The 72,089-nt window shown below is 37.7% G+C and overlaps 1 protein-coding gene across 1 annotated transcript; it reads left to right on the top strand.

The window, feature by feature from the left end:
• Positions 1-13,193: 13,193 nt before the first annotated feature.
• Positions 13,194-58,937, top strand: LOC149815353 (bZIP transcription factor RISBZ5-like). Its single transcript, XM_089990528.1, has 6 exons — positions 13,194-13,460; positions 55,813-55,915; positions 56,017-56,158; positions 56,757-56,832; positions 57,467-57,592; positions 58,596-58,937. Exons 1-6 carry the CDS (start codon positions 13,194-13,196, stop codon positions 58,935-58,937), a joined length of 1,056 nt encoding a protein of 351 aa, XP_089846654.1.
• Positions 58,938-72,089: the final 13,152 nt, after the last annotated feature.

The following is a 72,089-nucleotide window of genomic DNA, read 5'->3' as shown; positions in this document are numbered from 1 at the left end:
ATTCAAGTCATCATATATATATATATATATATATATATATATATATATGCATCTAAGACATTCAGATCATTGCATCATTTTTATATGCATTCATAATTCTTATAAGCAATAAGTCAAATCACATTTGATTATTCCAACGTGAAACATACACACATACCTTATAAGTAATTTAGTTAGATATTCATGATACATATGTGTGATATATTTACTTAGATAATCATAATGCAATCATTTGCAATGAAACTATGTAGGCGTGATGTATCATTCACCTAATAAGTCAAGACTAGTCATTTGTAGGTGTGATGTGTCATTCACCTATACACTAACATAAGCGTCACAATTATAACCTCATATCAAGATCTAAAATCAATAAGGATCTGATTATTATATCTGAGTTTAATATATAATCATGCTATAATAGAAAAGACAAAGCTATAGATTCATAATTGACTATCTCAATCAACTCAGAAGATCATCACAATTCATCATAACATTTCATTTATTCATAATAAATATTTACAAAATCCATGCCGGATCACTTGGTTTGGAAAATGTATGACCTCACAAGGAGTTACTGCCCTAGAGGGATGGTCTACCTGGTCTTGGACAATGCACTTTCTCACAGGAATATACCGTCTTCACGGGCTACCCACTCTTGGACAATGCACTTTCTCATAGAGACTTACCACTCTAGTCGGATTACCTGATCTGGTCATGCACACCCTCACAGAGAATCCTTTGAAAACAGTTCCTCAATGGATACAATATCTAGTGAAAACTATTATGATACATGCATCAATACAATTGACCACTCTCAGGGTCGATAGCCATCAACACAGGCATAAGCTTGTATGCAATCAAAGCATCACATCATACATCACTTCATATGGCATTAAAATTATAAAATCACACATTTAACCAATAAGGCTTCATGAACCAAAGTTCACTATTGAACTTAAACATTTATCAAATGCATTCATAATTTCATTTCACGTGGCATTTAAATCATATCATACAGAAGCATATTATCTTACGCATCATATCATCGTCACAAGAAATATTGCACTTCGTAAATTAAACCTCGAAGCATGTGAAAACAAAACATGAGTTCTATGCATGCATACGTGAACATGCACATTTCATAATATGAAGCAACTAAACCTCAATATACATAACTCTTACGTAGTTTGAGATTTGCACACACGATAAAAGTCATATGCATTTTTTACCACATGAATCGATATATCACCTTAGATATAATTGTGTAAGGGTTTGTTAAAATCTCATTGACCATCCTACCATACATCATACGCATATATTTATCAAGCAAACAAGACATACAAGTTCAAAACAATTTATAACATTCACATGTATTCTTCCATATAAGAATAAATGAGTCCATCATATGACAAGACAATATATATAACATTCACATTATGCATTGAACACGACTTATACATATCAATAGTAGTTATATGTGCACCATGTATCAAATTTATACAAACATACAAAGCAACATAGTATGTGAAAACCAGAGTATGATGGCACACATTGCGTATATATTATACATTCATAAGTGCACGGGCATTCAAACTCACACACAGGTGTACCTGCAGCAAACACACTCTATATTCTACTAACTACAATCATGACAAGCATGATCTCCGAATTACAATCACAAGAGTCCTAGATATCCATAACAAAGTGAAGTGTGTGAGCATAACTTATATTTGCAATTTATTTAAATATTCATTGCAATGACATCATGCTTACACAATTAGTGCCTAAACATGCTCTCTACAAGTTCAGTTAAGGTATCTTACGTTAATAATGTGAAGAATAATGAATCAAAACTCAAAAGATCGAGGAGTTTTGAAGTCTGCAAAGACCGCTACCCAAGCAATACAACGAACCCTTCTTGTGCGATCGCAAATGCCAAAAAATCAAAAAATATTAATTATAACAAGATTAGCCAAAAATTGCAAATTACCTTATAAATTATTACCAAGAGCCAAATAACACACAAATACACTTCAATAATTTATAAACTCCATAAAAAATATATTTAAATATAATATATATAGTGTTTTAAAGCTCAAAATAGTTCTATAAATGCAAATTATACTCTGATTGGCTTGAATGAACACATAAATATGTAATAAATAAATAAATAAAATTTACAATCTAGAAACACATTTCTAATTTGAAGATAAAAAAAATGAGTTCTTTATTTATTAATGGGTTTTACATTACTCATCAAACCTTAATTTTTGTGTCAAAAATTTTCCCTCTACGATATGAGTCTAATGCACCAAACCTCACTCAATTCGAAGTTCGAAGTGTAAAGTTATGCTTATTTTACCAAAATGGATCTTGGGTACACATAAGGGTACTTTGGTCATTTTGATTATTATTCTCAAATTTTGAAATTTAATCATATACTTGATTCAGTTATATTTCTAATCTGGAATCAAAACTATCTGACTGAATCTAGACCCATTTTCGATCTCGATTCAAAACTGATCTATCCAACAATGAGTTGGATCTGGATCCTGCTTTAATCTGGATCTAGAACTGTCAGACTGGATCTAGAACTATCAGACTAGATCCAGACCCAGTTTTGATCTGGATCCAGAATTGATCCATTCAGTTGGATTCAAATCTATTTCTGATATAGATTCAGTACTAATATGAACCAGATCCAGTTCTATTCTAGATCTAAAATAGTCAGACAGGATCCAAACCCAGATCTCTCTAAATCCAATTCTATTTGGATCGGTTCAGACTGACTAGATTCAGAATCAATTTGATCCAGGTCAGACCGGATCCTAACTGAGAACCGAGACCCAGTCAGACCCGACTCGGTCTGGTTCACACCCAGACCGGTTCTGTTTGACTGAGTTGGTCTGAATTGGTTCGATTCAGACCAATTCGGTCTGGATCGGTTCGATCTGAACTGGTTCTATCAGAACCAATTCAGTCCATTTTTTCTTTTCTTTTTACTCATCTGGTTCGGTCTGGGTGCAACCCAGACCGACCTGGTCTGGTTCTTTTTAAATAATCGACGCAGCCCCTTCCGTCTTGTCAGACGTAAAGGGGTCGGCCCCTGAGTCCGACCTTTCTCTCTTTCCTCCCTCTGACAGAGGGGTTGTCCACCTGCACTGGCTGGCTAGCCCCCTCTCTCCCTCTCTTTCTCTTTGTTGCAGTCTTCCTTTTTTTTTCTTCACTGCAACTCACTAGCAACCATGGCTGCCTACTCTAATTTTAATCAAAAAGAAGAAAGGAGAAAAAGGAGACCCCATACCTATTGTTGTCTGCCCTGAAAATCTGATAAGTTCTTTTGCAAATTAATTTTTTTCCATGCCTTTTTCTCTCCCTCTGCTTTTCGCTTGATGAGTAGTGGAGGGGGGCTGCGTAAGGGATTTTATAGCCCTCACGGAGGGTGTGGGGGATGAGGATAAACCTCACCCCCTCCCGCGGATTGTGAGGGGTGAGGTTTATCCTCACCCCCCACCCCCCCTCCCCTCCCCCGACAGTTATCGGGGAGGTGGTTCCCTCAAACGGGGAGCGGTCTCTCTTATCTTTTATTTGTTTGTTTTTAAATTCTATAACACCCATGCCCCCCCCCCCGACCAATTTGTTGGGAGTGGTTTTACATGGCAGGTGGTAGCTGTCAAATCCATGATTTAGTGTAAATACTACATATAAAGGGCCTCACTTTCCATCCTGAATGCATAAACACACATCCCAGTGCCAATATTCCCAATAGAACCACCAAGGTAGTTTGACCAAGATTTGACCTCGGCACCACCAAATGCATAAAACGCCCATCCAAGCACCGAGATTCCAACCGGCCTTAATAAAGATGGTATATTTGCTGAAGTGGGAATGCATTTTGCAACTCTGTGATGAATTTATGTTTCCCTAGTGTGACCAGTTGTCTGCAGATATGTGCTGCATCACAATAGTGATACAGTGACCTGCGTTTCAGAGGGGGTTCACAGTGTAACCAAACGTTGCAGAAAGATGAGAATTCGTAAAGAACTTCATGAGCAGCTCACTCTTTTAAGGCTTAAAATCAAGTGAAACATTTCTCCTACTTTTGATATTATTAGGTGGATTAATATTTTTCATATTCGGGTTACTCTTTGCTTTTGCATTTAGCAATCAACCATGCTACACTAACACATGCTTGATCACCATTGTCTGCATCCTTTCTTTTGAGACTTAGAAAGGACAAAATATTAGGATTGTTAATTGCAGGACAAAACCAATGAGGTTAGGCTAGCTTTGTAAGATTGATTTTTTTAGACAATTGAAAACATTATTTTATCAAATAATGTTGGGCCAGCTTGTCAATACTCGTTTTTAGAGAGAAAATAAAAATGATGGTCTCACTGAATGAGGTTCGGCCCATGAGTGCCAGACTAGAAAGAGGAAGAGGAAGCAAAAAAGGTGAGAAGAGATGCATTTGAAAATGTATAGAAAGCGGAAAATAAGGAATACAAAAAAACAATATAAAAATTGAATGAAAATCGAAATGAAATGCAAATAAAAACTAAAATAAAAGTAATTATTCTTAATTTTTATAATTTTTAATATAATAATTAAATCGTTATCTAAAAATGATGACTGCCAATTTAGAAAAAGCACATGAAAGTAAGTGAAAAGTATGAATGAAACTACATAAAAAACAAGAAAAGTAGTGTCATGGTCTTATTTTCTTCAATGGGCCAGCGCGGCGCGGTGGTCCATCCTTACCACCGCAAGCCTACTTGTCAGCTCGGTTGCCAGTCGCGGAAGCTTGTAATTAAAGTGCAAGAGAGCAAGAGAGAATAGAGAAAGAAGAATTGCAATCACAACGAGGGTGAACAAAAGAAAGCTCAACACATTTAATTCATTCACAATTTTGCCCAAGAGCTATTACAGTTCAAGCATACGGGTTGCTCGTGATTCACATGAACCAAGCAACTTACATTAGACTCAACAAAAACAAGACAAACTCTAAGAACAACTTTACAATGTAAGTCACAAGAGAACAAGTAGAGTGGAAGACATAATAGAAGAATAGATGAAGCTTATGAAAAAGCATAAGAGAATCAAGATTCTCATCAAGTTTTAGAAAACGAAGAGCTTTCAAAACGATTTTTTAAGAAGCAAGCTTTTCACCTGTCTAATAAGCTTTTACTTTGGTTGGGCCAGTAGCAATGCTTATTTTTTCATACTAAAATGAAATAAGTGTCTCACCCAATGATGGGTCTAACTTTACAATACCAGTTTTCTCAAGACAAGATGAAATAAGTGTCTTAAAAGTTGTATAGAAATTAAAGCTCTAAAATGAGACTTTTTGTGATATTGTATCAAGTATCCAAGCATTTACTTTTTTTGGATTATCTCACTTTTTTCTTCAATATTAAAAGTTCCTGAAAAACTAAAATCCTCCAATGAAATTCAAGCGCATAAAATCTTAAATTTTGCACCTTCATTAGTTTTTTATTTTTTGTGAAAGAAATGACAAAATGTATATGACTGTAACCAAATATTAACATGTTTCCCTTATGAAAAAATCAAGAGATAATCACGTGGCGTTGGAGGTTAGAACCATAAGCACTAAAGCAGATCACAGGTCATGTACATCTTTTCCTTTTATTAGTTTCTTTTGTCTTTTTCTATAAAATTATACCCAAAACGACATTGGATAATCATAAGAAAAGGAGTGAACTAAATATTGGGACAAAATTTTTTTTCTTTGAAAAGCAAACTGTGGTTAGGCAGATCCCACCAGTTACACAACATACCAGTGGGTTTTGAACTTGCAACATCCCAACACATGGTTACCTGCACTAATCAAACAAGCAGAGCCCCGGTTGGTACTATCGGGACAGTATGCAAAATTCAATGATAAGACTTCAGTCGGGCCCAGTCAATCGGAACAGCTAAATACATAGGGATTCGGATCAGAATCGAATCCAGAACAGTAAAAAAATGGCAAAACCTCCATCCTGAATCTGACCCATTTGCAAGAGTAGGCTATGACTCTGAAATCCGGCTGCAGTTTGGTCAGCTTTTGAGGTATGCTAAGCTAGGACCCAGAAATATGTTCGGATTGAGACCTCTCAACCAAACTTTGTATTTCCAGGCAAAAACAGCAAGTGCCATGGGCCCTTCTTTCGCCTTTCGCTGACCACTAATGAGATCTTTCAACGGGTTGGGTTTGGTTTGGGCCCAGGTGAAACCAGACTTGAACCAGATTTTTTTACTATGATATCGGGTTCGAACCCGGATATAATTGGGTCTACTATAAAAGAAACCATACCTGAACCCGATAAGAACTACATGAACCAGACCTGGTAAAATAATATTTTTTATCATTTTTACATTAAAAAATTATGGATCTTAGTTGGAACTCAAGTCAGGCCCGGGTCTGGTATAAAATTTCACAAACTATACTCGGGTCCATGTATTAATCGAACCTTTGAGTCCGGACCAGGGTCTTAATCGGGTCTTCTTATTTGTGCCCATACCCGGTCTGGGCCGGGTCCTGGTAAACCTGACCAGTTGACACCCCTATCTACGCCCAAAAGAAAAATTGCCATTTTTTGAATCCAGGGCTTTCACTTTTCCAATTCCACCAACTCCCTTTGACACCCACTCCTAGACAGAGCTAAGATCAACTAACCATAAAATAAAAAATGGTAATAGATACTTCACTTAGTTGGATTTGGTGTTCTCCAATTAATCCAATTTGATAAAATGGTTGGAGATCGGATTCTGTGAGTTAATTCCTGAATCCACAATTTAAGGGGTACGATTATGCGGTTAAAGTATAAAATTAGATCCGATAAGGGTAGGAACTAATAGGACTTTGGTCTGGTAATTCATCTCTCCTCCCAAGTAGAATCCAGTTTCCATTCTGGTAATGAATGAATGGGAAGCCCAATTGAAAGCGGATCCTATAAAACGCTATCCACTCTCAGGCCAATTAGGTTGGACTTAGTGATCCCTAATCTCACCAGCTTAACATGCCACCGCGGATGTGTGAAGGCATTAAGCTGAAGACACTGGATCAAACCCTACTGGCTTACAGGTGTGTCTACAGCTTTATCACAGATGAGAGGCGGAATGATCCTGAGGGTGGTTTGTCCATGTAAAATAAACAACAACAACAACTACAACTACAACTACGCCTTCATCCCAAAACAATTGGGGTCAGCGATATGAACCAACAAAGAAAATCATTTTGGGTCTTTCACATGAATCATTTTCCTCCAATCATTTCTATCCAATGAGATGTCCTGGGTGAGGTTCAAAGCATTCATATCCTTTCCTATGGTCTCCATCCAAGTCTTCTTAGGCCTACCCCGACCTCTTTTAACTAATATATTTGTCCATGTAAAATATAAAGAAAAAAAAAGTAAGGGAATTAGGTAAATTATTAAAAAGTGAAGGGGCACTTTCGCCAGCACGAGAGTAGGATGAGGAAAAACGGCCATCGAAAAGGGAAGGGCTTACTCATGGATTCCCATCGTCTTCTCAAAAGTGAGTGCATTCACATTCCCTTCCCATTCATCCCGTGCTTTATGTAGTGCCTTTGCTTTTTGTCTTAAATAACAGAATGCCAATGACATTGGAATAACTGGCGCTTCTCAGATTCTTAATTAATAGCTATGAGCATGTGATAAAAGTTAAAAACGGCAAAAATATCGGCAGTCAAAAACTTGAAAGATTTTTGAAATTTTTCATAAAATCTTGCATTTTTTTTGGTAAAATCTCTGCAATAAAAAATAAATTATAATTATAAAAAAATATAATTTTAAAAAATATAAATTAAATGCATTTGAAAATAAAAATTTTGAGGGTTTTCACGAAAAATATCTGATAAAAAAAAGTTGTGATATTTGTCATGGTTTGAAAATCTCTCGAGAAACTGCCCTTTTAAACTTTCAGTCAATTTCTCACGATATTATCAGGAGAATTTTTATAAATCTCACGATATTTTGTCACAGAGGCTACGAGACACACAAGTCTCGATCAAGCTTTACTGAATCAAGTTTACCAAAACAGCCTTCTATGGATGAGCTTTATATGTGCATACTCAATGCTCATATACATAATTTCTCAAATTTTCTTGAAATTTCTTATTTTTTTGATTTTTTATTAAAAATCAAAATTTAAAATGATTTAATTTCAAGTTTATTTGATTTAATTTAATTTGGTCCAATTTTGGTCTTTGTAAAAGCCAATTCACCTAATGAATCGATCTTTCACATTTTTTAGAACTATGTCATAGGACATGCCATTTTGGGGGTGTTGTTGGTGACACAAGTAGACACACTTAAACACATGGACACCGACACGTCTGGACAATATTTTAATAATATTTTATTATTTTTAATGTTTTAAAGTTTTATTTTGATACTCATGTCCTATTTTCCAAAAAAAATTGAACATGCAAGTTGAACCCATGTCACGCGTCCTCAAGTTCACGTGTCTTTGTGATATATAGGTTTATAATTATTAGGTTTTTTTTCTTTTCTAATCATGCCTCTATAAGTAGAGGGCTATAAAAAAATTTAGAGACGATGAAAAGTGATTAAGTGAATTTAGTCATCATTTTGGTTTATGTATTTCTTTTAGCTTTCAGTAAAAACTTATGCTCTGTTGAAACTAGCTTGGTGGTGGTTGTTTGGAAACTAGCAGTTGGGATGAGAATTTGGACTTTATGCATTTGAAGAAGAAAGTGTGATGGCTGTCAACAGGTCGGGTTTGTATCGAGTACCCAACCCAACCCGTCCCGAACCTGAATTCCTGAGTATGAGTATGCAAAATATCGATCTGAATAATAATCGGGCTGAGTTTGGGTTATAATTTTTGTCAAGTACCCTACCTAACCTTAGTATTTTATATCTATTTTTAATAAAAATATTCTGAAATTATCCAGGTCTGGGTTTTTTATTGCATTTTCATGACCTGGCAAAGCTCAAACCTAGAACCCCAACCCCATCATTAATTATATGGATGGGTCTGGGTTGACCCTGACCCGATCGGTTGACAACCCTAGATCATCTCCCGTTTGTATTTACACAAATCCAAGATTTGGTAACTGCCACCTTCCTATGGATGGTAGCTTCCAAACACAGCTGACTTCTCGGAATTATCAACTCCTTGAGACTACTAGTTTTCAAACAAAGCCTTAGTTAATTTTAGACTCATTCAATATGATCTTTGTGGCCCTTCTTTGGCTCATTGCTCATGTTTAGGGATGCACAACGAACCAAGCTGTATTGAGCTCGGCTCGGGCTTAACTCGGTTAAGCTCGGCTTGAAGCTTGTTCGTGCTTTAAATGAGCTGAGCTTGAACATGGTTTTTAGGCTCAGACGAGCAAACGAGTCAAGCTTGATCGGCCTACCGAGCTCGATAAAGTTTGGTAGGCTCGGATATAAGTATATAGATAATATATTTATAATTCTGCTTATAGAGTACTTTTAGTATGTATACATTATTTTTGGTGTCAATGATTAAAATGTATGCTTTCTCTTAGTGGTGGGTCACAGCTGAGTCTGAACAAAGCCATTCAAGCTCCGCTCTGAGCTTGAGCCGAGCTTGGACAGATATTTTGCTTGCACCGTGCTGAGTTCGAACACCTCAAGCTCGGCTCTAACTTGGTGCATCCCTACTCATGTTAGAACAAACCTTGACAGACTAAATCATTCATTTTGGTGTGTAATCCGATTTGCATCCGATGCCCTTGGTATCAATGGATAAGTCAATTTTAACATACCAAAATAATGTTGAATTAGGTTGAAATTGTCACAACTTTATCACCAAAATGTTAGCAAAATTAATTAAAATAATAATAATATATCTAAGAGGGAACAATAAAATCATTATTTTTCTGAAGAATTGACGATAAAAATGCAAATATTGTGATAAAATCATAGTATTTGCATTCTAACAAAAATATAAATGTCACCGCTTTTTTCACATAGCTCGATATTGGTCATGTAATCAATGGTAAGAAGTGTTTAGGTACTATCACCAACGGGGCCTCCGCTTGTCTGGCAGGAGCAGTTAGTGCACGTCACCTTGTGTTGAGAAGTTGCAAGTTCGAACCCAAATGGTATGGTTGTATAACTGGTAGTAGGGGTGGTAATCGGGTCGGGTTGGCGTGTCAGCATACCTCAACCCGAACCCGACCCGTTTAATAAACGGGTAACCCAACACGACCCGCCAACCCATTTAATAAATGGGTTGGGTCGGGTAAACGGGTTTTCAGGTTCGCGGGTCAGATTGGCGGGTCGGGTTGGCGGTCGACGGATCGGGTTGGCAGGTAGGCAGGTTGGCGGGTCGGGTTGACGGGTTGACGGGTCGGGTTGGCGGGTTGACGGGTCGGGCAGACGGGTTGGCGGGTTGGCGGGTTGACCCACCCGCCTAACCCGTTTATTAAACGGGTCAGCCGGGTTGGCGGGTTGACATACCCCCAACCCGAACCCGACCTGTTTAATAAACGGGTTACACGGGTCGACCCGTTTATTAAACGGGTTGGCTTAAGCCCAACCCGAACCCGCCTAAGAGGCGGGTTGGCGGGTCGTGTCAGAAATTGCCACCGCTAACTGGTAGGGGTCTGCCTACCCCCAGCTTTCTCTGCCTAAAAAAAAAGTGTTCCAAGTAATATCATTACAAGTCAACATGAAAAAACATAGCCATTAAGAAAAATGACAACAATAACAATCTCCTAAAAGCTTTATTTATAAGTACGTACCAGGGCTCTACTCATCTGTTAGAGGCAGCTTTGAACCTCACCAATTTGACGAGATGTCACGGGTTCACAATGTTATTCCAACCTTGTGATAAAATGGATTTCAAAAAAGAGATCTCAAGCCTAGAGGCACGTTCTTAAGATTGCTATCTTTAGAACTTCAATCGCCCCACTCCGGGAATTTCGAAGATGCGAAAAAGGGTTTTGTTACGACTGAGTTCCCAAGATACAACTAGGATTGAACTTCAAGAGAGTCACTGCTTCGCAAGAACAGATGACCTCTCCCACACATGAACTCTGCAAGCCAAACCATGAAGAAAAAAATGAGAAAACTGGAGAGTCAGAAATTCTGATGATCCAAAAGATGGAAAAAGAAGAGATTTATAGACTAGCCAAGCCAAAACGTTTTGAGATAAATGAGATTAATGGCCATAATCCTGACGGTTTGAAAATAGGATGAAAAAGTCATTGAACAATCACTCACCTTTGATTGTCAATCAAAGGCCTTCAAAACCGTCCAACAGCCACTAAGCGCCATAAACTCAATATAAATGCTATTAAAACCTTTCAAACGAAAGTGCGTCATCAAAATATAACAGTGCGCCTCAAGCGCCCTTGCGCGCACGTAGCAACGTCCGCAAGCCACCCCAAGACACATGAATCACCAAAGTAAAGAATAAATAACAAACTCTCTATCTTGAAAAATTATTTTTCTCTCTTAGATATGGGACTAAACTTTTTCAAGGCATTTTTGGTAGTAAACAAAATCCCCAAGATTTTAATTTTTAAACTTTTCTAACACAAAACTCAACAGATGGGTTGCTTGTTGGGAGGTCAAAGTTGGGTGCACTCTTTGATGGACAAGGAGGATTTGAGATTTTACATAAATAAACTCAGTGATCGGGATATTTTTTCTTCAGTTATTAAAAAAAAAATCAAGCCAACAATCACTTTCTATCACGTCAATCTTCGGTATTTTACAAAAATGCTAAGGAATTTTTTTTTTGTTTATTATAGGTAAGGGTGGCCAGCGGGCTTCAGGTACCCGGCCCAAATCAGGTCAGGCTCAGGCGACACTTTGCAGCCCAGGCCCAAATAAAGTCAGGCAGGGCCGGGCCCATGTGCAAAATAAATAGGGTCTGACAAGCCCTACCCATTAACTGGGTTGAGCTTAAAGGGTCCGACCTGACTCAATCCAAGCCCGATTGTAACTGGGTCGAGCCAAGCTCAGGCGTCAAGAAGGGCCGGGTCTGTAGGGGCCCTAATTGGGCTGGCCCGATGTCCACCTCTAATTATAGGAAAAAACTCAGATTGAAAACCTGGCCATACTGGTCTTATCCTGTTGTATCTACAATTACCATTTCTGTGGTGTAAAACTCCTGCTTCACTTTGGGTAAGGGGCTTGTACTAGGGGGAGGATGGCCAAGGTCCTCTCCACTGCACCAAACCCCTGTGCAGCAGCACACTTAAAGGGTACAATCACATAGCACCCGGTGTTAATTATGGGTGAGACATCCTTGTTCACGTCCAAGATCATGTAAGCGGACCCTCGAGGTCAAAAGCACAGAAAGGTTGGGAAAAAGTAGTCTTACACCAAGCGTAAAAAAAAAAAAGTACTTTTAGAGCGGATTTTCTAAAGACACATAATAGCCTGGCAATTATTTCTACTCTTACGAGTAGGGGTGGGCATCGGAACGAGCTGTTGACCAGGCCGGCCCGGCCCATTATTTAACAGGTCGGGTTTTGGCCCGATTCTTAACAAGCTCGGGTTTAATGAGAAGCCCATGGCTGGCTCATTGGCCCAATGGGCCAATGTTAAGCGAGCTGGGCCCGGTCTCTAGCCTGGCTCAATCTTAAAATGCATAAGTACCTGAAATTATGAGTTAATGAAAGAATAACAAGTCTTCATGCAACTAATTCTTAATTAGTGCATTTAATTAGGTAAATAATAATAATTAATAAATAGCGAGTTTCTTGCAACTAATTAGGTAAATAATATTAGTTATCCAAGTTACTATCTATGTAATAGTTAATTTTTAAAAAAATTATATTATTAAAAAAATAATAAATAACTCAAGTTTATCGAATGGTCCGATAGCTCACGGGCGAGTTTGGGTCCGGTACCTAACAGGCTCGAGCCTAAAATTATAGCCCAAACCCCGCCCATATCGGGCCAGGTCGGCATGGCCCATGGGGCTGCCGACGCGGTTACCCACCCTACTTACGAGTACGACCAGTGGAGGCACTCTTTATTCAGTGGCATTTTCGCAATTAGTTACTAAAAAAGACAACAATTTCGGTAGAGTAAAGAACGGGCCTCCGTCTTTTTCCATCTCAACCTCACTCTCTCACCCACTCTTGGCCTTCGTCATCGTCTTCTTCTTCTTCACTAAGGAATCGGTGTCTCGTCTCTTCTGCAATAGAGAGGACAAGGATGGGCAGGAATTTCGATGAATCGCGCTTCCTAAATCCGATCTCCAGCGGGAGATCGGCCGACTCAGGCGTGCCGGATGCCATCGGGATCGCCGGCGGCGTCCAAGGGATGAAGAGAAACGAGTCGGAACTGAACTTCGAGGCCTTCTTATGCATGAGCGGCAAGGACGAGGGCGAGTGCCCCGACGGGGATGTCGGAATCATGGCCGGGAATATCGCCTCCGGCGAGGACCCTAGGGCTTTCTTCCCTGAGAAACCCTCCGATCGGGTGAGCTCTCTCTCTCTCTCTCTCTCTCTCTCTCTCTCTCTCCCGTTTATTTTTCGATTCAATTAGTTCGTTTAGCTCATAATTGAGGTCAACTAATCATCTAAGCGACTGATTTAATTGAGATTTGCTGATGAATTAATGGAGCGAGAGTTGATTAAACTAATTAAAGATCTAGTGAAATAATCAGACTGAGTGAACTAATTAGATATCTGCTGAGTCGATCTTCTGGATATAGTTGTCATTTTTGGAGAGCGAATTACGAGTGGTTTGCGATCTTTTTTTTGTTTTTAAATGAGTAATCGTATCTCGTTTTGTTTTAAACATTTTTGGAGATTAATAATTGAACAATGATTACCTATCCTGGAGTTATATTAAAATAAAAGTCATCGTCCTCTTGTTTGACACCGTGAAGCTGATTGTTCTTTTCCTAAGGCTTACCCTCTTCTACACCACATGGGTTGATATTTTCTCAAGCTAGCTTACCACTCTCTTGGTGAGTTTTGAAGTCAAGCCCTGATAGCTCTATGCTCCCATGTTAAATATGTGCACGAAAATTACTCCTTTCAAGGTGGAACTTGACCTTGAGGGTCTCTTCTCTCTTGTTAGATTCTTGGTTGCAGTGATTTAGGACCGGTAAATGAGCCTAACAGGGCATGTTCGAGCTTGGCTCGTTTGTCAGTGGATTGAGCTTGCGACTTGGGTCGAACTTGAGCTGGCTCATGTAAAAACATTTCATGTTATTTATATAAATATATCAGTTAAAATATATATTTTATATATTAATTGTACATTTATATTCTTATGTATATATTTTTCATGCATCCTTCGCTTTGTATACATATTTATGCATTCTTCATTTTTACATATTACACTTAAAATATAATTCAGATAATATATATATATATATATATATATATATATATATATTATCTATACAATCACTCCCGAGTTGAGTCTAGCTCTAGCATCATGTATTCAGGTTTGACTCGTTTAAGATAAACAAGCTGCTTCATGGCTCAGCTAGCTATATGAACCGAGTTCATGACTAGCTGAACCAAGCCAAGTCATGAGCTACTCAGTTCATTTACCAGCCTTGACAATGAATGACATAAAATTTCTGATAATTGATACCATGGTTGCGGGGGGAGGAGCTGGTTTCTTTATCTTCTATTAGAAAACTTTTTTTATTGAGAATCACTGAAAGTAAAAACATTTCACTATTAATGCCTAGTTTGTTTCATGCAACTTACATGATAAAGTGCTGAGCTTTCATTAGGAATGTAACTCTTTCTCACCAACAAAACAAACATTAAAGTGAGAAAGTGTTATGCTGGCATAAGCAGGCTTTAGTTTTTCTCACCACCTATCATTTTTTATGTTTTAATCTCCTCTTCATATGAAAGCTTTCACGTAAAAAAGCTGAATTGGGATAATTTTTTTAAAACCCATGTTCATTCACATGTAAAGCCTTTTCTTTTTATGAAAACGAAGCCTAAGTCTATCAACCTAAAACCCTGAGTTTCTTCTAGCTTTGGTTTCCAACAAAAGGATGAGAAGTTTTGAGTTTCGAACTCATGATGTCTGTCAACTTGATGTTTACAAGTAACTTCTAACAAATGCAAAAAGCTGTCGGCTTCTTATTAGGACACGTTTGATTGCTATCAAAAGGTAGTCAAAAAGAGAGAAATTAAGTGGAGCCCAGTCTTTTCTCAAAACTTTACCACGTGTTCTTTTTTCTGAGTAATGTATATATGAAGGCAAATTTACACTTAGCTGCCTCAGGTTTCAAATATTTAGGAAGAACTCCAAAGCTTAAAAAAAAAAAATTCTAAAAGTGATTGTTCAACTCTTCAAAGATGAAATTAAACAGTTTTTTCAAATTAAACAGATATTGGCTAATAGATTCAGGGTCATATTCAGATTTGGATAAAAAAAAGACTTACGGTTTTAAATCTGATTAGCTCATTCATGTAATTAGATATGTCTTCTACAAGTAATAGGATTCATATTAAAAGACCTAAAACTCATTAGGTTCTATTTGGAAACTGAGAGTCCAAGAGAGTTTATGCATTTGGAAAAGTGGTAACTGCCAAATCCACCCTTTAATCCAAATATAAGGGGTAGACCATCTCACTTCCTCTCCCAAATGCATAAACTCTCATCCCAGCTACCAGTTTCCAAACATCCACGGCCAAAGTAGTTTGATCATGTATCTACCAAACGCATAAACTCTCATCTCAGCTGCCACTTTCTAAACAGAACCTAAACCAAATCCCTGAATCCAATTTTTATTTGGTTGTCACCATTCTTAGTATGAGACCAAAATGACAAAGATATCCCTCATTATCTGAAAAATGGCGACGTTAGCAGGTTTGGAGACATGTGATTAATTTCTTCCATTGCCATAGGCCAGGACGGTCTAAACTTTTGGATATCTGTCCCAGGTCCGGGTCCAGTCAGTCCAGCTTAGGAAGATCTGAGTCGAGTCCAGGTTGCAAGTCTTATTTTTGCTTGTAATTTACTTGGGAGCATATCTAATGTTGGGTCACTTTCTAAGTTAGAGACAACTTTACAGGGTATGGGCCCACACAACGGTCGGATCATGTTGACCCATGCCATTAAGATGATCAGTCTATCTATGTGGGTCCAGGTCCAGTTTCTATCAGGTCAGTACAGACCAGGTTAGGTCAAGTAAAACTGGCCCATTGATCGCCCTAGGTCTGATTCTTTCAGATATAGTTAGGTCTAAAAAGAACCTGAAACTCCAATTTCAAATATAGATCAGACATGGATTCAAAAGTCAAAAGCAGATAAAAAAGGATCTCGTGATTAGTTCTATATTTCTAAATATGGATATGGATTCCTCAACTCTGGGTCGAGCGTCTCGCTCCATGGTTGCATCATGATTCTCAGGTTGAGAAAAAACTTCCACTTGTGCTTCTCCCAGTTTCTTTCTTATCTAGCTTACACGTAAATTTAGGCAAATAGCTAATCACGCTGAGAATCCAATATCCAATTACATCGGTTTCAGAAGTACCGGCATTCGATGTAGTTCCCTAGCAAGGTTGCAAACGGTTCGGATTCTGGATGGAGGTTTTGAAATTTTTGGCTGTTTCGGATCCGACTCTCCAACGTATTTTCTGAGCCCAAATACAAACCATTGCATACCTATTCCCTAGGGAAAATTTTGAGCAATTTATCATTCCTTGGCTCAATGGATATTGTCATACAAAAACCTCTAAAACTTTTCTAACACACCCATCAAATCATATTTATAAAGATCTTTATTCCATAATTCATTTGATTAAATTAAGGGTTTCATTCGAAGACCCATCTTTTGCTTGATATTACAAATACCGATCCTTGTTTTTTTCTTTCTGGGAAGGCATTTTGGATAGGGATGAGGGTAGGGGTGGGGGACAAGGTCTCCACCCCCGCCCCATATCAAAATCCGGACCTCCATCCACGCACAGGTTTGGATTTTAACCTCCATCTCCGGTCCAAACGGGGCGAGACGAGGCGGGATGCCATTTTTCCTTGGTCCATTGCCATCCTTAGGGCGGGACGGGGAAAAGCGTAAGTCCATCCCCGCCTCCATCCCCACATGGGTTTTGATTTTAACCTTCATCCCCGTTTCATGTCTTCTATGATCCCCAGTCCAAACAGGGCGAGGCGGTTCCACTGGGTCCACTGCCATCCTTAATTTGAGAGGCCATAGTTTCATTAATGCCGTCAAGTAGAGACCTGAAGGTAATTTTGATGATTAAGGTGCATATGAAATATTTTTCTTAACCTTTCTGAAAAATGGTACATAACTATATTACTATATAATAGTTGCAACTTAATAATTTTATTGTACGTAGGAAGGGGCAGAGCCTGAAATCTAAACTAAGGTGGGTCAAACCCATATATTGAGGGAATTTTTGGGTCACGAAGTGTGCAACAATATGGTCTGGTCGTCACATCTTGAATTGGTGTAAACAAATATGGATGGATCCAGGATATAATCTAGTAACATCTTATCCATCTCTACATTTTACACATGATACCAATAGATTTTACCCAATTTCAGTACACCTAGTACCACAAGAATACAACTCATAACCAAATCTAGAACCGGCCGCCTCAATGTGATAATCAATTTGGATATTAATCTGAAACCAAACTAACTCTCCAAATATCAGACAGAGCATAGTTATCAGGAAATGAAATGAACACCATAAGCGATGTGTGAAGCAGAAACAGGGAAGCGAGTGTTGAAAAGTAGTATGAAGCGAGCAGCGGGATGCAGTTATGAAGCTAATATGCAAGTGCATAAAAAATAAAAAATAAAAAATAAATACATAGAAAACAATATGAAGCACAGACAAAAGCAAATAAGAAATGATGTAAACACATGAATGCTATCAAAATATAGAGCCTAACACAGGGTGTGTTGATGCCTTTCACTGGTGGGTTCCGTAAGGGCTTGGTTGTTGGTGACCCCACCCTTTTGGGTGAGGAACTTTGTTATTAAAAAAAAAAATAAGAGCAATGTCTTTCAGAAAACTTGAGACCAGTAATAAAAAAAATCAGGCAAAATATGTATTTGCTGAAATTAATATAGGAGCTTGAATGGATTTGTAAAATGATTGCCTGACCATAAAGCCAATCTAAAAAAAGATTGCATTTACTCGATATTTTGCGGATCAATTGATACCCCCACCTTGATGAGAACAACATTAATGGCCTCGTGGACCACTTGAAAATTGCAAACTATCCAGAAAAGTGATATGGTGAATCAGAGTAAACCCAGAAGTCAAGGATCCATGATGTGATGCTGCCACTTTAGCCCAAAGAATAATTTGGTTTCATGATGGATGCAGTTGGATAAGTCATGACAGATACTGCTGCTAGACACTGTGATAATGATTTTTTATTTTATTTTATTTTATTTTATTTTATTTTGAGAGCTTAAAGCAATGCGTGAAGCCGAAGCAAAAGCCAGAAAGTGAGTGTTAAAAAGTAGTATCAAAGCGGGATTCATTTTGAAAATGATTGTGGAAGCGTGTGAGAAGTGAAAAAGAAGAGAAGAAAATGAAGAGAAAACAAATGGAAAGCAAGGAGAAGCCAAAAAACTAAATAATAACATAAAAAAACAAACAAAAAAGGACAAGGAAAAGCCAGGTAGAAACAAAAAAGTATGCGAGATAGAGGAAAGCGATTTATAAGAGACTGATCATTTTTCCCAAATGAAAAGCAAGTTTGAAGGCATGGCGCTTCCCGTGTCAGAAGCGCTAAGGAGGTGATTCCGGTAAGTATAGTTCGTTCACAGGATAAACGGCCCCCCAAACCTGAGAATTGTGTTTTTTGTATTTTAGACGGATCCTACAATTTTTTTAAAACGAAGGGTATTTAGAACATACAAAATGTACGCTTAAAAATAAACCCCAAACCCTTCTATTTGAGAGGCCGTTCATCCTGTGGATGAATGGTACTGGAGGCACCTCTGACCTGATACACTCTCTCCATTTTTTTTTTCAATTCAGTTTTGTTGTTTATTTCAAAAATACCTAAAACGTGTACAGCCAGCAACAGCATCCAATCATGGAGATTTTGGGCTTTAACTTGGGCCACCTTAACGATACCCTTACCACTAGGACAACGCGTGGCAGCAATTGGATTTCAAGACTTGTTTCTTCAATACGTAGCTAGCTTAGAGGATCATTGTCCTTATCCGATTTTGGGGTTTTATCTGAATGCTTTAAACTGACAATACATTTCGCATTAAGTTAGATACTGCAAACCCTACGCTTGGTTCAAGAAATCATCTCGCGATGCTTTTCTCACAAATGGCTGCTATGTGTTGACAGGTAAAGGGATGCACAAAAACGCTAAAAAAAAAAACATTCGTTTTTATTTCGGCAACAACTCAAATTTTGGAAGTTACTTTAATGTCATCGTTTATTTATTTGTCCATCGAATGTTTTAATGTCATCGTTTATTTATTTGTCCATGGAATGTTGGTGCTCGATCGCTGCAATATGCCTCGTCATTTTCTTACTTAAACACAACCATGTTGAACATCAAAATCACTTGCAAGAATCATTTACTTTTCCATGTAGATCATGTTAACTTCATCCATTGGTTCATGATATTTCTACAAGTGACAATAACGGGGAAAAACAAACCCTTCCTACACAGATCCGTGGCTATAGCTGCTTGCGGGCTTTTGAAAGTTTTTTTTTTCACTTTTTTTCTCGAATCTGACCATACAGATGTGTTCTACTTGTTTGATTTTATAAGAATAGACTATCATATCATTTGATTCCAACTTTGATGTAGGTTTTTATAAGGTTTGAAAATGGGCGGTATAAATTTTTTATAAATATCATAAATATTCAAGGCTTAAACATCATTTTTTTAATAAAAAAACATGAACTAAGTATCGTTTCAAATCGACTATGCCGAACCCATCAGCATGATCAGATTTGGAAAAAACTCAAAAACCCTCCCTTCGCTTGAGGTAGCCGTAGGCAGCTACTCTCTCTCTCTCTCTCTCTCTCTCTCTCTCTCTCTCTATATATATATATATATATATATATATATATATATATATATATATATATATATATATATATATATATATGTGTGCTAAACCAATTTGGTGTTAAACAGCATGCTAAATGAGTTTTTCAAGCTTTTTCATTTTATTTTTAAATTTTGACCTTACAGATGTGATCTATGTACTTGATTTTAGAGGGATCAGCTCTTGAAGCGTTTGATTCCAACATATTGGTGGGTTTTTATAAAGTTCGAATAATCAACGGTCAAACTCTTTGTAAATTTTTGAGGCTCCCAACATCATTTTTTTCATCGAAAACACATGATCCAGGTGTGGATTCTTAGTAAATCGACCATACCCAACACATTTATGGGACCGGAACTGCATAAAAAGCACCGGAGAATCCCAAAACACCCATTTAGCACCAAATTGGTTTAGCATGGACACATTTTCCTATATATATCACCAAGTACTTTAGAGTACTCACTCCAAGGACTTAAAGCTGATGATCTTTTATTAGTGTATATCTTTCAGGACCTCAATACACAATATTTTCATCCTTTTTCATTGTTGCTTCTTTGAATGAGCATTTACGATCATCCAACTAGGTGCACTCATAAACCAGAAATCAAGTCCTTGACGTGTTATTTTGGCAGTCCAGGGTCTCAGCTAAGTAGGTTACATGGACCTTCAACTTTGGAGAGTGCTAAAATCCAACCAGATTCCAGACAAGATGGAAAATATGAATGGAGCTTACTTGAGTCAAGGGAGAAGGATGGAATTACATTTGGGGCTGGGAAACGAGATAAGTCGATCGTAGCAGCTCATAAAGAACTCGTTCGAACACATGAAATAGGCTTCACACGCAACAGGTGTTTGGCTTGGCTCGTATTGACTCACTAACTATTAGTGAATATCTTTCACATATATTTCTGTATCACAAAGTGTGGATCGCTGAAGTGTTTGGCTTGCAAGCAATAAGCTTAAGAGTTCATATCCCATTGCTTACAGGTTTGAAACAATGTATTTATTTTGCAAATGAGCCAGTTGGAGCTTGGCTCAGTAGGTTTACAGTCAAAATTTTATTATTCTTCAATTTTGAGAAATGTGTTCTTTTTGTAAATGAGCCAGCTCGAGCTCAGCTTACCAGAAGAATGAGCCGAGCTTGAACACCTTCTGTTGGGTTTGTTTAGCTTGTCTACCAGACCTACTTACGTGACCCGTCCAGATGGGCTTAGTCAGCACAATTCAAGTAGACTCCTCTTATCTGTAGCTTGTTGTTGTGCATAATATCATGCTATGTTCATTCGATGCCTGAGAGTTGTAAGAACCTGTTGTTCTTTTTGAAGCCAGGGTTCTATGGTCAACTTTTCAAGCTGTGGACAGTTTACAAGTCTCGGATGGTCTCCCTCTCCAGTTCTCAGTGGCTCAAGTAATGTTGCATAGTTTAAGTTCCAAAATCAGTTCTTACCAGATTGCTTTGGTTTTCACTGCTTCATTTGTTGGCTTTTAGTTTGTCTTTACCAAGTACTGTATATTGCTGTCTTTTAACATAAGCTACTATGGAGATCTATATATTGCTGTCTTTTAACTTAAGCTGCTGTGGAGATCTATATATAGTAACGGATAATTTTGAGCTAGGTGTTACCATAACAGTGAGAGAGCATCGAACTCCCAGCTCTGAGAATCACACTCTCTAAAACATTGGAAATGCATATCATGTCTGCCTTGATACTTGTTCTTTTCAATGTCTAAGGACGTTGGCTAGACAACGTGGTGGTTTTAAGTGGAAGCTCAGAAATTAGAATTTTCTATAGTTTGTGGATGTGATTTACTCAGGGATACGAGCTAGATGGCTATCATTACTACTGTATTCAGCAGATCAATTAAGCATCAACTGTTTAGGTTCATGGCTATTATGAAACAAAACTTTGTTCCTTGGCAATTCAGAAGGAAACTAGCAAAGCCAAATAAACCTATGTCACAAGGACACTTCACTTAGCTTGTGTATCCTGTATCGACAGGAAACACTTCGTGAACATGACACGACAGGCACAGTCAAACCAGTTTCACAGTCAACATTAAGTCATTATCTATTTTTTTATGATCGTATTTACTTATGTCATATTAAATTCTTTTTCTTTTAAAATTTGCCTTCAATTACATTACATTTCAATTTCAATTTATTTGATGTTCCTAATTACAGCAATTTAGAATTATTGTTTCATTCATGCATACATCTAAGTGTTTGTAAGGCCATATCCCCGCGTCCTAATTATTGACAATTATCAATCCTCATCATGTCCTGCTCCTGCATCCATATCCATGTGATAGAGAAATAAACTTGTCGATAATAAAATGTATGACTCCACTTTTGAAGATATTGAACAATATTGTTTCTAGTGTTGAGAAACTATATTTTGATGTTACATAATATGATACACTGTCGTATTTGATTTTATATGATATGATAATATGTCCTTTTGAAAAATGTTATATTATGACTGAATATGTTTTGCCATAAATCTAACGAGTATTTGATGCAAGGATATCTCACCCAAAAAGGATGGAGACTTCCTATTCAAGTACAACTAGTGCAATCATACTCCTTGAAGAAAAAGCTTGATGAGCCATGCATTCCTAAAGATCAACTGAAGAGATCGGCGACCTCAAGATGAAGATTTTTTTCTTCTTTAGAGTCATATGTAAGAGAACCTTCAGGAACATGCATATTGCATATTACATACTCATTCATAAAAACTATATCATAAAAGTATACGATAGTTTCAAAAAGCTCCTTTTTGAAAACTAATAATTGTACCTTCTTACAACCCTTTATGAAAAAGGAATTTTGACATGATTTCAAAATGTAATAATTGTACCTTACATCATATACAAGACACATGAAAAGAAATGTAGGAAAAAGACAAAACATGAAATCGGCTACATAAAGAAAAACAAATATAATATGTTTTTGAAAAGACTCTAGTTACCTTCTTTAAATAAATGATTTCAAATATGGGTAAAAGACAAAACATGAAAATCGGCTATACAAAGAAAACAAATATAATAAAGTTTTTGAAATGACTCTAGTTACCTTTTTTACAAACCCATAGAATGTCGACTTACTTGAAGTCATCATTCTCTTTGTATAGCATTAAATACCTCATGTAAAAAAACCTTGTTAAAATATCCTTCTCAAGAATGTCGACTTTCTTGTAGTCCTCATTATCTCTGAAGACTTTGAAAAACACAATATAAAGAAAACACTTGACATGACTATGTACAAATAAATATCTCAAAGCACTCATTGTACTTACACGCATTTAAAGTTAAGAAGTACTTATGTACCTCAAATCATTAATTAGGATAAAGACAAAACTACAATCCAACATTCAATGTACTATTGTAAGAAATAGACTTTTTACATAAAATATGTATTACCTAAAATATTACAACGACTAGTGTACCCCATACTTTACTTTTATGGAAAAAGGCTTTCTCGAATTTCTCTAAAGATGTTTTTTGAAATGACATAACATTTCACATCTCAAAAAGGCTACGATTTCAAAAAGTAACGACTACTTTTTTAAAGCTATATAAACACACTCAAATAAACTATTCAACACGGAATGGAATAGAATGGACATGTGAGCTTACAAAGAGAAAAATACCTATATGATATTTGAAAAGAGAGCCTTGAAAAAGAAAGAGAAAAAGAAAAGAAAGAAAAGAGAAAAAGTCAAGTATAGCTCTTTGACAAAGAGTATCCTCTGAGTGACAAACAGAACATTCTGAGAATCCTTCATTCGTGCATTCATATCATTCTGAAGGTTCTATAGGAAGTATTGTAACTCTGTTATTCACTGTTTTTCTTCTTTGTTGAAAGAAGTAGACCTCTGTGAAAGAGGGTGTTCCCCTTCTCTGTTGAGAGAAGAAGACCTCTGTGAAAGAGGGTGTTGTCCTTCTCTGTTGAGAGAAGAAGACCTCTGTGGAAGAGGGTATGCCCCTTCTCTGTTGAGAGAAGAAGACCTCTGAGGAAGAGGGTGTTGTACTATTTATCCGGTGACTTGGATGTTATAGTGGAAAGCTCAAGTGGTTTGCTTGGGGACTGGATGTAGGTCTGGGTATTGACCGAACCAGTATAAATTCTGTGTTTTATGTGTTGTGCCTTGTTGTCTGATTATTTTATTTTATAGATCTTTATCGTATTTCACTATTCACCCCCCCTCTAGTGGAATTTCATTTGGTATCAGAGCAGGTTTGCTGGTTTCGACATAACAAGTCTTCCAGCATAAATGACATCTACCTCTTATGCTCGTGATATTGAAGGTCAACACGCATCTCGTCCTCCTTTCTTCAATGGCTCCAACTATGGATACTGGAAGTGCAGAATGGCTATATTTATCAAGTCCATAGATTTTGCTGTATGAAAAATTGTTGAGCATCTATACACATCTCCATCCGCAGACTATAACTTATGGTCTGATGAAGAAAAGAAAATGGCAAACCTAAATGCAAAGGCTATGAATGCCTTATATTGTGCCATTGATCAGAACGAATTTAATAGAATATCTATATGTGAATCTGCATATGATATTTGGCATCCTTTAGAGGTTATTCATGAAGGAACCAACAAAGTGAAAGAAGCCAAGATCTCATCTCTTGTCAGAAAATATGAGTTGTTCAAAATGAACAAAGATGAACCCATCACAGAGATGCTTACTAGATTCACCAACATCACCAACGATCTGAAATCTCTGGGTGTAACATATTCCCAGACAGAAAAGGTGAAGAAAATCTTGAGATCTCTCACAACTGATTAGGAGAAAAAGACTACAGCTATTGAAGAAGCTCAAGATTTATCTAAGCTTACTCTGGATGACTTAATAGGCAATCTTATGGCCTATGAAGTCCACATGAAAGAAAGAAGGGAAGAAGAACAACCCTTGAAGAAAACTCTAGCCTTCCCAGCCCTATCTGAGGATGAAGACTCAGAAAAAGAAACTGAGATTGCGCTACTCACCAGAAAATTTCAGCGCTTTATGAGAAGGAACCGACTTCAAAATAAGCACAAAGAAAGAAAAGATCCAAAAGAAGATTCTATGTGCTACCAGTGTAATAAGCCAGGTCACCTGAGACGCGACTGTCCTCTTCTCAAAAGAAAATCCAAGACTGAGGAACCAAAGAAAAGGTTCTTCAAGAAAAAGGCTTTGCATGCTCAATGGGATGATTCAGAACCATCCACTAGTGAAGAGTCAAATGATGATGAAGCCGAAACTGCAAACATGTGCTTCATGGCAAACGAAAGCTCTGTAAGTGAAATTTCTGATTTTTCCTTTGAAGAACTTCTAGATGCTTTTCAAGAACTATTTGAAGAATCTAGAAAATTAAGCTTCAAAAATAAAACTTTAAAATCTGAAAATTTAGAGCTTTCCCAGAAAAATGAAAAACTCAGCAGTGAAAACTCTGAGTTGAAAAAGAAAAATCTTCTTATTACTTCTGAAATCTTATCTACTAGCTTCAAGACTAAAAATCTGCAAGTAGAAATTTCAGAATTAAAAAGTAAAACTGAAAACCTTATGAAAACGGTTTTCAAGTTTACTAAAGGAAAAGAGAACTTGGATAAACTCCTATCTTCTCAAAAAGTCTCTTTCTACAAGAATGGTGTTGGCTACTCTTATTTCAACAAGCCTTCTTGTATGAATCAAAAGATCACTTTTGTGAAAAATTCGTCTGAACCAAATAAGGAGTATTATAATGTTAATTTTTTTAACTCCTCTAAGGTTGTAGACAAACCCAAATTCAAATGGATATGGGTTCTAAGGTCTAACAAAAAGGGACCCGATTGGGTACCAAAAAGAAATTTTACTTGATGATTTGCAGGCTCCAAATAAGAAGAACAGATGGATTCTAGATAGTGGATGTTCAAAACACATGACTGGACATTCAGACATCTTTGTTGTTCTTCATAAAAAGGAAGGAGGAACCGTCACCTTTGGAGATAACAACAAAGGTTTGATAATAGGTATTGGTAATATTGGAAATATAGATAAACCTCTTATCAAAGACGTTCTCCTGGTTAAAGGCTTAAAACATAACCTTCTAAGTATTAGTCAAATGTGTGATACAGGTTATAATGTTAGCTTTAATCATAATGCTTGTCTTATAGCAGACACCAACGAAAATATTATCTTAAAAGGTATAAGAAAAAATAATATATATGAACTATACCTAGAAAACATCACAGAACATTGCCTCATAGCTAATAATGACTCTCAACATCTATGGCACATGAGAATGGGTCATGTCAATTCTAAATACATGTCTAAATTAGCTAAAGATAAGTTAGTACGTGAGTTACCCAAAATATCTTTTAAAAAGGATTATTTTTGTGATGCATGTCAATTAGGAAAACTGTCAAAATCATCTTTCAAATCAAAAAATATCATTTCAAGCAAAAGACCTTTAGAGCTTCTCCACCTGGATCTTTTTGGTCCTTCTAGGATAGCTAGTCATAATCACAATAAATACGTTTTTGTCATTGTAGATGACTACTCAAGATTTACTTGGGTGATATTTTTGAAAAACAAAAGTGATACGTTTTGTCAATTTGAAATTTTATGTAAAAAATTACAAAATGAAAAATCTTGTTCTATTGTTAAAATCCATAGTGACCATGGAGGAGAATTTGAAAATGAATTTTTTGAAAAATTTTGTAACTTGCATGGTATTTCTCATAACTTTGCCTTTCCTAGAGCTGCACCTCAAAATGGTGTAGTAGAAAGAAAGAATAGAACCCTTCAGGAATCTGCTAGAACTATGCTACAACACAATAATCTTGCTAAATCTTTTTGGGCAGAAGCTGTTAATACTGCATGCTACATAACAAATAGAGTTCTCATTAGACCCTTATTAAATAAAACTCCCTATGAACTATTCTATGACAGAACTCCAAGAATAGACTATTTCAAAGTCTTTGGTTGTAAATGCTTTATCCTAAACACAAAAGATAGCCTAGATAAATTTGATGCTAAATCTATTGAAGGCATATTTTTAGGATATTCAAGTCATAGTAAAGCATACAGGGTTTTCAATAAGTATTCTAAGTCTATTGAAGAATCTATGCATGTTAGTTTCTGTGAATCTATTGATCAATCTGTTTATAAGCAAACTAACGATGATGATGTTGAAAGTACAAATTTATTTTTAGATAACACAGCTAAGTCTAATGAAGATGATCATCAAAGAACATTTGTCGATATCAAAGATCATCCTCAAAAGCAGATTTTGGGAGAACTGACAAAGGGGGTTCAGACTAGAGCTCAGCTAGAATGGATTGCAAATATGGCATTCATTTCTCAACTTGAACCAAAGAAGATTGATGAAGCCATCATCGATGAGTTCTGGATGCTATCCATGACTGAAGAACTGAATCAATTCCAAAGGAATGAAGTTTGGGATCTTATACCAAGACCAAAGGATCATCCAATCATTGGGACAAGATGGATCTTCAGAAACAAGCTAGATGAAACATGTAATGTTATAAGAAATAAGGCAAGACTAGTAGCTCAAGGATACAACCAGGAGGAAGGTATTGATTTTGATGAAACATTTGCTCCTGTTGCTAGACTTGAATCTATTAGAATGTTTTTAGCATATGCAAGCTATATGGATTTTAAATTATATCAAATGCATGTTAAAAGTGCTTTTCTAAATGGCTTTATAAATGAAGAAGTTTATGTAAAACAACCTTCAGGATTTGAAAATGAACAATATCCAGATCATGTTTTTAAACTCAAACGTGCTTTGTATGGTTTAAAACAAGCACCTCGTGCTTGGTATGATAGACTTAAAACCTTTTTGTTAAAAACTGGCTTTTCTGTAGGCAAAGCAGACTCTACATTATTTGTAAAAAGAGTGAATAATCATACCTTAATTGTTCAAATATATGTAGACGATATCATCTTTGGATCATCTAACAACACTCTTTGTGAAGAATTTTCTAAGTCCATGCAGAAAGAATTTGAAATGAGTATGATGGGAGAACTCACCTACTTTCTTGGACTGCATATTAAGCAAACCAAGGATGGAGTTTTCATCAATCAGTCTAAGTATGCTCGTGAACTTCTGAAGAGGTTCAACATGAACTCAACTGCTTCAAAATCTACTCCTATGAGCACTACTACTGTTTTGGACAAAGATGAAAATGGTAAGTCTGTTGATACAAAGGTATACCGAGGTATGATAGGATCACTTCTCTATTTAACTGCTAACCGTCCAGATATTATGTTCAGTGTTTGCTTGTGTGCTAGATTTCAGTCAAATCCAAAAGAATCACATCTTAAGGCTGTAAAAAGAATAATGAGATATTTAAAAGACACAGTTGATTTTGGATTATTCTATTCAAAATCCTCTACATTTGATTTAATCTCATACAGCGATGCTGACTTTGCTGGAAGTAAATCTGACAGAAAAAGCACAAGTGGAACATGTCATATGCTAGGGTACTCTCTTGTATCATGGTTCAGTAAGAAACAAAATTGTGTATCCTTATCAACTACTGAGGCTGAATACATTGTTGCTAGCCTAGCCTGTACACAAGTTATCTGGATGAAACAAACCTTAAAAGATTTTGGTTTAAATTTTAAAAATACAACTATTTTCTGTGATAATACTAGTGCGATAAACCTATCTAAGAATCCTATTTTATACTCACGAACTAAGCACATTCAAATAAGACACCACTTTTTAAGAGAACAAGTCTTAAACAATATAATTAAACTGGAATTCATACCCACTAATCAACAGTTAGCAGACATTTTCACTAAACCATTGAAACATGAAGACTTTACACGAATTAGAAGAGAACTAGGAATATGCAAACTAAGTGACTTATAAATTAATCACACTTATTATAATACTTCTTATAAGTTTTGTTAAAATCTTATTTTAAAAGTTTTTCTTCTTATCGATTTTTGTTAGTCAAACTAGGTTTCCATATTCACGTACACTTTAAAACTCTTATAAGACACATTCTTTATGTCTTTCAACTTGTCATCTTTTCAAGTACACATCCATTATGACTTCTTGTCCTATCTCCTTTCACTCGTATCCATAAAAACTAATTATATTAAAAGCTATCATAACATTGTTCACATCACTCATCTCTTAACTCCTTTATTATTTTTGTCCTTTTGTGAAAACTTCTCTTACGATAAATTGATTCACCTTCAACATGATAACATATTAGTTTATGAGAACTCTTGCTTTTCAAATTATTAGTTAAAATCGAATATTTATTTTGGTTCTTTTACCTTTCTCTAAAAGATCTAGTTGCTATGTTCTCACGTAAATTTTTACTATATCATTTAATATATCATAGATTACGTACACTCTATTATATCTCACGTAAATTTTTACTATATCATCTTTTATATCATAGCCTAAAGAACTATCTAGTATCATCTCTTCATGCTTTACATCTTTTACAAAAAGTATTTGTACTCCACCCATTAGTACGTTTTGTATCACCTTTTTTATCTCTCTCTCTCTCTATATTTCACGAAGCTCCTTTTTCATCCGTGACCATGACTCTCTCATACATTTTATATCCCTCTCCAATCGAGACTCATTAAAACCTTGTCCTTCATATTTTTTATTCTCATTAGTACCTTTAGTACTTTCTTTCTCTCTCATACAAATTGAGCCTCCATTCTTGTCAATCCATGTTTGTGACTCCTTTACTAGTTTAAAACTTAACTTTATTCTCTAACAACTATGAACTTCCTCAAATCGAGTTTCTTTAAAAATATGTTTATCAAATAAACAATAACTCATGTCAATCATAACTTTATTTTATGTCTTTTATCTCATATCAATCATGATTTTTTATTACTTCTTATCCTACTCGAAAATCCATCTCACTTTTCCCTATGACTACTCTCACTCCTTCCACACATATCCATTAAAATATTTCTTATACAAGCAATTATTACTCTTCATTCATAAATATCTTTTTGTCTCATCACTATTCATAGTCAAAGTGTATCCCTCTCATCTTTACGTATAATCATAAAACAATACAAATGTGAAGACACATTAATCATGACACATTTTTTAAGGCATTCTTTTCTTTCAAAAATGTCATATCTTTCAAACCACATATCCGTATCACCCTTCTTTATGTCTATTCATTCTTTTTCCACACATGTCAAAATATATACTTATTAAATAACAAATTATTGCCTCTCACTCTCTTATCTTTGTTTGTCTTATTCCAAAATCACTCTTCACGAATTTGGAATGCTTCCACATCAAGTAATATCATGTAGAAAAAGTTGTTTGTTTTATTAGGCCATTATTTTCTTCACTCTCTTCAATATGTCACTCCATACTCCATTCATAACATTTCTCACTACTCGATAAACTCTCCCATAGTATATTTGTTCAAATCTATGTCCTTCTTAACTTACATACCAATATGATACACTATCTTCCACCATTGATTTGATTTGTCATTCACAAGCCTCTTAACTTACAACTCACGAATTTCCTTATTCAAACTACAATCCAAAAATCATTCACTTCCATTGTCATTCAATTATTGTCACAATTATTTTCTCTCTTCTATTTAATTGATTGGTTCATTCCTCACCAATACCACTCGTAGCTCACTATCTTCATACATACTTTTAAACTCCTCTTCTCTCAACTTCCTTTTGCAATGGCTTCCTCTTCAAACTCTGCAATCACTGCCGCAGATCTTAGGTATCCAGATCTTTTTCACTTCTACAACTTACTTTGTTCTTGACCCATTCATGAAGGAAAATTAGTTCACTATGAAGACTTCATGCTATTTGACCTAGACAGCTATATCCCTGAACTCAAACATCTACTAGGATCTTCATCCCAAGCTGCCTACTATCCTGAACTAGTTCGACTATTCTATACAAATTTTTCTTCTGATCATGAACAAACTACCATCACCACCAAAGTACGCGGACGTCTGATGTTCTTTCATGCCTCCTCATTAGGTCGTATTCTAAACCTACCTTCCACCGGCACAGACCTCAACAACATAGTACCAATCGAACGATTGGTACTTCGAAAAATTCTTCTCTGCACCAACTGCTACCAACTTCCCTGGCACATGAGGAATCTCCAACCTCATGCTCAATTGCTTGCCTAGATTCTTCTCCACAATATCTATCCCAAGCCTCCACGCAAGGGATTAATACCAAGAAAAATCTCTCTCCTTATCTACGCATTTTTTTCTTCTACTCCGATAAACTGGTCCAACATTCTTTTTGACCTTTTTCTTCGTTATAAAAAATTCAAGCATCTTCTTTTCGGGTGTTTTATAACTCCCATTCTAAAATACTTCAAAGTATCCCTTCACAACGAAGTTATCCTCCATCCTTCTCAGGTCCTTGATGCTACTACCTTCAATCTCAGGTCCCTGCACCTTCCCGGCTCTGATGAAGACGATCCAACATCCAACTTTGATTACTTCTCTGCAATGATGGATGTCCAGCGCTCTCAGGATTGTATCCTTTGCAATCAAGCCTTGTTGCAGCAGATTCATCAAGCTCAACAGCAGGATCTAGACGCCCCTACACATCAACCTACTCCACCTTCGGAATAAACTTATTTTTTTCTGTAATATTTATTATTGGTCTGTAATAACTCTCTTACTTTGATCACTTCCTTTTTGTCTATGACAAAGGGGGAGAAAACCTGTCTCCATTATTGGAGAAATACTCTCTTTAAACATTTTTCAATATTTTATAAATATTATTATTTCTATGCATAATGTCTTTTTGATAGGGGGAGCATATTTTGTCATCATCAAAAAGGGGGAGAATGTTGAGAAACTCTGTTTTGATGTTACATAATATGATACACTGTCGTATTTGATTTTATATGATATGATAATATGTCCTTTTGAAAAATGTTATATTATGACTGAATATGTTTTGCCATAAATCTAACGAGTATTTGATGCAAGGATATCTCACCCAAAAAGGATGGAGACTTCCTGTTCAAGTACAACTAGTGCAATCATACTCCTTGAAGAAAAAGCTTGATAAGTCATGCATTCCTAAAGATCAACTGAAGAGATCGGCTACCTCAAGATGAAGATTTTTTTCTTCTTTAGAGTCATATGTAACAGAACCTTCAGGAACATGCATATTGCATATTACATACTCATTCATAAAAACTATATCATAAAAGTATACGATAGTTTCAAAAAGCTCCTTTTTGAAAACTAATAATTGTACCTTCTTACAACCCTTTATGAAAAAGGTATTTTGACATGATTTCAAAATGTAATAATTGTACCTTACATCATATACAAGACACATGAAAAGAAATGTAGGAAAAAGATAAAACATGAAATCGGCTACATAAAGAAAAACAAATATAATATGTTTTTGAAAAGACTCTAGTTACCTTCTTTAAAGAAATGAGTTCAAATATGTGTAAAAGACAACATGAAAATCGGCTACACAAAGAAAACAAATATAATAAAGCTTTTGAAATGACTCTAGTTACCTTTTTTACAAACCCATAGAATGTCGACTTACTTGAAGTCATCATTCTCTTTGTATAGCATTAAATACCTCATGTAAGAAATCCTTGTTAAAATATACTTCTCAAGAATGTCGACTTTCTTGTAGTCCTCATTCTCTCTGAAGACTTTGAAAAATACAACATAAAGAAAACACTTGACATGACTATGTACAAATAAATATCTCAAAGCACTCATTGTACTTACACTCATTTAAAGTAAAGAAGTACTTATGTACCTCAAATCATTAATCAGGATAAAGACAAAACTACAATCCAACGTTCAATGTACTATTGTAAGAAATAGACTTTTTACATAAAATATGTATTACCTAAAATATTACAACGACTAGTGTACCCCATACTTTACTTTTATGGAAAAAGGCTTTCTCGAATTTCTCTAAAGATGTTTTTTGAAATGACATAACATTTCACATCTAAAAAAGGCTACGATTTTAAAAAGTAACGACTACTTTTTTAAAGCTATATAAACACACTCAAATAAACGATTCAACACGGAATGGAATAGAATGGACATGTGAGCTTACAAAGAGAAAAATACCTATTCGATATTTGAAAAAAGAGCCTTGAAAAAGAAAGAGAAAAAGAAAAGAAAGAAAAGAGAAAAAGTCAAGTATAGCTCTTTGACAAAGAGTATCATCTGAGTGACAAACAGAACATTCTGAGAATCCTTCATTCGTGCATTCATATCATTTTGAAGGTTCTATAGGAAGTATTGTAACTCTGTTATTCACTGTTTTCCTTCTTTGTTGAAAGAAGTAGACCTCTGTGAAAGAGGGTGTTCCCCTTCTCTGTTGAGAGAAGAAGACCTCTGTGAAAGAGGGTGTTGTCCTTCTCTGTTGAGAGAAGAAGACCTCTGTGGAAGAGGGTGTGCCCCTTCTCTGTTGAGAGAAGAAGACCTCTGAGGAAGAGGGTGTTGTACTATTTATCCGGTAACTCAGATGTTATAGTGGAAAGCTCAAGTGGTTTGCTTATGTAGGTCTGGGTATTGACCGAACCAGTATAAATTCTGTGTTTTATGTCTTGTGCCTTGTTGTCTGATTATTTTATTTTATCGATCTTTATCGTATTTCACTATTCACCCCTCCTCTAGTAGAATTTCATCTAGGAATGGGCATTTTATTGAAAATGAACATACCAGCTTCCACATAGTTATATACAGCCATCTGCATTGGATAAAAGGATGGTTTATAGATTCGTCCTCCTTTAGGCATGAGTAGCATCTGTCAGGGATAGAGAAATCTACTCTTTTCAACTTGTCTAGTGATAATAACCTCCCTACTATATGTTGCCAATCTCAAGGTAATTACAGCTGAACTGGTGGGGAACAATTGAGCATTTCTCCGGACAAGTTTTTTTACCCTAAAAGAGACCCTTAGGGTGTTGGTAACACTATAAGGATGAGGGTCAATAGCTGTGATTTTTTGTCACGTTATTTCTTTATTTTTTACCGCTATTGGCCTATAACGACAAAAAAATTTATTGATAAGTCACCAAAAAAATGACCTTGTTGACCAATAACAATGACATTTATAGGTCACCATTAAAGATGATCCAACACCAACGAGATTACTCTCCAGAACTGAAAACACTAATAGCATCAAAGTTGCTTATAATGATGAGATCTCTAGCTCATTGTTATAGGCTACCTATAAGTTATAACATTCATGTGTCATCATTATAACCTATAATAACAAGCATTAACTCATTATTGTAGGCTATAACAGGAAGAATTAACTTGTCGTTATAGGCTGGCTATAACGGTGAGATAGGGATCTCACCTATAATGACGAGATAGATCACCTATAACGACAAGACAAGGATCTCGTCTATAACAGTGAGACAAAAATGTTATCATTATAGGCTATAAACTTGCAAATTGAAATAAATTAGTTTTAAAAAAAATTATATTAAAAAGCTTACAACTGAAACATACATTCAACAAAAACTTTAAATACACATCAAATATATACTTCAAACATACATCATCAAATATTCAACCTCAAACATACATCCTCAAACTGAGACTGAATAACACTTAACTTCAAACATAGATTTTCAAACATTCAACACACTTCAAACTATTGAGATACACTGCAAACACACAATCAACAAAAACTTCAAATACACTTCAAAAATACAAACCCCCTATATCTTCTTCAAGCGTGTAACAAGCACACTCACTACATCCTCTCCAAGCCTGCAACAAACATACTTCAAATACAAACCCACTATATCATCTCCAAGTTTGCAGCAAATACACTTCAAGTACAAAACTCCTTATACTCTCTATATCTTCTTCAAGCCTGCAATAAATATATACACTTCTAATATTCACCTAAATCAAAATTTAATTGTAGTAATTATAGCAAAGAATTTAGAAATCAAAACATATATACACTTCTTATATAAGTAAAGAGTTTAAAATTTTAATAATTGGTTATTAGTAACTAATAATAATGTACAAAATAGAATAAATGAATGTGGCACTACAATATATGAGTTACTTACAAAGGTGTCTTTTGAATGAGTATGTGTCTCTTTATATAATACACTATTTGTCGGCTCCTGCCCATCTATTTCAGTCTGTAAATAATAAATTAAGAATCTATTAGACCAAACATATTTAATATTATACTATATAAAAAACAAACTTAGAAAATAAGAAACTTACCTTTGTATGATACCTATGGAGGTACGAAGACAATTCACTAGTATGTTGAACCGTTTGTTTTGCTCTATTACGCATCAAAATTAATCATCCTTTGAATCATCTCAGTGTAACGATATAAGATTTTTGTCGATGGTGTGAGGGTAATGAATCAACCCCTTCACAATTGGCCTCCTAATATACTTTATTGTCATGTTCTTCATTCTGTTAAGCTGAAGATGATAGAATCTCGTATACATTTCTTGGTATTATCTTCTGCACTATATGCATTTTGCTATTTGTAGAAACTCTAATATAAAATACTTGCATAGCTTGAAAGACTAAAATAAAAGGATCCTCTTGGTATACTATGTGAGACATGTCGAAATCTGTAAAGTATTCATCCTTACGTATGTGCCTATTATCAAATCAATCATATATAAATCTATATACTCAATTTCATCCTATATATTTAAATTCGATAATATATTTTAAATCATCATAATAGTCTACATCAGGCTCCCCTACATCGCCTTCACACATGATCATTACTCAACTATTCTGAGAACTACAATCTTGACTCGAGACTGTATATGAAACCTAATTTCATTCACATCACAAGGTTGGTAAGACTATGATTCATGCTCAGGTCTTCTTACGAGACTTCGCAATTCTGAAGAAGCATCATCGTGATTATATAGAAACTAACTTGCAAACTCTTGATCATGTCATATTGTAGTTTTCTGAACATTGTTACACAAGTTGTAGATTATTTGTATATATTCTCTTAGATACAACTCACATTCAATGCAGTTGTCTAGTACATACCCATGAGTTCTCGGATATTCTGAATCTGAAAGTATAACTGATAAACAGCCTTCGGCTTTTACACGAATGTCATGTGAGAATACAAACAAACCCAGTGTCCTTGCATATTGAGCATATCATCATACGGATCCTGATACTTAAATCTAGTATCAATACCATTAAGACTAATTAAGCAAAAGGTCGCATATTCTGTTGAAATATATGCTCTGCAATTGAAGCTTTTGGCCGTGCTTTATTCCTCACAGATTTGCTTTAATCTGCTAAGAAATCTTTCAATTGGATACGTCCAATTATAATTAAATCTTTAACTATGAAATAGCCAGCAGAATGTTACTTTTGATCTTATAATAATGCACCTATCACATAGGTGCGGGTGCAAGAATGCAACACTAACAACTTCAAAAAAAAAGTGTATATACACGCGCGTGTGTGTAATATAGATAAAATTGGACTAACACTTTGTTAGGGCTAACCGTATCTACTTTCAAATCGAAATGAACCTCATTATTGTTGAGTTCACCTGACACAAAAGAAACTATGTTCGTGTCTTGCCCACATCGGTGTGATATGTGTGCTGCCCTTTTAAAAGTGTTAATGTTACATACTAATGCACATGAACTCATCAAAATAATCTGGTAGCTTAACTATGCAACACTCTTTATAGAAACCTTATAGTAAAATTAAATTGTGTGCAGGAGAGATTTGAGGCCACCTTCTAGGGCCTCAAATGAAAAAAAAAATATAACCCTTATATTTCACATGATGAGGCTCTCCAATGAAACATGTCACATGTTGAGGTCCTCCAATAAAAATAAATAAAGAAATATGGGCCTCCAGTAAAATATAGAAGCAGATCAGGTCATGTTGAACATGAGCGTTTTTGCTCATGGGGACATCGTGGCCGTCTGTTTGCATTTTGGAGGAATGCCACGTGGTTTTGTTGACTTTTGAGCTTTTTAAAATGCAAATCGAATAGCCACGATGTCAGCATGAGCAAAAACGCTCATGTTCAGCATGACCTGATCTGCTTCCGTAAAATATCCAAGCAGGTTATATGTTCCCCCCCCGAACAGGGCAGTTAGCTACATCTCATGATCGGGGGTCCCAAAGAGCACCACGTATGTAAGCATGTGCGTCTCGTATCCCCATGTTTGTCAGCATTAATTAGCGTTGGAGTTTGATGCGATTGCAAAGACTTAAGTACCCTCTCCTCCATTGGTGCAAAAAAAAATGACGATTCTTGAAAAGGAGTGGTTGTAAAGACTTAAGTGCCCCGAAGATGATTATTTAAGACTTAGTCTCTGCACTACAGGATTATCCGAGAAAGATATCTCCCCTGGACATCAACCCTTTCACACACTCTCTCCCTTCTATTTCTGCTTCTATGCACATCCAACAGAAGATCTTACATTGCTCCATCAAGCACCGACTGACCTGCACATTTACTGTTGTGGAGCCTGATTCAGAGTTTTTACCCTTACAGGAGAAGGGTCTGGGGGCTCCTCTCAGTGTGGGTAGCATCATTCAACTTGAAGAGTTATGGAGTCTGATTCAGAGCTTTTATCCTTACAGAAGGGGGGTCTGAGGGCTCCTCCCAGCGTGTTCATGGCCTTTTGCCCTTACCGGAGGGGGGTCTGGGGGCTCATCAACCCTCTCTCGCTCTCTCTCCCTTCTATTTCTGCTTCTGTGCACATCCATCACAAGATCCTATATTGCTCCATCAAGCACCGACTGACCTGCACATTGACTGTTATGGGTCCTTACTGATGAGCTGCCTCTAAATTTATTCGACTCTGGGTCCTTACTGCACTTGAAGTTGAGTCGTTGTATTTTTTGTTATTCGGTGGGTGGTGAGGCCCTCCTGTACTCTCTCAAGACTCTTAGCTTGGGCAATCTTTCTTTTGATGATTGTGGTTGTAATGTATCGTTGAAGTTAAAATGGGGAATGAAATGACAATAGAAATCGCTGAAAATTTACAGAAATAAATGCCCTCCTTCTAGAAAACTGAATCGTCGGTTCCTCTTCCTCGGACGGACATAAATGCCCTCCTTCTAGAGAACTGAATCGTCGGTTCGTGAAAATGATAAAACTGCCCTCCATCGATATCGCGGGAAAACGTTCCGCAGGTGATTGTAATGTATCGTTGAAGTTAAAATGGGGAATGAAATGACAATAGAAATCACTGAAAATTTACAGAAATAAATGCCCTCCTTCTAGAAAACTGAATCGTCGGTTCCTCTTCCTCGGACGGACATAAATGCCCTCCTTCTAGAAAACTGAATTGTCGGTTCGTGAAAATGACAAAACTGCCCTCCATCGATATTGCGGGAAAATGTTCCGCAGGTGGTTGTAATGTATCGTTGAAGTTAAAATGGGGAATGAAATGACAATAGAAATCGCTGAAAATTTACAGAAATAAATGCCCTCCTTCTAGAAAACTGAATCGTCGGTTTCTCTTCCTCGGACGGACATAAATGCCCTCCTTCTAGAAAACTGAATCGTCGGTTCGTGAAAATGACAAAACTGCCCTCCATCGATATCGCGGGAAAACGTTCCGCAAAGTTTGCGTATGTAGCAAGTGTTATGTTGTATGATACAAATAGTTCAAAAAAATCCTTTCTCGATCTAAGCACTCTACCGGAGATTCTTTGCTTTCATCTCGAGTTGCCGGAGCATCCTTTCCTTTTTACCAGAGCATCTATTTCCGTCTTTCGCGCAGTCGCAGCATCGTTGCCACCTTCTGTTGCGTATTAGTTGTTACTGTTGCTTACTCTATAGTTGGAATATCCAAATTCCCATCGTTTCAGTGAGTTTCGTGTAAGTTTTCTTTCTTCAATCTGAAGATTGGTTCTTATACAAGGATTTGTATTATGAACCCAAATATTCCGACGATTTCTAATGATGATGATCGTGTATTGTGTTGTGCAGGTTAGCAATGTTTGCGCCTCATCAGATTAGAGATACCCCGTCGTTCTATGGGTTGTCTATTAGAGAAGTGATCCGCCAGTCCCATCTATCTAAAGTTTTTGAAAGATACCAAAATATACTTAAGATTGAGAACGATGAAAACAGGGAAAAAGCCTTGGAATCGTATTTTGCGGAGGATTATCCATCAGATATCGAGGTTGCGGACCAAAGGAAGAACTCTGAAGAATGAAAGATGCAGAACAAGGATGACAAAGAGAAGGCAAAGGCCAGAAATATTGATGAGAATATAAATAGAAGGCGGAGGATTAACGCACAACAGATGGAAAAGAGGAAGAAGAAGGCGGAGGAGTGGGAAAGGGATGTTAGCAATATGATGGCGGAGGCTCAGAGGATAAACTTGGAGAGTAGAGCAATGCGACACAAGGCAAGGCTACTGAAGGAGGCGGAGGAGAGGCGAAGGCAAATGAATAAGGAGGAGGAAGAGAAGGAACAGAATATTCCTCAGTTTGAGGAAGAAAAGGAAAGGCGAAGGAGAGAGTTGGAGTTCGAGGAAGCTAAAGAAATGCAAAGGCAGCAGAAGGAGAATGAGGAAAAGAAGGAAAGGCAACGGAAGGAGAAGGAGGAGGAGGTAGAGAAGGAAAGAGAAAGGAAGAAGCAGGAGGAAGAATTGCAGGAAAGAAGGAAACAACAACTGCAAGAGAAAGAAAGGCGGCGGAAGGAGGAGGAAGAAAAGGAAAAGGAAAGGAAGAAGCAGGTGGAAGAACTGCGGCAAAGAAGGAAACAAGAAATCGAAGAGAAAGAAAGGCGACTGAAGGAGAAGGAGGAGGAAGAAAAGGAAAGGGAAAGGGAAAGGAAGAAGCAGGAGGAAGAGGCGAAAAGGGAGAGACAAAGGAAGCATAAGGAGGAGGAGATAAAGGAGAGAGAAAGGAAGGAGAAGGAGGAGGATGCGAAAAAGGAGAGAGAAAGGATGCAGGAAGAGAAAAGGGAGAGAGAAAGGAAGGAGAAAGAGGAGGATAAAAGGCAGAGAGAAAGGAAGCAGAAGGAGGAGGAGGAGAAAAGGGAGAGAGAAAGGAAGGAGAAGGAGGAGGAGAAAAGGCAGAGAGAAAGGAAGCAGAAGGAGGAGGAGGAGAAAAGGGAGAGAGAAAGGAAGGAGAAGGAGGAGAAATGCGAGAGAGAAAGGAATCAGAAGGAGCAGGCGGAAAATGAGAGAGAAAGGAAGCAGAAGGAGGAGGAGGAGAATAGGGACAGAGAAAGGAAGCAGAAGGAGGATGAAAAAAGGAAGGCGAGAGAAAGGAAGGCGACGGTGGAGCCGGTAGAGATGGAGATTGAAAGGCAGTTCGAGGCAGTGGACCCACCAGAAAGTCCCAGGTTGGAGCGAGAATAACAGAAAATAGCGACCAAGGTAAATATATCTGTCCTGTCTGCGAAGATTTAATAATATGTTTAGCGATTTTGGTATAGCGATTACTGTGTTAGGTATTGATATTTATAGCGATTACTGCGATAGTATGTCTGCAACCGATATTATTTATAGCGGTTAGTAGAATAGTATTTATAAGTACAAATGGAAGTAATTTATAATTTGTAGGAATAATATGTTATTTTGTGTTACAGGGAGGTCACAGGAGAAGTAGAGCACTATGTGAAAAGCTCGGAGGTTGCTGTCAATGGCCTGTAGTTCTGTCTTGGTATGGTCAACTGAGTGCATATCAGAAGGACCGACTATGAAATATGCACTTCGGTGGCCTTTTGGACCAGCAATATTTTGAAACTTGCTGGAATACCATGACTCACCTGGTAAATAAGTGGAATGATAAGACTAACACATTCCAGTTTGATTCTTTTGAGATCACCATGACTCTAGAAGATGTGGCGAGGATCAGTGGCCTTAAGTGCGATGGTAGTGCTGTCCTATTACGGCATTCAAACTATAACGCAAGGGAAAACTGCACTGCCCTTCTAGGAATGTCGATGGACGAATGGAGTCAATGTATTTATGGTGGAAGCAATTCCACATCAATGAAGGTCTTAGTTTTTCGTAATAAATGGGAAGGCCACTCCGCTACTTGTGCATCTGAAACAGCTGACCAAGGGTTGCACGGCTTCCTTCTATATTTTTTGGCTCTTACATTATTTTCTGATTGTTCTGGTTCGAGAATAAGTTTCATGTGGCTGCAGTACCTGGCAGACTTAGACGAAGTCGACAACTATGCCTGGGGTGCCGCTATGTTCGCACACCTGTACAGTCAACTCCACTGTGCGAGTAATGGTACGAAAACAGTTGGCGGATTTTGGCCATTTGTTCAGGTATTTGTTGATTACATACTTAGTATTTTTAGACAAATCTCATTGCAGTCTGTGGCGTTGCTAATAATATTTTTTTTGTTTGGCCTGGGCGTTGGAACATATTATGCCATTGCGTCCACGGTGTGGCCCTTCGATTTGTGGTTTTTCAAAGATCGGTCGTTGGGCCAGAATAAACGTCGCAGTTTATAATGCTAAGTCCATTTTAGATGGGCTGCAATTAAACGAGGTAAATGTTCTAAAATTGTTTACAATCGCGTCAGCATTTACCATTGAGTATTATAAGTCGTTGTAATGTTCAGCATTCTTAAGTATACATCGCTGCAGGATTGTCTTCCGTAGTGCATATCGTTGTTGCCATATCATGCGTAAATAAATTTTAATATATTTGTCATTCGTTATTAAAAAGAATTACCAATGTACAGGTTTTGTGGAGACCTTATGGAGATGGGGGCGATGATGAAGACATTGTTGCGGAGGCTGCCAAATTGTCTGACCGCGATTTGTGGCTATTCTGCAATTTTGAAGCCGAGTTGCAGCAAGGTGGTCGAGTTCTCCTACAATCTGGCTTGGGGCAGTCTATCCCAAATAAGCCTTTGGAGGTGAAAAGGAAGATGAACACTGGTTGGGGCAGTCACGTGAATTGGAGCGATCGCTACAGGGAGGAATTATTAAATTGGAACTCAGGTGGTATCCCTGGCGTACTGTATGATCATGAAGGACGACAATTTGATCCCTTCTATTTCGAAAGCTATTGGGAACCAATGCGGCGAAATCGGAAGATTGAGAAAATTGTCAACCCATGCCTCCCAACTGTCCCTTCTCATGTTGTAGCCCAGCCTCAACAACCAAAACGTCGTCTCGCTCTGGTTAATACGACTAGTCCATCAGTAACAAATCACGAGGAAGACCAAACACTTGCTCCAAAAGAGAAGACTGTCTCTGCCGCAAGGTTCAAACTTATTGAGAGGGAGAATAAGAAATTAAGGACAGAAGTAAGCACTATGGGGACCCAATTGAATGCAGTGGTGGACATGATGACCAGTCTTCTTAGGCAAGGTTTCGCAACGAGGAGGCCACCCAGGATAGACAGTCCACCAATAAAAAGTGAGAGACAAGTCTATGAAATTTCATCAGATTCGTCCAGTGACTCGGAATAAATCCTAGATTTTCATTTTTATCACGCTATACATTTGTTGTAATTGTATAATGAGTTGCGGTAACGTGAAATTCTTTTACTGTTTAATTCTTTATTATTACATCTTTCCGACTTTGGGTCTCGGTAATAAATAAACTTTAAACGAAAATAGATGTTTCTTCAGAAATCGGGCTTTTGGATTGCTGGAATCTGACTTATCTATAAGTTTTTCAGTTGATCCAAAATCAATGGCTATAAGGAACTAGTTCTTTTAGGCTGAGAAAAACATGTTTTTTGTCAAAAAAACATTATCCAAGAGTCTATTCCCACTAAATAAAGCATGCTAAACACATTTAACGGTTCAGATCTATAATAAAACTCTTCAAAGTATGGGATTTAAGGGGGCAGAACGAGAAAATGGGGCCTAATATGTTCAGTTCTCATTATGTTTTTTCGACCAAAAGTATAGTTTTATGAGCAGAGAAAAATTGATGCCTTCATAGCCATTGATTTTGGACCACCAATGATCCAAAAGCCGGTTCCTACTAAACAAAACCTATTGATTATATCTACAGCCGTGAGAAAAATTACTTAAAACTATGATTTTTGAAGTTACCTAATGAGACCTAACGAAAAAGGAGGCTTAAAGGAACACATTACTCATAAAACAATGACCTCAAGAAACCCAAATCATTGTTTAATAACCATTTGGCTTCAACTTCTCTTCTAAGATCCATTTATGATTAAAAATATGTTTATATATCTTCAACCATTGATCTATTATGGGTATCATGTATCTAACAGTGACTCGATTGGTTACATCTGGGTGGTTCCGAACAAATTCAGCCCAAGATCATCTTATCCAGGTCCAGAAAAAAAAAACGGAATGAGATAGCTGGATAGTTAGGCCGTACTATCATAATTGAAGGGTCTCATTTCCAATCTCTGCAATGGTTAGCCTCAGCTTTGCCTATCAAAAGGCATTTCTGTTTAGCAATCGTTGTATTTGTCTTCGCCTCGAAAGAATAGCGATAGATAAGGAAAGGATTTGTTGCCATCGCTAGATAAGGAAAGCATTTGTTGCCATCGCTGGATACTTCGTGCTTTGATTCGGAGAGCGATCTGTGGCATCGCAGCATAGTGATTTGTGGGTATTGTTCGAATGTCAAATCACACATGGAAAACGTATTTTTGAATATTTAAAACTTAATGAGCGGCATGGAAAGATGTACTTTTGCTAATATTTATTTAGACGCTATCATGAATATTCCTCTAATATGTTTTTGTGTTAAATAATCAATAGATAAGGAAAGGATTTGTTGCCATCGCTGGATACTTCGTGCTTTGATTCGGAGAGCGATCTGTGGCATCGCAGCATAGTGATTTGTGGGTATTGTTCGAATGTCAAATCACACGTGGAAAACGTATTTTTGAATATTTAAAACTTAATGAGCGGCATGGAAAGACGTACTTTTGCTAATATTTATTTAGACGCTATCATGAATATTCCTCTAATATGTTTTTGTGTTAAATAATCAATAGATAAGGAAAGCATTTGTTGCCATCGCTGGATACTTCGTGCTTTGATTCGGAGAGCGATCTGTGTCATCGCAGCATAGTGATTTGTGGGTATTGTTCGAATGTCAAATCACACGTGAAAAACGTATTTTTGAATATTTAAAACTTAATGAGCGGCATGGAAAGACGTACTTTTGCTAATATTTATTTAGACGCTATCATGAATATTCCTCTAATATGTTTTTGTGTTAAATAATCAATAGATAAGGAAAGGATTTGTTGCCATCGCTGGATACTTCGTGCTTTGATTCGGAGAGCGATCTGTGGCATCACAGCATAGTGATTTGTGGGTATTGTTCGAATGTCAAATCACACGTGGAAAACGTATTTTTGAATATTTAAAACTTAATGAGCGGCATGGAAAGACGTACTTTTGCTAATATTTATTTAGACGCTATCATGAATATTCCTCTAATATGTTTTTGTGTTAAATAATCAATAGATAAGGAAAGCATTTGTTGCCATCGCTGGATACTTCGTGCTTTGATTCGGAGAGCGATCTGTGGCATCGTAGCATAGTGATTTGTGGGTATTGTTCGAATGTCAAATCACACATGGAAAACATATTTTTGAATAATTAAAACTTAATGAGCGGCATAGAAAGACGTATTTTTGAATACTTCGAACGCAAGCATTTAATTTGGCGGCGGTTATCAAAAAAAGGCGGCATGCGAAAAGCCGTATTTATATTTTTTTTAAACGCAATCAATTAATTAGCTTCATGCTTTGAGTCGGAGAGTGATCTGTGGCATCGCAGCATAGTGATTTGTGGGTATTGTTCGAATGTCTAATCACACGTGGAAAACGTATTTTTGAATATTTAAAACTTAATGAGCGGCATGGAAAGACGTATTTTTGAATACTTCGAACACAAGCATTTAATTTGGCGGCGGTTATCAAAAAAAGGCGGCATGCGAAAAGCCGTATTTATATTTTTTTTAAACGCAATCAATTAATTAGCGGGCTGTTTTCAAGAAATGGCTGCACGTTAAAGGACTTTACCTTTGTAGGTGAGGACGGCGTTTCAGTATCTTCGTTGCAAAGGTGCCATCGATATCTCCGTCCAGGCATGGCGCCGAAGAAGGGGACAATCGGAGCAGTACGACCAGCCATGGCGGACAAGAAGAGGACTAGTGGAGCAATACGACCCGGCACGACGCCAAAGACGATGAGAGCATTACGACCGGGCACGGCGGCAACGGAGAGGACGATGGTAGCAAAACGACCGGGCACGGCGCCAGAGGAGTGGACGAGGGGAGAAAAACGACCAGGCACGGAGCAAACGGATAGGAGGATGGGAGCTAAACGACCAGGCACGTTGCCAATGGAGTGGACGATGGCAGCAAAACGGCCACGCATGGCTCTGAACAAGAAGACAACCACATCCACAGTACCAGGACTAGCGCTTAAGAGGTATATTCTTTGAAACGCCTGAGCGGTTTAGTGAACATTTGGCTTTTCATGTCGTATTTGGACTAGTGTTGTTTACTGTAGACAATAATTTCAATGTCCAATCCTGAATACCACGCTCATGGTGCACTCAGTGCAACATCCACAGTCTCGGGTGGGCGGCAACGCCCTGACGAGTTCGTAGATGACATCGAGCAGATGCAAGATGAATTTGCAGATGGAAACACTATCAGTAATTTTGTAAGTATTTGTTCACTATCAATTTCTAGGTCATCGGTTTGCATGTTCTGAAGTTCGTAACTTTGTGTAACCAGACAATGTATGATTTTGTCAATTACATTCAGAGCAACCCAACGAGCAATACAGTACGCATCATCAGCCCGTATTTCATGGTATGTATGTGCCGCTGTTGTTCTGTTTGCTTTCATGACGTACTAACGTTTCTTGGTGGTTAAACCTTGCTATTTCGTGCAACAGATGTACGTCCGGCTAAAGCCATACGGCATAGGATTCGAAGATGCACTACCTTGTTGGAACAGCGATGATGAGTGCATAGACATTTCGAAATTTGGAAAGGTAAGTGAACAAACCTCTTATCCAAGGTTTATTCGTAACATCCCCATCACGATAAGTCTCTGGAACGAAAAATGATTTTATCGATTCGCAGATTTTACTTCCTACACTCTGGCAACATCCAGACCATTGGGTCCTATACGAGATGAATTTTCAGCTAAAACAACTATGGTGCTACAACTCATTGGACTGCCATAGTGGCGTAGAACGCGATGCTATGCATTTGGTAAGCTTGTACCCAAAGGTGAAGTAGCTATTCGAGGTGGACCGGACTGTAATATATTATCCATTTTTCACAGACGGGATTCCTTAACGGGCAAATGGGTGTCGACATTGGTGAGTGGATGTTGCTCTGCGCTGACGATGCTTCGTTACAAAGTAATGGGGTCGATTGTGGCATATTCGTAATGAAGCATATTGAAGCAATATACAATGGAGAACAACCTTGTTTCCACGCTGTATGAGCTTCGTATCCGATGTTATTGGGTATTCCTGTTATATATTGGTTTCACATTACCTGTTTTGTTGCAGGAACATATGCCGGTAATACGCGACGAAATATGCGGAAAATTGATTGAGTTTAAAACGAACGACAGACAGAATAGTATAAAGTGAAACCTATCGATTGCTCTTTTTGTACAACTTAACGAGCCCCTCCATCACCATTCTCGCTGTCCTCCTCGACAGTAACCCAGTAGGTGCAGTCGCGCTGAGGGTGGCCAGCAGGAGCTCCGCCAAGTCCTCTTCCTCTACCTAGCGAGGTCTAAGCGAATTTGTCGTTCCGGTGACGGGTGTTCATCTCGTTCCGTTGACGGGTGTTCTATGAAAAGTAAATTGTATCCAGAAATAGTTTTGTGTTGTATACGCATAACCAATGCTGGTAAAGTTGTTCTTAAGCAATGAAGAATACTGTACGGCGAAAGATATTTCTAAATATCGCATTACGTGAACTTATCAATAAGAAAGGTTTGTTCTTAGAAATCGCTGTATTGATGAACCGACGGTAATGTACACCTAAGGCGATTTCTTTTGACGTACTTGTGGATTTATTTGAGACCCAAAGATTTGGAATAGCCCTCTGGCATATTTCATGTGTTGGCTTTCTTAAGGGCATTAAGTTCTATTTTCATTGCTTTGTTCCAATGATGATATTGTTTGACATCATTATAATGAGATGACTCTTATGTTATTAAACATGCTCTAAAGTTTGGAGAAAATGCCTCATATGATACAAATCTATTAGGATCTCTAGAGATTCGATTAGATCTCTTAAGTTGGGATTCCTCTAAGGATATGTTTTGAAAGAACTTGTCCAGAGAACATGGATGGTTACCTTGACCTCACCGAGTATACACATGCATATCATTAGATGCAATTTTATTTAAACTCTCATGTTGATGACTAACTTCAACAACAACCGGATGATACTAGAGTTATTATCCAAGAGTCAAACACATCAATAGAGTTAGACTCATCATGTCTTGGCAATAGATCAAATAGAAATGAATAGTCAATTTCTTCTTTAGGTCCTTTGTTATCAAACCCATCTTTATTTTCAAGAAAGATGACATTTTTAGAAATATAGAGTTTGCTTTTTATTGGATCAAAGTATCGGTGCCCTTTTTTATTTTCACCATAGCCCAAAAAAACATATTCAATGGATTTTGGAGATAGTTTATCATTTTTATGATTAAGCACATAACACTTACAACTAAATATTCTTAGTCTTTTAAAATTGAGTCATTTTAAAAAGTTTTTGAAATGGAAACATTTTGTAAAGAAGATGGAGTTCTATTTATTAATTTGAGGTTAAAACAGCTTCGGCCCAATTTTTTTTTGGAATGTCCCTAGAAATTAGAAGAGTTCTAGTAGTTTCTATTATACGTATATGCCAGAGGGCTATTTCGAAATGACTACCATTCAGAATAGCCCTCTGGCATGACATTGTTTTTATTAATGCGGAGTGCTTTTTTATTTAAGATTTGCTTTTGGTTTAATGAAACTGACGTATATACTCGAAAACTGACGGAGGGTGATAGGACGTTTCATTAATATTTGAATGACACAACACACAGTTCCACTTTGCTTCACGAATAAAGAACCGACATAATCGACAATTCCTGCATACACGACTTATTCTTGAATCGAGTGCATAGGCGGCTTCGACGCAGTTGTCGTATCCGTCTATACCTTTTTCATAGGTCTGTAAGATCATAATTGAAGAAACCGTCGTTTAAAATTCAAGCAATTTTCAAATGCTGGCACAGGTTTTCATGGTCGTAGCAGTGTAGTTTGACGTTAGACCACCAAGCGTATCGCTTTGTACTATTCGTAAAATACGAACGCGACATTAAAGCGATGTTTAAGCATACAACATTTCATAGCGATGTTGAATATTATCATTTCGAACATTAGAAGTCTTTGTTCATTGCACACATCGCAGTCTCACCCTGCGACTGTCAATCACGCGGGTTGAGTGCACATCTTTTATCAAATACAAGCCTTTTAGATCCTCGCCTCCGTCAGTTTCTCCTCCGAAATTAGAAAGGACGTCAACTTTTTGCAGAGTTCTTCGCAGAATCCGGGTATATCAACCTGCAAAAACAGATTGTAAACTAGAAGCAATAGACATGCCCTTAATTGCCAATAACAGAGGCCAAGGAATGGCATACAGCGTCGAAACAGGGTTCTGCACCATTGTATATCGCTTCAATGTACTTCATTACAAATACGCCGCAATCAACGCCATTATCTTGTAAAGGAGCATGGTATGCCGTGCGATAGATCCACTCGCTGACATCGACTCCCAAAATGGCTATGAGGAAACCGATCTGAGAATAATGCGACCGAAAGTAAATTCATGACCCCAGTACACTACACGATACTCATATAGATGGAATCTTACGAGATGGGAAATGTCTAGCCGTAAACCACTGTCAACTTCCAACGAATTGTAACACCATAGTTGTTTTTCGCGTAAATCCATCACGTATAAGACCCAATGCTTTTCAGACTGCCAGAGTGTAGGAATTAGTATCTGCAAATAGATCGAAAAAATGTTGTTACCACTGTCACGCTGTAATATTGCACTGTAGGTTTGTTTGCTTACCTTTTCATTTGTCATAAGGTCTCTGCAGTGATTACCGTTAACCCAATAAGGTTTGCCGTCTTGAAATCCACTGGAGTATGGCAAACGGCGTAATATAGTCTGCAAACCAAAAGAAACATTGCTAACACCAACGTTAACATACGAATCAATTGGACTAAATCAATAATGAAAAGCAACATAAAATACAACCGATATATCATGAAATATGGGCTGACAACGCTCACAGTCTGGCTTAGTGCGTTGCTTTTAATATAATTTACGAAATCGGATATAGTCTGTTTACAGCAAATATGGTGTTGTATTGATCATACGTACACATGGATTACGTTTATAGACAACTACTACTAGTTTCATACTAATAAAATTACTGATCATGTTGCATTGTGCGAATTCACTGCGCATTCGGTTGATGTCCTCCAGGAGTGATTGACTAAGTTTTCGCCCAACTTCGTCGGTGGATGTTCAACTGAAATGAATGCGGACATTGCAACGACCGATATTTAAATTACATTATATAGTACACAAAAACAAATCTCAAAAAACGCATGAAAGAGACGGATTTTGCTGAACATGTAGACTATGTGTAGACAATATACCCATGATTCGCCATTGTTGGTCGTGTAGTTGTCTTCGTCTGCCTCACCGACTATAATTTTCTATGTTCGAGGGTGGATCTCCAGGTTTATGAAGGAACCGTCGGTTTGGTTGTTGTTGGTTCACGAAGTAGAAGACAAACACACCTTCTAGTGCTTGTGCGACTATTTATGACCTAAAAGATGTACTGCTCAACCAACATAATCAATGAATACTGTACGACAACTCAAACATTTATGGGTATCCGTTGGAAAATACACATTGAGTAGCCTTTTATTTATAATATATGGATACAACTTTTCACAAGATAACAATAATGATTTCAAAAGGCAAGTGGAGGTGTCGGGAACGCGAAAGATTTGCTGGAGAAGAAGTTGACTGGAGGTGTATGGCGATTTGTGGTTATCGTTGAATAGCGATCTGTGGCATCGCAGCACAGTGATTGACAGTCCTACGCTGCGATGCCACACATCGCAGCACACTTGAACAATCCTTCGCATCACGCTAAGATTGACAGTCCAACAATAATCAACAACGTTCTACGCTGCGATGCCACATATCGCTATTCAACGATAACCACAAATCGCCATACAGTGATGTCATCATTCGCCTTCCTGCAGAAGCAAAAACCCGCTATCTATCGATTTGAACAAATTCAACCACGAACCGCAAGTCGTCAATGACAAACGACTATAAACTCTCAAAAAATCCGGCATTGTGGAGATCGGGTCATGCAAAGAGGCATGACAACTAAGTTAATAGCCCACACGAGATTCCTGTGTCCCAAACCTATCTGTCGACTGCATCATAGCCTGTCATGAAAGAGAAAATATTAGACACTGAATTATGTTTCACAAGAAATGCGTACCTCCTCGCAACATCGATTACATACTAAAAGCCTTGTAAAACTGTAGCGATCGTTGCCGGAAATCTGGTCGGGAGGAATGTAGGTTTGAACGTTTGCCGGTACTTCTGTAGGGTATTGCTGCATGATGGACATTACACGAGTTAGCTATTTGACAAGCTTCACGCAATGGGAAGCAATATAATGTTTTACATACATGTTCATTCGAAGGGCTTTGTTGTTTTTTATTACAGGTTGGTTGTTTCTTAGTCCTTTTCTTGCCAACCAATTCTAGTGCACCCTTTGCCCTCTGACGACTGCGATCAGAGGCAGGTTTTCTTTTGATACCCTGTGCTTCATGAATATGTCCATCATAATCAACAACGTTCACTACTGACTTGTTGAAGATAATGTTTACGCTTCGGCGCAACTTCTCGGGAGTGTCAAGCGAGACATGATTTTGACCTACGTTGTTTGATCCCATTATCTTCGGCTGGTATTCATTCGCTGCAACAGACTTAATGTGAATTAACTCCACGTTTTCAAGTAACTCCGTTGCAGCTTTTCTCGCACATGCATAGCCTTCTTCGCTTCTCGATGCCAAATCAGCAACATGCATGAATGACCTACACAGTTGTTGGTAACGGGAGGCTATGTGGCACTTCTCGTCAACACCAGATTTACTCGCATTGTCCATAACGAGCTTTTCAATCTTCGCGCGTCTCGTCCATCTTCGCATTACGTAAGACTCAGGTATTTCTTGTATCTTCTCTTGATTGAGTGCCTTTAATGCATGACAGCATAGGATACCTTTGAATTCATACATTTTGCACGAACATTCTACCCTTCCGTTGTCGACATTGTACGTGACATGCGCTTCTTGCCTTTCCTGATGCTTTTCGCCCTGACAAAAAATATGGTATTTGTGCATATTCTCGGTTTGCACCACTTCTTCTATTCTGCAATTCATGACATGCAACACCTCTTTCTTGATCCATTCAAATACAGTTAGTGTATACAGAGCTGCAGGTCGCATCAATATTTTCATGTCAAAAGTTAGAGGTCGTGTATTGAAGCATTTCACGTCTTGTTCAAGCTCATTCTGTCTTAGACCGTCTACAAATAATTCATATTGTTCCATGAAATGAAACATTGTTAAACATGAATACAGGGTTTTCTTCAGCGTGGCATGTATAGATTCGGCTCTTTGTGTGCTTATCATACCTGCACAAAAGTATTGTCTTCCATATGCCAATGCTCGCTTCTCTTTTTCTGCATATAAATTTTGTAACCACAGACAGTCAGCAAGGTCGTATGCCTTAATCATTTTGTCCCAATCTGACTTAAAGGTGACCTCGTCTACGCTATGAAGTACACACCTTGTAAAATGTTTGTCAAACCCTGTATTCTGATTAAATATGTGTCCTATGTTCTTTGCTGCATTTTGAAAGATATGCCACAAACACAGGCGATGATGTGCATCTGGCCACACATGAAGCACTGCAGGCGCAATTGCGTGATCACCATCTGTAAGTACAGTTTCAGGATGCTTCCCATTCATTGCCTGTGTAAATACTCTGAACAACCACTCAAAGGTTTCCTTGGTCTGGTCATACACAAAAGCACCGCCTAATATACAACTCTGTGCGTGATGGTTCACTCCCACAAACTGCGCAAATGGCCACTGTTCAGTGTTAATCTTTATTGTAGTATCAAACACAAGCACATCATTGAAGCATTCATAATCTAATCTAGACCTTGAATCTGACCAAAACATATTCACGGCATATCCATCTGCGTCCACTTGCATTGCACTAAAGAAACCATGTTCATTACTTGATTTATTCTGTAAGTAACGAACAAACAACATATTTTTCCGTTTTTCATGTTATCTGTCCTCTTCCTGCTCAAGTGGTTTCTAAGATCCAAAGGTGTGAATGGCACATTTTCGCGACCACCATCAATGCGGGTAAACAAATTGTATGTCTTCCTTGGTGCAATGCCGACGCTATCGGCTATTTTAGCCATTGCAGCATGAGCTACAGTTACTTTACGATGTGACCTTAGCATAGGAGTCATAAATGATGTAGATAAATCATGATTATGATCACTGATTAAAGTACGTACGACAAATTTCCCATTCGGATGTCTTCTCAAAACCAATCTCGCCTGACATCCACATCTTGATTCTGGCGTGCTCCTAGTTGGATTTCCCATTGATTTCTTCCAACCTTGCTTGGAACAGACATATGTCTTTCTAACCAAGACACCCTGTGCATTTTTTGACCAAGAAAACCTTCTCACACTGAAGCCAACTTTTAAGGCATAATCATTGTAAAATTTATATGCATCTTCTTCGTTATTAAAATGCATTCCTTCTACAGGAACATAGTCAAGTGCAATTCCATGTACATTCCCAGTTGATACGGTTTTATTAAGTGTACTGACATCAAAATCAGGATCATTATTGAATTGCATTTCTTCTCCTGGAACATTGAAGTCAGGTGTACTTCCATGTACATTCCCGGTGCATACACTTTTATTATGTGCGCTGTCATGGTAGTCTACCTCATCATTGAATTGCATTTCTTCCACTGGAACATTTAAGTCAATAGTGGGTCTAATGCCTGCACCCTTCTTTTCATGTGCATCGTCAGTGCAGATGTTCAATTCTTCAGTTGGGTCATAAGTATAGATATTCAATTCTCCATATCTTTCTATTGATTGAGCTATATCGTCTTTATTACAACCTGATGATAAGCTCAATAATGTTTTAAGCAATATATCAATTTGTGTTTGCAGTAACATGGCAAACAAGTCGATATTATCTCACAAAAACGAGAGTCTGTTACTAATACAGCGGTTTGAGATACAATGCATATGATGAGTGACTGTAGGATACCTGATGGGGTAGAGGCCCTTCCTAGCATCTGCAAACAAGCGTTCTTGTCAACAGGTCCCAGCGTCTTACAAATATCGATAAGTTTCCAACCTTCGTAAGAACAAGATCTACCTGCAATAACCAAACAAAGCCTTAATGACACACAAGACGACATGCCTTCTTCATCGATAGCATGATGCTGGGAAGCTACTCACGCCGCCTTGATGGAACTGGTTGGAATGTTTATGCATCATTGCTTTCTTCCTTAATGCCTAACAACAACGACAAATAAAAGAAGACAGTGGAATGTTTTGTAAGCAATATATCAATTTCCGTTAGCAAGCGGCATAGGTTTACTACGATTTAATCAGGATGCATATAAGAACGGATACCACTAGGGTTACGCAAGTCAAAGCAACGATTTAATGAATGAAAGTATCAAAGCAAGTGCGGTTTGATGTTTGCTTATGCTGAGCATCGACGTGTCGCTTACCATGCCAATAAAATAAACATGTAGTACATGTGTGTTGACGATAACGCTCTCATAATATCCACGAGGCTCTAAAGCGAGTTCAATAAAAGTCGCTGAGAGAGCAACGATATGCATGCGAAAATCTCCCCGCCATGTGTGTCAAGATGTGTTTCTGCACCCAAACGTTTTCAAAGTCTGTGTACAAATATCTTACAAATACATATTACAAAACATATAATATCTTACAAAACGATATGTATAGCGATTTGTCAGATATTGAAAATCGATACGGCAGTTCAGTATTTATAACTTATAACTCGACGATACAAAAACATACTATCTAAAAGGTCGATAAATATATCGCACAATAAATTACAAATCGATAAGGAAGAACTTGAACATAATAGCAAACAAATCGATATTAACTAACAAAAATGTATCTCACAAAAACGAGAGTCTGTTACTAATACAACGGTTTGAGATACAATGCATATGATGAGTGACTGTAGGATACCTGATGGGGTAGAGGCCCTTCCTAGCATCTGCAAACAAGCGTTCTTGTCAACAGGTCTCAGCGTCTTACAAATATCGATAAGTTTCCAACCTTCGTAATAACAAGATCTACCTGCAATAACCAAACAATGCCTTAATGGCACACAAGACGACATGCCTTCTTCATCGATAGCATGATGAGATGAAAAGCTACTCACGGTGCCTTAATGGCACTGGTTGGAATGTTTGTGAATCATTGCTTTCTTCCATGATGCCCAACGACAGCAGAAATGAAGAGAAGACAATGGAATGTTTTGTAACACAAGGCAGGCACGAGAAGGCGACAGTGTGTTGTACAACAGGATAAAAAACAAGGCGGAAAGCTCGACTGGAGACGAAGGCAAAGTTTGCGTTGATAATGGGAGCACTGTTACAGCAGATGGCGCAGGCGAACGTCTCCACTTTAAATGGTTAACATCAAACTTTCTGGAAGGAGGACTTTTTTGTCCTTTTCCCCACCCGTCGTTTCACAACTTTTGAATGAAGGATATTTTTGTCATTTCCTCGAACCTTCATTTCAGGGCAAGAAAAGCAAGTAAGGGTGATTAAGTCTTTGCAACAGCACCAGAGTCCGATGCAAAGTTATGTCAACATACACGGGAATACGAGCCCCATGTGCATGAATACGTGGCGCTCATTCGATCCCCCGAACACGGACGTGGGATTCAGTGAATCATCGGGGGCGAACATACACAACCCTCCCGTAAAATATGCCTAAGGCCTCAACTTCTCTTGAGCCACTTTAAGGAGATTAAGGGAAACTGACCAATCAAGAGGTCAAACCGGAAACCACTTTTCTTACCATTACCAAACTTCCCAAATTGAGGCTTCTGCGATGATGAGAGTAGAAATTTTGATACTTTGCAAACCCCGCGAACCAATGCTACGAGTCCGACAAAACCAAAGAGATCCAAAGTTGACATGCAGAAGATTGCACCATTCATTGTCAGATTCATTAGCTAAGATCCAACCAAGTCTTGCTAAAGGACCTAAATTCATGTCAAGTCCACGAATTGGTTGCCGCACCTCATCCCAACTAAGCAAATGCTTGAGCTTTCTTCTCAATATCAGCGCATCATAAAAATTGCACATGATCAATTCAAAGACTGACTGATTTTATAGGGTAGCTGATACCAGACCATCCAATAGATAGGAATAGACTTGAAAACAGATTTTATAAGAACAATTCGGCCAGCCACTGACAACAGCCTCCCACCCCAAGAGGCAGAGTTTTAGTTGCATTTTATGAAGCAAAGGCTTGCACAGATGAGATGTAAAGCAACCCTGAAACAAAGCAATACCGAGATGTTTAAACAAAAGCTCACCTTTCTTTCAATTACTTAGATTTGCAGGTTTTAATTGCTGCAAAAATGCAAATGGGTATGGTGGTTGTCATATGGATCTCCCATGTCTTCCCTAGTAACTCTTACATGTATTTGCTTGAGTCCTCGGATGGTTGCTTATGCTTAAGCGATATGAATGGCTTCCTATTATACCTGCAGAGACCCAGCAATTAGTTAAAATAAAAAACCTGTTTGTGTGTTCTGTTTTTATAGGTCAACCATCTATGGCGAGTGGTTTAACATATGGATGCAAGAACTCTGGGGAGCAGTCCGATGATGATGATGATGACATGGAAACTGAAGCTGGGCCAAGTGAACAAAGCACGGACAACAACGAGTTGAAACGCATGAGACGGTAAGCGCAATTCCTCCATTGTTTCTCTTCCCATCATCAACCTTACTGGCCCATACTAGATCACATCTTTATCCCATACCTCTTAGTCCAAGATTGTATAGTGTGTGCATGGATGCTCTCAATTTTGCAAATGGCTTATGTAGGTTTAAGGAAGCCTTTTTTTGTTTTCCCTGTAAATTGTTATTGATTCACTTACCACAGCAAAGTGGAACCTGCATTTCACATTGCCATTTTATTTTTTTCAATTTTGTAGCACACATTCAGTTTCATTTCAACTGGTGATCAGATATCTAGGATATATATTAATGATATCGGAGAGTAGCACATAAGTATGATCTCCCAAAAAAAATAGCGTCTGATATATGTGCAAGTGTCTGGTGTAAATGAAAGTAGCCACAGCCTCATGCTTATTCTCAAGGCCATCAAGAAACAACAGAATTTCTAGCAATGGCCTTGTCTTTTACAAATTAAAACTAAAACAATGATGCAGTCCTTCACTCGATATCTCCAGACAGATAAGAGTTTTAGATTTTGTTGCAAGAATACCTATATCATACATGTGTGATGCTTATTGTAGCTTTGTTGTTGTCTTGTCCAGGATGGTATCTAATAGGGAGTCTGCTAGGCGATCAAGGAGAAGAAAGCAAGCACATTTAACTGAACTGGAGTCACAGGTAGATAATTTCTGTACTTTTTTGGTCTGGTACCTGATCCACGGATAATGCAAATGACAATATGCATGAAATTGAGTATATTATGAACAAGGCAATTCTATTATGTTAATCAAGTAAACAGGCCATGCAGTGAAGGATTAATTAATGATATCTGTTTGGCACATTGAGCTAATACCATTCTATCAGCAAACTTGTTGCTCAAGAACGATCATTTCACTGTACTTACGTAGGTAAGAGTCAAAGATATAATGTTCAATGAGACTTATTTGTATTGGTCCAAGTCAGTTCATGTCAACATCAGTTACATAGTTACCCGAGCTTTTGATACCCAATATGTGCACTTGGGCCAAGTTGGTTGAGTCTTAGAGTTCGTTCATGAAGATGCTCCAAACACTAGTGTGAATTAGCTGGTGAAACAGTCGGAGCATTCGTTAGTGATTGTAACTACTGAAACAGTGATTCTATTATAGATTATACTGTAGTTTACTTTAGAAAGGCCATCTGCAATAGGGCCAGTCGTAATAAGTCTAGTCATGCTAACCCTCTTCCTCTGGTGTGTGTGTGTTCCTCTAACTTTGATCCTTGTGAATGTATGCATGCCTCTAATTCTTCAACTTGTAATCAAATTGCTCAGGTGGGTCAATTAAGAGGTGATAATTCGTCATTATACAAGCAACTGACTGAAATCAGCCAGCAATGTGAAAATGCATCGACCAACAACAGTGTTTTAAAGTCAGACGTTGAAGCCTTAAGAGCAACGGTATGATTCATTATGAGACCATTTTATTCTTCTCCTTCTATAAGTCCATTAGCTGAGAGCATCTAAGTCCATGAACTTATTGATTTCTGTAGATGAACAGCACATAAGCATGGTAGCTAACCAGCATATCACATGCCATCGACTGGTCATTCCTTGCTTGTATGGACATATGATATACTTTTCACCACTATGATGCAGCCCCTGAAATCATGGTCTGATCATCTGTTATAAAAGCATATCACCTGCAGTGATCTGGATCATCAGTTTCTGAAGCGACGTGCCCAACCATCACTAAGAAATACTGACGAGCCTACTCTAAGTTTCCAGCTTTTGGTTTCCTTGTTGGTCTCTTTTTAGGTTTTACACCACAGTTTCAAAATACTTGTCACACGGAACCATTCAATTTCATTTGGAATGGAACTTCATGCTATTGATAGCCATCTAATGAAAGTCTCTAAAGAGACCCAAGTATAGTAAGTAAATATGGATTGACTAGGGTTAGAATCCCACGGGGCCTATCTCTCAGCTTGCTACATATATATAGATGACTCAAGCCAGGTGGATTCTTCTAGGTTAGAGGAATTATATCTTGTGCAAATGCAGAGTTTTAGGTTAGGGATCTCCAACATGATCAATATGAGTATACCCTATAGAGCTATGTCACATGGATACTCCATTTTGTCTCATTCCGTATCTCCTTATATACAAGTCATATTAGAAACTTCATAAAAAATGGCCGTATCCATGTGAAATAGCTACACATCCGCACCATCAAGCATGAAACTTAGATTTTCGCATTAGTAAATTGATTTTTTGCTTACAATTATATCCATTTATCAAAATCAGTATAACTTATGCTTCATTGGAGATTCTCTCTTTTTATGTTGTATGATCAGTGGTACAATTTATTGAAATAAATTTTACCCCTTTGTGTTTCATCACATGGATACTCCAATATCAGGCATTGACATGATTCCCCCTTTGTGTTTTATCATATTTTCAGGTAAAGATGGCACAGGAGTTGGTTGCCAGAGGACCTCTTGCCAACATTGTAAACCAGCAGATTCTGCAACAAACCTCCCTCACCCCACCACTTAGCGCCTGGAATCTATGCCGGCCATTTGACATCCCAGCAATGCTTGACAGTGACAGTTATCATGGTATATCTGCACTAGCTGGAGCTGCAACCATTGGAACTGAGAGTGATAATTCAAACATTAAGACTAAATCAGATGGTAGCATGCCAATGCAGCAGACCATGAGCATGGAGCAGTTGCAGAACCGCATCTGCGGTGGACCAGATGCTTGGGCTTGGGATGCATCTCCAATTACCAAACAAAACTAGTGCTTTGGCATTGGGTTGGATGTTACTGCATACTATAACTTGACTATTGTTGGCACCAGTGTGGTGTCTAGTCTTTTTGGTTGATTTTCAGTGTTTTAATTGTTTAGTGACAAGTAATATGTTTTGATAAGAGTGCACAAATTTCACAACCACCACCTAAAATTCTGGCTGCAAGAGCCATGGTACCAACTTCTGCTTAGTGGGTTTTGACATTCTTGGATAATAGTGGTGCCCTTTATGAGGCTGCAAAGCAAACTCATGCCATGGGGAAGTAAACAACTAAGAGGGAAAGGGAAATCAAGGTTCATGTTCATTTGAAACTGGAAAGAAGACAAATCCTTGCTCCAGGTTGCCAGGTATGAATTAGAGGTTTGGTAATTGCTCAAGATGTTTCAACTGAATCAAAACTTACTCCTGAATCAAGGCTAGGGATATTTGGTGAGAGTGCATTGATGCTGTGAGAAGTGTGCCACATAGTCACCGGAGGTACCCCGTATAGGGAGGTGCGCGCAGGGAGTGTTTCCCAGGAAGTGTGCTTTTGGGACGGTTCTTCCCATTTGTGGGGAAACTCACTTTCCATACGTTCCTTCCCACTCTTTTCTCAAAACGCCTCCCCCCGCTTCCGAAGCAGGTTATATGTCCCCCCCCCCCCCCCGAACAGGGCCGGTAGCTCCATCTCATGTTCGGGGTTCCCAAACAGTGCCACGTATAAGATGCAGACCGGCATGTATCCCCATGTGTGTCTGCATCACATTGCATCATAATTTGGTGTCGTCGCAAAGACTTAAGTACCCTTTACCGTCATTGTCTTCCTCTTCCTCGAACGGACATAAATGCCCTCCATCTAGAAAACTGAGTCGGCGGTTCGTGAAAAGGACAAAACTGCCCTGCATTGTTATCGTGCCAAAATATTCAGCAAAGTTTGCGTATGTAGTAAGCTGTATGTTGTAGGATTTAAATAGTTCAAAACAATCCATTCTCGCCCTAAGCAGAAAACTCTACCGGAGCATACTTTGCCTTCATCTATTGTCGTCGGATCTTCTTTTGTTGCCGCCGGAGCATCCTTTCCTTTGTTCTGCTACCGCCAGAGCATTCATTCCTGTCTTACGCGCAGTCGCAGCATCGTTGCCACCGTCTGTTGCGTATACGTTCTTATTGTTTCTTACTCTACAATTGGAATATCCAAAATCCTATCATTTCGGTGAGTTTTGTGTAAGGTTTCGTTATTCAATCTGAAGGTTGCTTCTTATACAACGATTTATAAGTTTGATAAATCTTACAATGATGTATACTTATGAACCCAAATATTGCGACGATTTGTAATCATGATGATCGTTTAATGTGTTATGCAGGTTAGCAATGTCTGCAGCTCATCAAAGAAGAGATACCCCGTTGTTCTATGGGTTGTGTATTAGAGAAGTGATCCGTCAGTCCCATCTATCTAAGGTTTTTGAAAGGTACCAAAATATACTTAAGATTGAGAACGATAAAGACAGGGAAAAAGTGTTGGAATTGTATTATGCATAGGATTATCCATCAGATATCGAGGCTGCGGACCAAAGGAAGAATGTTGAAGAACTAAAGATGCAGAAGAAGGATGACCAAGAGAAGGCAAAGCAAAGAAATAAGAAGAAGAATGAAAAGAGAAGGCAAAGGAAGAAGGCAGAGCAGAGGGAAAGGCAAAAAAAGAATGAGGAGGAGAGGGAAATGGAATTTAACAATCTAATGAAGGATGCTAAGACGGAAACAGACAAGATGTTGTTGGAGCTTATAGCAATGTGAAACAGGGTAAAGCTACTGAAGGAGGCGAAGGCAAATGAATAAGAAGGAGGAAGAAAAGGAACAGAATAAGCCTCAGGATGAGGAAGAAAAGGAAAGGCGAAGGAAGGAGAAGGAGTTTGAGGAAGGTAAGAAAATGCAAAGGAAGGAGAAGGAGGATGAGGAAAAGAAGGAAAGGCAACGGAAAGAGAAGGAGAAGGAGGAACAAAAGGAAAGAGAAAGGAAGAAGCAGGAGGAGGAAGTAGAGGCAAGAAAGAAACAAGATTTGGAAGAGAAAGAAAGGCGGCGGAAGGAGGAGGACGAGAAAAAGAAGGAGAGAAAAAGGAAGGAGAAGGAGGGCGAGAAAAAGAAGGAGAGAGAAAGGAAGGAGAAGGTGGAGCCGGAAGAGAAGGAAAGGGAAAGGCAGTGGGAGGCAGTGGACCAACCAGAAAGGCCTAGGTTGGAGGGAGAACAGAAGAAAAGAGCGACCAAGGTAAATAAATTTGTCCTGTAGCAATTTTGGTATAGCGATTACTGTGTTAGGTATTAATATGTATAGCAATTACTGTGATAGTTTGTGTGCAACCAATATTATTTATAGCGATTAGTAGAATATTATTTATAAGTACAAATTGTACTAATTTACAATTTGTAAGAATAATATGTTATTGTGTGTTACAGGGAGGTTATAGGAGAAGTAGAGCACCAGGTGAAAAGCTCGAAGGTCGGTGTCAATGGCTTGTAGTTCTGTCTTGTTATGGTCAGCTGAGTGCATATCAGAAGAACCGATTACGAAATATGCACTTCGGTGGCCTTTTGGACCAGCAATATTTTGAAACTTGTTGGAATACCATGACCCACCTGGTAAATAAGTTGAATGATAAGACGAACACATTCCAGTTTGATTCTTTTGAGATCACCATGACTCTAGAAGATGTGGTGAGGATCACTGGCCTTAAGTGCGATGGCAGTGTTGTTCTATTACGACATTCAAACTATAACGCAAGGGGAAAATGCATGGTCTTTTTAGGAATGTCGATGGACGAATGGAGTCAATGTATTTCTGGTGGAATCAATTCCATATCAATGAAAGTTTCATTTTTTCGTAATAAATGGGAAGGCCGATCCTCTACTTGTGCATCTGAAATAGCTGACCAAGAGTTGCACGGCTTCCTTCTTTATTTTTTTGGTCTTACTTTATTTTCCGATTGTTCTGGTTCGAGAATAAGTTGCATGTGGCTGCAGTACCTGGCAAACTTAGACGAAGTCGACAACTATGCCTGGGGTGCCGCTATGCTCGCACACTTGTACAGTCAACTCTACCGTGTGAGTAATAGTATGAAAACAGTTGGGAGATTTTGGCCATTTGTTCATGTATTTGTTTATGACATACTTAGTAATTGTAGACTTAGCTCATTGAAGGTTGTAGTGTTACTAATATATTGTTTTTGTTAGGCTTTGGCATGGGAACATATTATCTCATTGCGTTCACGTTGTGGCCCTGTGATTTGTGATTTTCCAAAGATCGGTCGCTGGGCTAGAATAAACGTCACAATTCATAATGCTAAGTCCATTTTAGATGGGCTACAACTAAATAAGGTAAATGTTTTAAAATTGTTTACAATCGGGTCAGCATTTATCATTCAGTATTATAAATCGTTGTAATGTTTATCATTCTTAAGTAATCATCGCTACAGGATTGTCTTCCGTAGTATATATCGTTGTCGCCATATCATTCTTAAGTAAATTGTAATATATTTGTCTCTCGATATTAAAAGGAATTACCAATGTACAGGTTTTGTGGAGACCGTATGGAGATGAGGAGGACGATGACCAAAACCTCGTTGCAGAGGCTGCTAGATTGTCTAACCGCGATTTGTGACTGTTTTGCAATTATGAAGCCAAGTTGCAGCATGGTAGTCGAGTTCTCCTACAATCCGGCTTGGGGTAGTCTATCCCAAATAAGCCTTTGGAAGTGAGAAGGAAGATGAATAGTGGTGGGGGCAGGAACATGAATTGGCGCGAACGCTACAGGGATGAAATATTAATTTGGAGCACAGGTGGTGTCTGTGCCGTATCGTATGATTATAAAGGACGACAATTTGATCCCTTCTATTTTGAAAGGTATTGGGAACCTATGCGGCGAAATTTGAAGATTGAGAAAATTTGGAACTCATGCCTCCCAACTGCCCCCTTTCATATTGCAGCCCAATCTCTACAACCCGTTTGTCGTCTCTCTTCGGTTACAACAACGATTCCCTTAGTAACAAATCGCGATAAAGAGTGAACACTTGCTACAAAAGAGAACATTGTCTCCACCGCAAGGTTCGAACTGATGGAGAGGGAGAATAAGAAATTAAGGACAGATGTAAGCAATATGGGGATACAATTGAACTCAGTGGTAGAGATGATGATCAGTTTTTTTAATAAGATAGACGCAACCAAGAGGCCACTCAGGATAGACAGTCCACCAAGAAAAAGAAAGAGACGAGTCTATCATATTTCATCTGATTCGTCAAGTGCCACAGAATAAACCCTAGGTATTCTTTTTTATCACGATAGGTATTTGTTGTAATTGTATAAGTAATTATCGTAACGTGACATTCTTTTATTGTTTAATTCTTTTTTATTACATCTAACAGACATATTTTGTCTGTAGATCTCGTAAATAAATAAACTTTAATAAAAAATAGATGTCTGTTGTTCAGAAATCGTGGCATTGCCTAACCTCCTTAATTGATTGAAAATCGCAATATAACTCGTCGTTTTTGAATGACAATAGCAATAGATGTCTGATTGGCACGAGTAATATTGTTCACAAATCGCAATATAACTCATCATTTTTTATTGAAAATCGCAGAAAACATGCGATTTATGCGGTCAACATGGTCCCGTAATCGATGTTAGGAAATGATTAAGGTCGTCATCGATATGATAGAGCATTTCTGCTTAGCAATCGTTGTATTTGTCTACGCCTTGATAGAAAATCGCAAAAAGGATTTGCGATGTATGTCATGAACAATAATTGAACGAGTTCTGACATCGTAAATGAAAACAATCAACAGCGATAAGAAATGTTTGTTGTTAAAAAACCGATAAGGAAAGTATGTGGCATGAATATATCGATGTATCCATATATGATAATCAATACAATAATCGTCAAAGATTATACATACCTGGAAACCGGGTTTGGTCAGGTCCGGTCAATCTTTCACTCAACTATTGTTATAATATGCAGTCGAAACGATGGTTTTTTAATTATTTAAAACGCAATCATTTAATTTGCGGGCGGTTTTCGAAAAAGGGTGGCATATGAAACAACATTTTTTTATTTATTTAAAACGCAATCATTTAATTTGCGGGCGGTTTTCGAAAAAGAGCGGCATGTGAAATGACATTTTTTTATTTATTTAAAACGCAATTATTTAATTTGCGGGCGGTTTTTGAAAAAGGGTGGCATGTTAAAGGACGTTTTCTTTATATTTGACTGACGACGTTGATTCCGTAGTTGCGTTGCAAAGGTGGCATCGATATCTTCGTCCAGTCATGGCGCCGAAGAAGAGGACGATGGGAGCAATACCACCAGGCATGTCACCGAAAAAGAGGACGATGGGAGCAATACGACCAGGCATGGCGCCAAAGGAGAGGACGATGGGAGCAATACGACCAGACATGGCGCCGAAGAAGAAGACAACCACATCCATAGGACTAGCACTAGCGCTTAAGGCATATATTTTTTGAACCTCCTGACCGGTTTAGTCAACATTTGCCTTTTTATGTCGTATTTCAATTTGTGTTGTTTACTATAGAAAATAATTTCAATGTTGAATTCTGAATACTACGCTCATGGTGCACTCAGTGCAACATCCACAGACAAGGGTGGGCGATAACGCCCTAAAGAGTTCGTAGATGACATCGAGCAGATACAAGATGAATTTGCAGACGGAAACACTATCAGTAATTTTATACGTATGTAACCACTATCATTTTCTAGGTCATTGATTTGTATGTTTTGAAGTTCATAAACTTTTGCAACTAGACAATGTGTGATTTTGTCAATTATATTCAAAGCAACGCAATGAGCAATACAGTACGCATCATCACCCCTTATTTCATGGTATGTCTGGTCTGCTATTGTTTTATTTGCTTTTATGACTTACTCACGTTTTTTGGTGATTAAATCTTACTATTTCGTGCAACAAATATACGTCCGGCGAAAGCCATACACCAGTGGATTCGTAGATGCACTACCTTGTTGGAATAGCGATGATGAGTGCGTAAACGTTTCAAATTTTGAAAAGGTAAGTGAACAAACCTCTTCTCCAAGATTTAGTCCTAACATCCCCATCACGATATGACTTTGGATTTATAAATTATTGTATCGATTCACAAATTTTACTTCCTTCACTCTGGCAAAATCCCGAATATTGGGTTTTATACGAGATGAATTTACGGGAAAAACAACTATGGTGCTACAACTCATTGGATTGCCATAGTGGTGTAGAACGTGACGCTATACATTTGGTAAGCTTTTGTTCATAGGTGAATCATAGCTATTTGAGGTGGACCGGACTGTACTATATATATTATCCCTTTAAAACAGGCGAGATTCCTAAACGACCTTGTGGATATTGCTATGTGCTGACGATGCTCCTTTACAAAGTAATGGGGTCGATTGTGGCATATTCGTAATAAAGCATATTGAAGCAATATACAATAGAGAAGAACCTTGTTTCGACGATGTATGAGCTTTGTATGCGCTATTATTGGGGATTTCTGTTATATATTGGTTTCACATTACATATTTTATTACAGAAAGATATACCGGAAGTACGCGACGAAATATGGCGAAATTTGATTGAGTTTAAAAAGTCGGCAGACATAAATAATCAGCCAACAACACTACTTACAAAGGAAACAGACGGCACAATCCAGAAAAGTTCACAAGGATGTAAATATATCTGTAACAGATTTTTGAGACTGTCTAAACCAATTTCCGTAGGCAAATTTTATAAGACTACAAATTTTATAAATTTGTCTCCGTTGAAATATAATTTGAACTTTATAAAACACGCTTGTAAATCATTGTACTGCTTCATCTACGAAAATTAAATCTTAACGAGAAATAGTTTTGTGTTGTATGTGCTTAACCAATGCTAGTAATGCTGCTCTTCAGTAATTAAAAATACTGCACAACGAAAGATATTTTGTTATTGTTCTGAAATCTTTGTATAACTCACACTCCGTGAACGAAAATTGCGGAAATAGATTTCCGCCATTTGTGGTCCACAAAGACACGTAATGTTAGCCCTGAACAAATGAAGAAGTATTAATCGATAAGAAAGGTTTGTTTCTCAGAAATCGCTGTATTGCTGAACTTACGAGAATGAAAATCGTAATATATATGCCCCATCGTGAACGAATATAGTGCATAGGTAGATGAGAGTGACTCTGGTCGACCCAATGTCGAGGTGTAAGTCCATAATCTACACCTAAGGCGATTTGTTGGGACGCGGGTGGACGAAGTTGTGGATTTATATAAAACCAAAAAATATTTCTAAAATCAAACCCACACGCTATGTGCTACCGTGATTTGAACTACTATGTCCAATCGCATTGATTAGTTTTGAGAATAGCTCTCTGACATGACATTGTTTAATTTCATTAATGTGGAGTGTATTTTATTTGAGATTTGCTCTGTGTTTATTAAAACTGTCGTATTTATTTGAAAACTAGCGGAGGGTGATAGGACGTTTCATTAATATATGAATGACACATCACACAGGTTAAGGATGTGTTCCACTTTGCTTCGTGAATAAGGAACCGACAAACCGATAATTCCTGCATAAATGACTTATTCTTGAATCGAGTGTATAGGCGGCTTCAACGCAATTGAGGTATCCGTCTAGACTTTTTTCATATGTCTGCAATATCATAATTAAAGGAAACATCGTTTCACAGTCCAAAAAATTTTAAATTATTACACAAGATTTCATGGTAGTAGCAGTGAAGATGATGTTAGACCACCATTTCTGAACATCAAACCTATCTTATCGTTGTGTACTATTTCTAATTACGAAAGCGACATTAATGGCTCTTGTTCACTGCATTCATCACAAATCTCTTCTGCGATTTTTATTCTGTGCGTGTCAGCAATAAAGCGATGTTTAAACATCAAACATTTTCTATCGATGTTGACTATTATCATTTCAAACATTAGAAGCCTTTGTTGATTGCATACATCGCAATCTAATTTTGCGACTGTCAATCATGCGAGTTGAGCGCACATCTTTTATCAATTACAAGCTTTCATTATTTGTGCATGCTTACCGTATAAATCCTATGTTTTCCTTGTGATTTGCATTCAATGACGACGAAGAATATTGCGATTTCAGAACAGCAATTGTTCCTTATCGCTGTTGAGTATTATTATTTTTGGGCGAACATATACATGTTTTTTTAGAACATGCATAAATCATGTTTGTTGTAAGATATGCGCCCATGATAAAGGTCAATAGTGGTAAAATTTGTTTGCTGATCAGGAATCGCTCTTTTGCTGAGACACTTTAAATGCAAACCGCGAAAAAGGATTGAGATTCATCCAGTCAACAACGGCTTCTAATATTTGGTCGAAATATGATAGATTACACACAAGTTGGTTGTATCGTCTCTAAAATCTACTTGAAAGAGACGAACATGAAATTACTCTGGCGTGGTGGGCACAGTTGGTCGTTGCCTTTTAGATCCTCGTGGTGGCTCCGTTAGTTTCTCCTCCGCAATTAGAAAGGCCATCAATTTTTTGCAGAGTTCTTCGCGGAATCCAGGTATATCAACCTGCAAAAACAAATTGTAATGTGGAACCAATAGACATGCATTTAATCCCCAATAACAGAGGCCAAGAAATGGCATACAGTGTCGAAACAGGATTTTGCACCATTGTATATCGCTTCAATGTACTTCATTACAAATACGCCGCAATCAATGCCATTATTTTGTAAAGGAGCATGGTATGTCGTGCGATAGATCCATTCGCTAAGGTCGACTCCCAAAATGCCTTTGACGAAACCGATCGGAGAATAATGCGGTCGAAAGTAAATTCATGACCCCAGTACACGACACGATACTCATATAGATGGAATCTTACGAGATGGGAAATGTCAAGTTGTAAACCACTGTCAACTTCCAACGAATTGTAACACCATAGTTGTTTTTCATGTAAATCCATCACGTATAAGACCCAATGCTTTTTAGATTGCCAGAGTGTAGGAATCAATATCTGCAAATGGATCGTAAAAATGTTGTTAGCACTGTTATGTTGTAACCGTGCACTCTAGGTTTGTTTACTTACTTTTTCACTTGACAAAAGGTCTCTGCAATGATTACCGTTAACCCAAAAAGGTAGGTCGTCTTTAAATCCACTGGAGTATGGCAAACGGCGTAAGATAGTCTGCAAACTGAAACATTGTTAACAGCAATGCTAAAATATGAATCAACTGGACTAAATCAATAACCAAAAGCAACATAAAATACAACTGATATACCATGAAATACGGGCTGACGATGCTTATAGTTTTGCTTGGTGCGTTGCTTTTAATATAACTGACGAAATCGGATATAGTCTGTTTGCAGCAAATATGATGTTGTTAACGTACGTACACATGACTTACGTATATAGACAACTCCTACTAGTTTCATACGAACAAAATTACTGATCATGTTACATTATGTGAATTCATCGTGCATTTGTTTGATGTCCTCCAGGAGTGATTGACTAAGTTTTCGCCCAACTTCGTCGGTGGATGTTCTACTGAAATGAATAAGGACTTTGCAATGAACGGTATTGAAATTACATTATAAAGTACACAACACAAATCGCATAAACGGCATGAAAGAGACGGATTTTGATGAAAATGGAGACGATGTGTAGACAATATACGCATGATTCACCATTGTTGATCGTGTAGCTGTCTTCGTCTGCCTCATCGACCACAATTTGCTATGTAGCTGGTTACATGTTCGAGGGAGGAACTCCAGGTTTATAAAGGAATCGTCGGTTTGACTGTTGCTGGTTCACGAAGTAGAAGATAATCACACCGTCCAGTACTTGTGTGACTATTTATGAGCCAAAAGATCTACTGCTCAACCACCGTGATCAATGAATAATGTACGATCAATCAAAAATTTTTTAATACATCCTTTGTTGTTCGTACGAATCGCATATGTGTATTGCGATTTACATTCAATGACGACGAGGAAAATTGTGATTTATGAACGATTTAGTTACCTTATCGTTGCTGACTATTATCATTCAACGGGGAACATTACCATGTTTTTTTACAGCATATAACCCAAATTAATTTTGCGATTTTCAGTACAGGAGGTGGAGAATTACAGCGATTTGTGAACGTCAATCATTTCGTATAGATCTTTACTTTTATCATTTCCGAAATCGATTCACGCACCACCAACCACGGACCACAAATCGTCACCGACAAATCAAAATCCAGTGATTACGAAAGACTTCCTCGACAAGATCAGTGGACGTCCTAGGAGTTCTGCTGCGGTCCGAATAAGAAGGGAAACCCAATAATTTCTCAGTAAACGACCTCTGCTGGAAACCGACAATGTGAAAATTGGGTCATGCAAAGAGGCATGACCACTTAATTAATAGCCCAAACGAGATTTCTGTGTACCAGTTTTCTCTTGCGAATTCATCAAAGCCTGTCATGAAACACAAAATATAAAACACTGCAATATAAAACTATGTCTTAAGTTTCACAAGAAATGCAAACCTCATCCCAACATTGATTACATACCAAAAGACTTGTAAAACTAAAGCTATCGTTGTCAGAAATCTGGTCGGGAGGAATGAAGGTTAGCACGTTGGGTATTACGTCTTTAGGGTATTGTTGCATGTTGGACATTACACGAGTTAGATATTGACAAGCTTCACGTAATGGGAAGTAATATAATGTCTTACATACATATTCATGAGAAGGGTTTGTTGCTTTTGATTAGAGGTTGGCTGTTTCTTAGACCTTTTCTTGCCAACCAATTCTAGTGCACCCTTTGTCCTCCTACGACTGCGATCAGAGGGAGGTTTTCTTTTGATACCCTTCGCTTCATGAATATATCCATCATAATTAACAACGTTCACTACCGACTTGTTGAAGATGATGTTTAGGCTACGCCGCAACTTCTCAGGAGTGTCGAGCGAAGCATGATTTTCACCTATGTTGTTCGATCCCATTATCTTCGACTGGTATTCATTCGCTGCAATGGACTGAAGGTTAATTAACTGCACGTTTTCAAGTAACTCCCTTGGCGCTTTTCTCATGCATACATAGCGTTCTTCACTTCTCAATATCAAATCAGCAACATGCATAAATGACCTACATAGTTGTTGGTAACAGAAGGCTATGTGGCACTTCTCGTCGACACCAGGTTTACTCACATTGTCCATATCAAGCATTTCAATCTTTGCTTGTCTTCTCCATCTTCGCATTACATAAGACTCTGGTATTTCTTGTATCTTCTCTTGATTAAGTGCCTTTAATGCATGACAACATAAAATACTTTTAAATTGATACATTTTGCATGAACATTCAACTCGTCCATTGTCCACATTGTACTTGACATGTGCTTCTTGCCTTTTGTGGTGCTTTTCGCCCTCCCATAAAATACAGTATTTGTGCATATTCTCAGTTTACACGGGTCCTTCAATATTGCAATTCATGACATGAAACACCTCTTTCTTGATCCATTCAAATACAGTTAGTGTATACAGATCTGCAGATCACATCAATATTTTCATGCCAAAAGTTAGAGGTCGTGTATTGAAGCATTTCGCATCTTGTTCAAGCTCATTCTATCTTAGACCGTCTATAAATAATTCATATTGTTCCATGAAGTGAAACATTGTTAAATATGAATACAGGGTTTTCTTCAAAGTGGCATGCATAGATTCAGCTCTTTGTGTGTTTATCATACCAGCACAAAAGTATTGTCTTCCATATGCCAATGCCCACTTCTCTTTTTCTGCATATAAATTTTGTAACCACAGACAATCTTCAAGGTCGTATGTCTGAATCATTTCCTCCCAATCAGACATAAAGGTGATCTCGTCTAAGCTCTCAAGCACACACCTAGTAAACTTTTTATCAAACCATGTCTTCTGATTAAATATGTGTCTTATGTTTTTTGCTGCATTTTGAAAGATATGCCACAAACATAGCTGATGATATGCATCTGGCCACACATGAAGCACTGCAGCCGCAATTGCATGATCACCATCTGTAAGTATAGCTCCAGGTTGCTTCTCGTTCATTTTCTGTGTAAATACTCTGAACAACCACTCAAAGCTTTCCTTGGTCTGATCATACAAAAAGGCGTCGCCTAATATACAACTCTATGAGTGATGGTTCACTCCGACAAACTGCGCAAATGGCCATTGTTCAGTATTAATCTTTACTGTAGTATCAAATACAAGCACATCATTGAAGCATTCATAATCTACACTTGACTTTGAATCGGCCCAAAACATATTCACAGCATATCCATCTTCATCCAGTTGAATTGCACTAAAGAAACCAGGGTCATTGCTTGATTTCTTCTGTAAGTAATCAACCAAATAACATATTTCTCCATTCTTCATGTTATCATTCCTCTTCCTTCTCAAGTGGTTTCTTAGATCCAAAGGTGTGAATGGCACATTATTGCGACCATCGTCTATGTGGGCAAAAAAAATGTATGTCTTCCTTGGTGCAATGCTAGGGCTATCGACTATTTCAGCCATTGCAGCATGCGCTACAGTTACTTTACGATGTGACCTTAACATAGGAGTCATAAATGATGCAGATAAATCATGATTATGATCACTGATTAAAGTATGAACTAGAAATTTCTCATTCGGATGTCTTCTCAAACCCATTCTAGCTTGACATCCTGTAAACACCACAAATTTTCCAAAAAACCCAAAAATTCGTTCCTTGCCCCTACTCACATTCTCTGAATAAACGGTTCAATTTCTAATAAAAAATTTCCATTCATTTCGCGGATTCTCTAGAGTCCAAACTCATTTTTTATTCCTAACCCATTTTCTGAAGGATTTTTCAAGGAACACCGTTAAAATTCTCAGAAGCCCCTCTTTTGTAAATATTCCTCGAAAAATTCTAAAAATAGTTTAATCTCTCATTTTCCTTAATTCTAGAGTTTATTCTCAAAAAATACAAAAAAAAATGTAGAAAATTTCAAGAAAAGAACAAAAAATAGGAAAATCAATAAGAAAATACAAAAAAATAAAGTTCTTAAAAACCACCATTTTGAAAAATATCCTTTTGATAAAATCCATTTTGAAAAAGCCTCGTTTTAGAAATTTTGATAAATTGAAGGGTG

Source organism: Nuphar pumila, chromosome 15 (assembly GCF_984573655.1).
Source record: "Nuphar pumila chromosome 15, dmNupPumi1.hap1.1, whole genome shotgun sequence".
Taxonomy (NCBI): domain Eukaryota; kingdom Viridiplantae; phylum Streptophyta; class Magnoliopsida; order Nymphaeales; family Nymphaeaceae; genus Nuphar; species Nuphar pumila.
This window is presented reverse-complemented; position numbering and strand designations above follow the sequence as displayed.

Coding starts and splice junctions, on each gene's coding strand:
- LOC149815353 (XM_089990528.1), top strand. CDS start 13,194: ATGGGCAGGAATTTCGATGAATCGCGCTTCCTAAATCCGATCTCCAGC. Junction 13,461..55,812: donor CTGAGAAACCCTCCGATCGG/GTGAGCTCTCTC, acceptor TTAGATTTGCAG/GTTTTAATTGCTGCAAAAAT. Junction 56,159..56,756: donor GAGTTGAAACGCATGAGACG/GTAAGCGCAATT, acceptor TGTCTTGTCCAG/GATGGTATCTAATAGGGAGT.